General features: G+C 35.9%; 2 protein-coding genes across 3 annotated transcripts; one reads left to right on the top strand and one right to left on the bottom strand.

Annotated features, from left to right (window-relative positions):
• Positions 1–43,602: 43,602 nt before the first annotated feature.
• LACTB (lactamase beta) lies at positions 43,603–57,732 on the top strand. The gene is made up of 6 exons (XM_031955430.1): positions 43,603–44,171; positions 45,002–45,068; positions 46,891–47,081; positions 47,889–48,240; positions 49,177–49,342; positions 56,943–57,732. The coding sequence occupies exons 1-6, from the start codon at positions 43,824–43,826 to the stop codon at positions 57,472–57,474; spliced, it is 1,656 nt and encodes a 551-aa protein (XP_031811290.1). The 5' UTR covers positions 43,603–43,823; the 3' UTR covers positions 57,475–57,732.
• A 10,788-nt stretch (positions 57,733–68,520) lies between these two features.
• On the bottom strand, positions 68,521–71,621 carry RPS27L (ribosomal protein S27 like). Of its 2 annotated transcripts, none has more exons than XM_023497894.2 (4): positions 71,327–71,621; positions 70,720–70,828; positions 70,201–70,311; positions 68,521–68,710 (listed from the first exon to the last, which is right to left on the bottom strand). In XM_023497894.2, exons 1-4 carry the CDS (start codon positions 71,330–71,332, stop codon positions 68,682–68,684), a joined length of 255 nt encoding a protein of 84 aa, XP_023353662.1. In that variant the 5' UTR covers positions 71,333–71,621; the 3' UTR covers positions 68,521–68,681. The 2 variants fall into 2 exon arrangements, with proteins under 2 accessions (XP_023353662.1, XP_031811289.1); XM_031955429.1 differs by lacking the exon at positions 71,327–71,621 and adding an exon at positions 71,275–71,293.
• Positions 71,622–72,089: the final 468 nt, after the last annotated feature.

Raw genomic sequence — 72,089 nt, 5'->3', positions numbered from 1 at the left:
TCATATGTCAAATGGAAATATTATAACCTTCCTGACTCATTTAAAGGGTCAAATCTAGTGAAACTTAAATGGGATAATAACTGTGAAATATTCAAAGTACTATACAATATAATTTATCAAATAATTCATATTTGTAATATTGGGCCAATGTTACTTATAAAAGGTGAATCAAGTAAAAATTAGTGCAGTGATAAGTCATTTTGATTAAAAGGCCTTAAGACAGTTAAACTGAGACTGGTTGGTCAGTAGAGTAATAACAAAAATTATAATGATGTGTGTGCATATGTCTAAATGTGAGATATATATATGATAAAGGCATATATCTGGAACATGTCCATATACATACATGTACACAGAGAACTTTTTTTGCTTGGGAATGGGTAGGTGGGTTTGGTCCAGACCTGTGCTTCCATCATAGTAGGGAATTACCAGTGTGGAAACTCCCTTCACTGATACATATTGGCACCTGTTCTGCAACACATACTGTTAGAGAGTTGTCTGGGACGCTGAGAGGGTAACTGATTTGTCTGAAAGTATTTCGTCTACATCAGAAGTGATTATTGGAAGCAAAGTCTTTCCAATGCTACTTTTTGGTCTATAAGAGAAACTGAAAGGAAACAGTTCTGGCACTTTGGAATTTCATCTGAAGTTTTCTCTCCATTGGACTTCCATCAAGAGGGAGAGAAAACACCCTTCCCAACACCCAACAGCAATGGCAGCTAAAATCACATGATGGCAAGAATCTGGGTAAGCTTGAGCCATTAGTCTCTTTGCTTTCTCCTTCCTTCCCTGAGCTTCGGCAAACAAACAGTAACTCCAAGAAATGGACATTTCTGGCTTTGGCAGCAGCAACCTCAGGAGCTTGAGAGGTTCAGAGTTATGGTCCAATTGTCCAGCAGGAGATTATGCTTATTTGTTGTTGTTGTTTGCTTGTTTAGTCACTTCTAACTCTTTGTGATCCCTTGGACTACACATAGCACACCAAGTTCTTCTATTTTCCACTATTTTCTGAAGTCTGTTCAAGATCATGTCTGTAGTTTCCATGACACTAAGTATCCATCTCATTTTCTGCCATCCCCTTCTCCTTTTGCCTTGAATCTTTCCCACTGTCAGGGGCCTTTCCATATAGTCCTGTCTTCTCAATATGTGGTCCAAGTACTTAAGGTTCAGCTTCAATATTTGTTATTCCAATGATAGCTTGAATTAATTTCTTTAAGTATCAACTGATTGGATCTCATTGTTCCTAATGGATTCTCAAAAGTCTTCTCTACTGCCATAGAGCAAGTGTCGATTCTATGGTCAATTCTGCAGTGCTTAATTTACCTTATAGTTCAAAGCTCACAGACATACATTACTACTGGAAAAAAACCATAGCTGTGATTATATAGACCTTTGTTGGTAAGGTGATTTTAGTATGCAGCCTGGATTTGCAATGGCTTTCCTTCCAAGGAGCAAGAATCTTTTAATTTTATGGCTGCAGTTGCCATCAGCAGTCATCTTTGAATCCAAAAATATGAAATCTGACCCTGCTTCCATTTCTTCTCCCTCTATTTGCCAGGAAGTGATAAAACTAGTTGCCAGGATCTTAGTTTCTTTTTAATTTTAAACTTCAAGCCAGCTTTTATACTCTCCTCTTTCACACTCAAGAGGCTTCTTAATTCTTCTTTACCTTTCTCCCATCAGGCTGATATCATCTTCATGTCTGATCATCTGGTATCCTTTGCATTATATTGCTGATATTTCTCCCCAACATCTTAAATCTGACTTTTGATTCATCCAGTCTGGCATTTCACATATTGTACTCTGGATATAAGTTAAAGAAATAAGGAGACTAAATACAGTCTTCTTATACTCCTTTCCCAATCTTAGCTTTTCCAGGTTCAATTCTGACTGTTGCTTCTTGACCTCCACATAGGTTCCTTAGGAGACAAGATGGTTTGGTATTCTCATCTCTTTGAGAACATACAATCAAAGGCTTAGATAAAACAAAAGTATCTGTTTTCTGAACTCCTTTTCTCCATAATCCATAAATGTTGGGAATTTGGTTTCTAATTCTTCAGCCTCTTCAAAAATTATGTCCATGATCTTGTAAATATCACTTATAGTGTCTCAGCAATTGTTTTTTTCTGTGACCATCTAGCTGCATCTAGGATGCAGCTCATCTGGAACAAGTGACTTGACTTCATTAAAGACAGCTAGGAGTTCTGTAACTATTGCCTTATTTATATTAGTTATCATTTCTTTATCATTCAGACATCTAATCCTTTCTTTGCCATAAGCGGCCAAGTCATTAATTTCTGAGTTTGGGTTAATTTCATTCTTCAAAAGATAAATAAGAAGAAAAACTGTTCTGAATCAAATTCCTAGCAACGAGGAGGAAACAGAAATGATAAAAAGCTTGAGGATCATGGAATCCTTCCATCTTAAAGTTTATAACAGAAGAGGAGATACACTGAATATTGTCTAAAATGAAGCCTAGATTTTTAGAGAATAATTTTTGGGGAGGGGCTGAACCAATTGGGGTTAAGTGACTTACCCAAAGTCACACAGCTAGCCAGTGTTAAGTGTCTGAGGTCACATTTGAACTCAGGTCCTCCTGATTTTAGGGGTGGTGCTTTATTCACTGCACTACCTAGCTGCCCCTAGAGAACAAATTTCAAAGAGTTCACAGAAAGGATAAGTAGGATTCCTTGACATAGTCTGATAAAATATGAGTTGATAGGAATAAATTATTATACTTATTTATTTATTATAAATTTTATTATACATATTTAGTTATTGTTATACTCTTCCATCTAAGTTAAAAAATAATCTTTAAAAACTAGGAAACAATTGTTCTGACAAACATATAGAGCAGTCGACAATATGAGATGGCAGTCAATAATAATAATAACAATAACAATTAGTAGTTATGTAGCACTTTTAAGATTTACAAAGCACTCTATAAATATTATCTCATTTGAGCCACACAACATCTGGGATTTGGATGTTATTATTATTCCTATTTTACAGATTAGGAAACTGGGGTAAACAGAGATTAACTGACTTGCCCAAGATCACACAACTAGCATCTGCAGAACAACATGTGAACAAAGATCTCCCTAACTTCAGGTTCAGTGATCAAACCATTCTGCCAATCTAGCTACTTCCCACAGTTAATGCAATCTTAGACAGCATTAAAAGAGGCATAGTTTCCAGGACTTTAAAGTGGTCAACCTGCTGTTCTTTGCCCTATCTAGCCCATATCTGGAATATTGTTTTCAGTTCTGAGCCCCCCATTTTAGGAAGGCCATTGATAAACTATGAAACACAGGATGGTGAAGGACGTGATGATCATGCCATTTAAGAAAGTTTAGCCTGGAAAAGAGCAGACTTTGGGAGAACATGAAAACTTCCTCCAGGTGTCAGAAGGGTATGAAAGGTAGATTGGGTTTATTCTGTTTGGTTCTATCAGGAGGAACCAAGAGTAGAAGGTGCATAGAGGCAAATTTAGACCTGATAGAAAAATTTTTTTTCTAAAATTTGTTGCTGTTGTTCAATTGCGTCTGATTCTTCATGACCCCATTTGGGATTTTCTTGGCAAAAACACTGGAGTAGTTTGCCATTTCCTTCTCCAGCTCATTTGATAGATAAGGAAACTGAGACAAGCGGGGTAAAGTGACTTGTCCAGGGTCATAAAACTAGTAAGTGTCTGAGGTAGGATTTGAACTCATGAAAAGGAATCTCAGCTATTCAGCATTATCTCAACTGCACTACCGAGATGTCTATTGGAGCCCACCCAAAGTGGAATGTGGAACTTTGGGAGGAAATTCTTGTTCAGATACAGGTTGGACTAGATGACTTTTAACTCTGGGATCCCATGCTTCTTTTCTCAAAGTATTGCTATCTTTCAGTTTGCCTATCATACCCAAGGTTCTCTTTCATTCCCCACTCCACCCCCCAATAATATTTTTCTAACTGGGGGTTCCTGATTTCTCCCTCTATGTGGAAGCAGAGATTGCCTACCCCTTCTGGGCTTGATTCACTTGCCCTGAAACCACTCCCTCTTTCCTGATTGAGGAGCTGTGGGAGAGAAAAACAGACAAGGCTACAATTAAATTCATTTCCTGAAGGACAAGTTCCTGGGAGGCCAAGTTTAAGAGGGGAAGAATGGGGCTTTCTCTTCTCACCTCTGCAGTGCTTTCTGGGGTGGCTTCTGAGTGGGTGAACCTGTCATTAAAATGTTAAATTTGGAGGCAGCTGGCCTTTAAAGCAGGCTGGTGCTGGGTGTTTGGCCTTGGGTAGGCAGGGTGTTTTGTGGATAAGCAGCTCAATGGGAACACGTGCCTCTGTTTCATGTGTACATTGATACTGGTTTCAGTGTACCTGAAGTAGAGGCCAAAAGTAAAAGTAAATAAAACCTGCAGCAGCATAAAATGGGCTCTGGATTTACAAAACTAAACAAACTTTTGCTCTCCACTCCTCAAAGTGCCTCCATATTTCATGGTGCTACTACAAGAGAAAAGTCTATCTTTTGGTGGCAGATGTGGAATAATGGGTTTGACAATGACAAATGACCTCTGAAAGTCTGTGTTCCACCTTCATACAGGTAGCCAGACGTGGAAAATGCACCTCCCAGAAAGCTGCATGGGGCTTGTGTAGGTCTGTGTATATACAGGTGTATTTGAACCTAGATTCAGAATCAAATCCTTTAAACTGTATACACTGTCTGAGGTCATTGTTCTGGAAGGAGAACATGTAAGTTAGGGTAGTACCTGAATTATTTATTCAAGGATAGCCTGTGGAACCCCAAATTATGGGATCCCTGATTCCAATTCACAGTAGCAAGAGTGGCCCATAAGGAGCAACTACATCTTTCTGCTCAGGGCTGTTGAGATACCCTTGAGAAATAGTGGTATTCCAATGTTATTGGAATATCCCTATTCTATTGTGATTCCCCAATATCAATTGCCAGTTAAAACTACCTCCCTTATATCACTGATAGTGATTAACACTCCATATCAACCAGTTATAATCCCTGCATCTTGTTAAACAATTAGCACCAATTTGCTTTCACAAAAAAATATTTCCTGAGAAGACATAGCAAGAATAGAAATAAAAACACATCCACATTTCAGTCTCTTGGAAGAGTAGATTCAAATTTAGGTCAAGCAACTAGGTGGTACAGTAGATGGAGTACAGGGTTGGGAATCAGAGTGCTTCACCTTCCAAAGTTCAAATCTGGCCTTGGACACTGACTAGCAATGTGACCTGGGTTATTGTTGTTTTTTTCATTATTTTTAATACTTTTTTATTTTTTCCAATCACATGCAAAGATAATTTTTTAAATTTCTTTTATAAAATTTTGAGTTCTCAATTTTTCTCTCCTTATTCCTTCCAAAGATGGTAAACAATCTAATATAGGTTATATAGGTCAATCGTGTAAACTATCTTTCCATTTTAGTCATGTTGTGAAAGAAGAAACAAAACAAAAGATTAAAAAAAAAAACATAAAAAACAAATTGAAAATAGTCTGCATTTTCCCATCATGAGTCTTTTGGAATTGTTTTTTTTGTTGTTGTTGTTGTTTTGTTTTGTTTTGTTTTTTAATTGTCTTTTGCCTCAATTTCAATATAATAATTGTTTAGCACAGTACCTGGAACACAGTAAAAAAAATATATGAATGTCAACTATTATTATTTAAAGTTAGCAAAATATTTTTTTAAAAAAGACAAAATTACAACCAACCCTCCCACTCCTATGCTGAATTTTATCTATGGACCCTCTTGGAAGCCTTCTGGCTCCCGGGCCAAGAACCATTGCTTTGTGGATATTTCTTCCAGTGTTACACATTATAACCTACCTATGCTTGACTATGCTGTCTGACTCTTGTCCATGCTCTCCTATAAGTTCACTGCTGAGGGTCCACCCAATATGTTGAGGACCATCCTTTCTCTTCTCATCAAGAAGATACCAATGGAGCACTTGTCTGTCTATCAGTCTTCCTCACTCTAGACACTCTAGCCTAGACTAGCTCATCTTTTTTTTAACCTACATATACAATTCTCTGTTATCCTTTTCTTCTTTTCTTTCAAATCCTTCATTGTCATGTTCCAGACAACTTGAGCCAGTTACATACTTCTCCACTGCCCTTTGGATCATTTTCAATTTCAGTCCTTCAGAGACTGTAGCATTTCATAACTCAGAATACTATGATGCTTAAAACACAGGCCTTTGTTTAGTAGGAAATTGGTTGGGGAGGGGGAAAGTTAACGAAAGAACTTTGTAATTTCTTAAAGGTAAACCAAGCCACCTTCCAACTCCTGTTCAGTTCTGGGGCCAATCTACTGTCCATTTAAAATGTACAAATTGATAGATAATATTTAAATAATATGAATTCTTTATCCTCTATGGCCTCTATGAATGGCCAAAGTCTTTTGAGTAGTTGTGGATTTTAGAATTCCAACATTAGACAGAACCATAACAATGTCGTCTGCAAAGCAATCCCTCAGCAAGCAATCCCTCACTGGGCATGGCAGTAGTGAACATCTTTGGGGTTTGCAAAGTACTTTATGAACTTTATTTCATGTAAACCTCGCCACCATCTTGTGAAGGGATGTACCATAGATACTTTATAGGTGAGGAAACTCAGGCTCATGATCACATCGCTAGAAGGTGAAGAGGAGGGCCAGTCCCTGAGAAAGACATCAAGGAAGAACATGTCTGCTTCACTTTATATAGGTATCCATTCTGTACCACAGAACTTAGAGGTGCTGTGCCCCTGCACATGAAAAATCCATGTCAATTTTTTTGGCCCTCTCTTCATGCCAGAGAAGAAGTCTTAATTATTTTTATTTTAAAAGATGAAACATGTTGATACCATACAATATTATACAGATATTTTATACATTTCTGTGTTTCTAAACTGTTTCTGGTTTATTTGCTGGCCTTGACATGTTATCTGCAACTTCTACAAAACTCCCCCAAAATTCCCATTTAATTTCCTATAGTGATCCAAGATATATTGAAACCATGATGGGAAAAATTGAAATGTAGAAAGGACAACTGTATAATTATGTTCCAAAAACACATGCAATTAGAATTCACAAGCCGAGTTTTGAGAGAACTAGTGATTAAGGGGGAAAAGAGAAAGAATCCTCTTTTGTTATAAAGATAATTTTTTAAAATTTAGGTTTTCACATTTACATTGGATTTTCTTCAAGTAGGATCCATCTTTAGCAGTCAAATGCTCTTTCCCCATCCTCCTTGGAGCCTCTGACCTGATTTAGTACACTATAAATATAATTTACTAGTTTACACTAAGGTCAAACAATCTCCACAAAGCAAGTTGGATAAATTCCCATAATTTTGCATGGCTAGGCAAAGTTTTTATGAGATGATAGGAGTAACTTCTGTTCTTTCCCCTTCCCAAAGTGTGTCCAAAATACAGGTAGCTCATCTGGATCCTTTGCCCTTCCTCTCCCTCTCCCATTTGAGTGAATATAGGAGAAAAAAAAAAGTTCTCATCTAAAGATGGCGATGGTGGGAATCTAGTAAATGGTAACTGGTGGAGACTTGAGAAGAAAAGGAAGTAGAGGAAAATTATAGGATCCAACAAAAAGGATACTTTGAAAATTCTGTCCTTGGGAAATGTCATCAAAAGATTAGGGAGCTCTAAACTTTAGAAGTCCCTGAGGAGACCTGAGACAGGTGTAAGGAGAGCAGGGCATAGTATCTCAGAGTTCAGAGGTTATCTAACTTAATCGATACTTGAATATTATTCTTCAGTACATTCCCAATATGTAATCCTCCAACACGTATTTGAAAAGGGAACCTACAACTTTCTAAAACAGCCAAGTCTACTTTTAGATATATCTAATTTTTAAATCATCCTTTAATTAATTATCCTTCAAATTATCCTTAAACAAACTAAATCCACCTCTTTGCAACTTCTTCCCATTCATCCTACTTTTATCATTTGGGACTAAGCAGTACAAGTCTAATCTTCATCTGAGTCTCAGAGAGCTGCCCTAATGTGAAGGAGATTTGCAACCCAAAAAACCCAAACTGCCTAAGAACAGGGACAGAAAAACTGATGCTGAGTCTGAGACTGATTTTTTACCAGGGCTCACCAATGAACTGCCTTTTCTTTCTCCCTTTGTGATCCAAGGGCCAGCTCCTTCAAAATCCAAGGAACTTCCCTATTAGTATCTTTCCCTTATTCTCCACCCCCATCCTCTGTGTTCTGGCCAATAAGTATTTCATTTTAGGACTTAAACCCCACCTTGTGAAAGTTAGATTATGGAAATTTTATTGGAAATGAAAACATGCAATAGTCAAGGCCTATTGTTTCATGCGTTACTAGCCTGATTTTTTAAAATTAAATTCTCTCCCAGTCCCAAAATTGCCATTAAGGATGGCAGACAATACTTTGTTTTACTCATCTCATTCTAGACAGTGTGCAGGGTAAGATTAATTAACTTTTTTGGGTATGTCGGGCTTAAATTAAATTTTACTCTACCCTGTATATGTAGGTATATCAAATAGGTATCCAAATCAAATCTTTACTTGTAATGTTCTCTGGTTCGGTTTTCTTGAGGTCTCTGGGGCAGCCTTCTTTTCAATTAGTATCACCACAAGAGTAGCTAGGGGTTAAAGTCCAAATCCTTTATTATCTCCTTCCTGGGGCTTTCTGGAGAGCCCTTCAGACCGGCCTTGGTCCCAATGGAGAAATGGCAAAAGGAGAGCCTGCCACCAGGAGCCTGACTGAAGGTGGAAATGAATCTCTGTCTCCTTGGCTCTGAGAGCTTCTCCTCTGTGGCTCTCCATCCCTGCTTATATGCTCCACACTGAGTATAAATCAATCATTATATCACTAGAAAACGATTATTTGTTGTAAGATTAAATCAATCATACTGAACTTATAGAACTATTAAGCATCATGCTAAACTAGATAACCATTGTCTCATCAATTCCACTTAGTACCTTTTAAGAATCCTTGTTTCAGAGTTCTGGCCTATAACATTTATTGATAATAAATCATAATTTCCACATTCAGTTATATGACTTGAGTCATGACCCACAGTTTAAGAAGTTGTGGTCTGTGTCACACTATTCAATCTTATCAAACCCTCAGACACTTAAAATCTCCTAAATCTCTTTTGATTGTCAAGCCACACTTTCCTCCTCATCCTGTACTTGTAAAAAAAAAAAAAAAAAAAAAAAAAAAGAATATGAATAATGAAGAAAAAAGAAAAGAACCAAGTGATAACATTAAATACACATTTTAAGTAAATAGTTCATACTATTATCTACTTTCAAAGGGACTTGAGGTAGCATACCTATTAAAAATACAGTATGATTTAGATTAAAATGGAATGGAGACTAACACTTAAATTGAACAGAAAAGGATGTTAAATTTGTATCTTAATTTTCTTGTAACTAGTTTGGGTTTTTTAAAGGAAGAAATACTAGGATGCATTAAGATTCATCTGCAAAGACTTCTTCACTTAAATTAAAGCAGGACTTTGTAGGATGGGTCCTTGGATAAATGAAATTGAGGAAGTGTAATGTGCCTTATAATTGAGCAAATTAAATGAGCAAAACTTTATCTAAACTTTGTACCTCCACCAGCATAATGTAGTGCTTTATCTATGTATTCCTGATGTGCTTTGTAAAAGTATTGACCATAATTCCCTTATATCACCTAGAGAGCCTACATCAGATCTGAGGCCTTTATCAGTTGCTGATTGATTGATTAAAATGATCTTGTTACAAGTATCCAGTGTCATTTACATTTCTCCATTGCCACTCAGGAAATCCTTCTGGGCTTTCCACTAGCTGTAGAATTACTTATATTATTGGTTTCCTTTTTCCTATTGTTCATATCCTCTCAACCAATCAACCCATGGTACACATGCACAAGAGTAATTAAGGACTTTCCAAAATTAAAATTTTTAACTTGTGTTTTTACACAAGCCAGGAAATTCCTGCAGCATGCTCAACTTAAGGCAAACCAAGATTTCATAAGCATGCATTCATAAGCAGTTTTCTCTCAGCCACTTAAGGTCAAGTAATATCCTGAAAGCTGCCCGTGGCATATCTAATTACGACAACATATGGCTAGAAATCCACCTTGGGGAAGGAAATATACATCTATGGCAAAAAGATCCAAGGCAATTCTGTCTGCTATAGTTTTCTTCTGACTTTAGCCACAAATAGGAGAATTGTTTTGTGTTTTTTTGTTTGTTTTGTTTTGCTTTGTTTTAATTTAGGAAGAACAGAGTTTCTTAACTAAGCCAAATAATTATATATGTATAATTCTGGGATTGACCAGGTCCCCGGGCCTTTTACTACCTGCCCCATATAACAGAAACCCCATATTTGCATACCATTTAAATGACCCCTAGAGTTTATCAGTAATTGGTCATGCTGACCTCTAGAGAGGTTGAATGGATTAATGAAAAATACACAGGATTGGTATTAGAGGACCAGAGTTCAAATACAGATACTGACATTTACTCTCCTACCTGTGTGATCTTGGATAAGCCAATTTATCTCTAGAGTCCTCATTTTTCCCAACATAGAATGATGGGATTAGAAGAAATGATCACTAAGGTACATTATAGCTCTAAATCCCCAGTGTTACAATTCTTTTCTCCCTTTCCAGCTTCCAAAAAATAAGATTAGGAAATCCATACAATCTGGAGCACTGTTTGATAAATAAATACCTGGTCAGCTCAGTAGAAAGAGAGGCCTTCATGATCTATGGTTGACTCTGATTATTTTCCTCAAGTTAAGTGATTGCTTGCTGTGAACTGTGAAAAAGATTCTTTCCTGCAAACACTTTGGTTGTTGCTGCCACCTACTGTATAAACAAACATTCCCAGCTCAAAGGTTACCTCACCATTTCTTTAGTCCCTTGTTCTTTTTCTTTTATTATCTTTTCTTTTCCAAAATCTGATTTTTGGGCCAATTTGTAGTTTTTAGCCACCAATTCTTTTCTGAAATTTTAGCTACAGAAAAGATTGGCTCAAGAGTTCACATCTTGTCAGAAATCTATATCTATAGATTTTATCTACCCATCAAAAATATTATATACCTGAAGGAGAAACCAGATCGTATAATATTATAACTGTTAGACAACCCAAAATGATTAGCATTATCTGTGGATGTATTAGCTGGTTAGATAAGTCAAAAATACTCAATAAAATGCCCTTTAATATCTTCCTAGTTTTATAATGTTTGAAAAATAAAGTTAACAGGATCATAGATTTTGAACTAAAAAAGACATTATCCAACCTCTTCACTTTGCAAGGGAAGAAATTAAAGCTTAAAGAGATTAAACAGTTAACAATAAGTCATACAGTCAAGTGAGCCTGGACCAAGATTCAAATCTGTATTTTTTAACCACAAATAAAGTGTACCTTCCACTTTGAGTTTCTTTGAGTTTCACTAAATTTACTTTGCTGATTTATTAAGAATATGTGAGGTCAGAATGTGAAAGTTGAAAAAACAGCATTTGATATATTTTGAGGAATTGAATTGAAAAATGTTTTTTTCAATTAACATTCTCAAAATATAAATTAGGAAGTTTTACAATCTATTAGACTGAGACATCATTTGAAGTTGGAAGTCAATTTTAAGACTTGCTAGTGCAACTCCTTCATTGTATTGATGAAAAATGGATACCCAAAGTGATTGTAGCCAAGGTCACAAATAAGTGACATTTTATCTCTCAGAATCTAGTGCAATTTATATATTTCCGTGGCAGAACACTGCCTTATTTATCCACATCTTTTTTTAAATATAGAGACAAACTAAGGCTTAAACTCACAGTATCATATCATTATAATAGAAAACTAGGAAGGACCTCAGTGGATTGAGAGTTGTTACTGTTTTCAATTCCTACAAGAACTCTTAGAAAAAGTTTCCTAGGGAGGAAGCTTAATTTCCTTTAAGTAGGCATAAACCTACCAAATTTGATTTGGAAATCCCCACTTACTGTATCTGAGAACCATTAATTCAGTGATGTTTGACTTGCATGTTGCCATTTTGATATTAATTCTTCAGAACCTTTGCATTAGACTACTTGGAAGGTTTAGAAGTTATGAAAAGCCAAACTCAGATGGAAATATGTGAAAGAAGAAGCTTCTAATGAGTTGCTAAAGAAGTATAAAAGCAGAGATGGTCTACAGATCCCTAATTCCTGAACCCAATGGTAAGTTGGGGGAGAGGTATCTACCAGAAGTATATGAAGACTTCACCCATCTTCCCTGTAGATTGTGAGGATGAGAACAATTTGTTTCAATGACCACGAAGAATGCTGAAAGTAGACACTGGAGAGTTCTGCCTCCGGGGCCATCAATGGACATTCTGACTTTTGTCTGTCATTGGATTTCAACAACACTGAGAGAGAATGAGGCTGACTGAACAACTATGCTTCACTCAAATCCAGTTCTCAAGCAGGTTAAGACATCACTCAGTGATATCACCCGTCTTCTTTGGGGGAAAGAAAAAGGGCAACAATCCCAATAAATGTAATTATAGAAGATCTGGACATTTCTATGGAAACAATCAACAATGCAAACTAAATATGAGTTAAGTTGTCAATCAGTTTGAGAGGAGTCAGGTACTTTCATCATTTGGTGAAATCAGATAATGACACAGGAAGCTACTGTGATAGAAAGAACAAATAAGGTCCACTCTTAGACCAATGTATATACCAGTGTATACTAATATTGTAACAAGCCAAAACTAAGCAAAATATCATAACAAAACCAATCTTGTAGTAGTCAAAGGAATTGCTTGTGGGATAGGGGAGAAAATTGAGTTTTCTCTCTTCCCACCTTCCTATTGAATAGTAGGAAAACCCCCATGAACTTGAAATTGTCAGAAAATTTAGACTTTCCATTGAGACTGGTAGCAGTGGCTGACTAATAAGGTGTCTGCATCAGGTACTGAGAGACAGCTTCAGGACTCTACAATTCTAGAAGGCAGCCATTTCCAAAGGCAACTTCAAAAAAAATCCATTAAGAGAGAAAATAATTTTGTCAAATGTATATTCTACAGATATGCCATGCCATCCTTGCAATCTAAATTCAATCCTACTTTTTCCATGGACCAGTAAAGATTTGTGGAAGAGTGCATCCCAGATTTTGGGGAGTATGTTTTTGTTTCAACTGTTTTTATTATGCCACATTTCTAAAAGCCAATTAAGTCTGATTGGTGATAACCAATGGGAAACATTCTGGATGGGGGGGTTGTAAGCAATAGCACTAGAAAACTCTTATCCTTCCCCCACCCCCTAAATTTATATAAAGATTAAGATTATATAAGAACTGGAGAGGGTGAAAGAGAGGTGAGAAATTGCTATAGAAATAATAGCAATTCTAATACATAACAATTGGTGTCTTTCTCACTACTTATCTTGCCTAAAATTTGATAGAATTCTTTTAAGGAGAGTTAGTGACTAGACTGATGGCAAATTTCTCCCAGTCTCTCTCATAAGAGTTGAGGAATTAATCAGAGAAATTAATATAAATAAGCTTCAGCAACTGTAAAATAGGGGACAAAGATTGACAGTCTGCAGAGGTTGGAATAGCCCATGTGACTGATATGTAAACACAACATGTTTTCTATATGTGGGTCCATCCTTAGGTAATTTGAAGTCTGTAGAAGGAGTAATATCCTGAACTCCTCTCTCCATAAAAGTCAGACAAAATTTTTCTTTAAAAGGTGTTGAGAAAATCCTAGAGTTTTGATTGACTCAGAAGACTAAAGGCTCAGGTTGTTGATATTTTTTCTTAGTTATTTGAATATAAAGCAGGCAGGAAGAGTCTGTGATTTGGGGATTATGGATCAGATCATGATAGGCAACTCAGGCAAAGAAAAGTTGCTGAGTTGACTCAGTTCCTGCATCCTCAATACCTATCTTTATTAAATATCTTTCTTTGGGTCTGGCTAAGTAAATATCTTTTTGTTAATTGTTAAATGACCTATGTGTTTCTCATTTGTTATAATCTCAAACCAAAACTACCTGAGGACTGCTTTCAGTCAGACCCATCTTAGGATAGATTAAAGCAAAGTTTCTTAAACTGTGTAACTAAATGTGGGGATCAAAAAATTATGATTTGCTATCAGTAAATGCTTGATTTGTATACCTGTTTTATATACCTATATATCTGGGGTCATGTAAAAATTTCTTGGGCAAAAAGGGATTCTAAGTTTAAAAAATTTAAGAAGTCCTGGGCTGTTGGAATGCACAGGAGCCACCTGACAGTGGCTACTGGAGGTCCAACCCAGAATGGATCTCCTCTTGTGAGAGGATGATACAAGGAGCCTGAGAGGCCGTTGCTGTTCTCTGACTTCTCTGACTAAGAGGCCATTGTGTTGTCTGACCTTTCTTCTCTTCCCTCTGCTTCCAATTAATCCCCAGTCTGCAATACCTGTGTCAGCAAAGGCTGCGTTGCAACTCCTTTAGATGCTGTGATCCACAGCTGTGAAGGTCCTGGAAGAACTGACCTGTCCCTTAACGCTCTCCCATGAATAAAGAATTTTTTTCCATTAAAAAAAAATCTAAATAATTTTTTAGTGTTATTTGGCAATCATGTTGCATACTTGCTGATTTTTTTTTCCTTGAAGGAAATATCCATGATGTAAAATATGAGGTTTCTCTGTAGTTTCTTCCAGATAGGTTTGGGTTGGATCTCCAGCAGCCACTGTCAGGTGGCTCCTGTATATTCCAATACTGGGCTAAAGGATAAATGATCCTTCTGATATACTCTTGTCTAATCCATCCTTTTTTTTTTTTTCCAGAGCAAAAAAAAAAAAAAAAAAAATAGGAAGAACATGTGAATGACACAACAAACAATATTTAAATACTACCAACTACAGCTAGAAAGACAGTACTAGGCAGAGTACTTTATTTCCAGTTCTTGTGTTCTTAAAGCATGTGTGTGTGTGTGTGTGTGTGTGTGTACTGACCTGTGAGGGAAAATTCTATTCCTTAAAATTATGTTGATTTAGTATTCTTATCTGGCTGAAGCAGGAGTAATCATAATAGAAATTAAAATTAGCCATATGAGGAAAGAAAGAAGCACATATCTTCTCCATCTTCTTATTTGCTATTGGGACTATTCCCAATATACTTTCAGTAAGTCTACTGAAAATTGAACCTAAAATTCAGTAACTTTTTTAAAAATTGAAAATCATTTTACCTTTTAGCACCTACCTCACAGGATTGTTATGAGGATTTAATAATAAAACTTATTCAAAGTGCTTTGTAAAAAAGAAATTTAGGTTAGGTTGAGGAGTATTATATTCATCAAGAAGTGAATGACAGATGTTATGTGATGGACAAGATTAGATATTTGAGACAGAGACCCAGAATTGTGAACCATGGTAGTTTATTGAGATGATATAGAAATTTGTTTGCAAACTAAATTTGTAAGTCAGAATGTCAGGTAACCAGAAGGCTTCATGCAAAATTGAGGGGATGCCCATCAACTGAGGAATGGCTAAATAATTATAGCATATGATTTTGATGGAATATTATTGTGTTATAAGAAATGACAAGCAGGATGAATAAAACCAGGAGAATGTTGTACATAGTAATAGCAATATTGTTTGGTGAAGAACTATGAATAACAGCTATTTTCAGCATACAATGATCTAAGACAATTCTAAAGGACTAATGATATTTGCCTCCACAGAAAGAAATGATATTATGTGACATATGCTATTTTTTCACTTTCTTTTTTTTGTACAAAATGACTAATATGAAAATGTTTTATATAATTGCATGTGTGTGACCTATTTCTAATTGTTTACTATTTTGGCGGGAGGGCGGGGAAGGAAGGAAGGGAAGGAAGGAAGAGCAAGGGAAGGAAGAATTTGGAATTCAAGACTTTAAATAAAAATGTTTTTAAAAATCTTTTAAAAGGACACCAATTGTGTATTGAGGTAATTTAAAGCAATGTTCTCCAAAAATAGCTATATTTTTACTATTTAATAAAGTTAACAAGTCCTCAAAAAGCTAGTATTAATTAAAATGACATTAATTTTAATGAGTAAAGCCTTAAAAATAACTACTTGCCTAAAACAAAAAAAATAAATAAATAAAAAATTCATAGATGAGGAGATGGAGTTTTATTTATTCTCCTAAAATTTTACTTCTCTGAATAAAAGAAAAATATTCAAAATACAAAAAAAGAAAGAAATGATTCTTTCAGAAAAACCTGGAAAAACTCACATGAACTTAAGCAAAATTAAGTGGACAAAACCAGGAGGTCGTTGTACACAACAATGGCAATATTGCATGATGATCGACTGTGAATGACTTAGCTGTTTTCAGTAATACAATGATCTAAGATTGTTCCAAAGAACTCCTGATGAAAAATGCCATATACCTCCAAGGAACTGATGGAGTCTGAATACAGACCAAAGTATATATATATATATATATATATATATATATATATATATATATATGTGTGTGTGTGTGTGTGTGTGTGTGTAAAGATCAGGTTAGCACCCTGGATGCCTTAGAATCAGTCGGAGTCAGGATAATCAAAAGTCCTTGGTCTTTAGGAGGAGAAGTAAAGGAGATGGATGAGAATTCCATGAGGTCGCCACAATGTCTACAGCCAAAGCAACTCTGGCTTGTCTTACTCCACCCCCTAATCCCATCTACAATTCTCTGTATACACCAAAAGATGGAGCCAGCACAGAATCATAAGAAGGGCCATTTCCCAAGCATATGCTAATAGAGTATTGTCCAATGGGTAATTAGCCTTAAGCGCTTAGCTCTCTGACTCCAGTGCACCCATTCAGAGTTTCAGCTCTTCACATTTCCTGCTTTCTTTTGTTTTAGAACACAGGTGGTCACACCCTCCCTGACTTCTCAGGAAGGTGAGAACCCCAAAAAGGAGGTGATTGCGCCCTCTCTGACTTCTCAAGAAAAGAGGTGAAAACACCAAAAAGGAGGTGATCATGCCCCTGAATTCTCAGGAAAAGAGGTGAAAACACCAAAAAGGAGGTGATCACACCCTCCCTGACTTCCCAGGAAGGGAGATGAAAAGCACCAAAGGGAAGTGGGGGTTGCTAGCGGGTTTCTAGGCTGAAGGGTCTTATTATGCACAAACCCATCAGCATGGGAGGTATTACACAAGCACATAGCAATAACGCAGAGGCTATTAGTGATGACCCTCCCCTCAGTCAGTGCAGGCTCAATGTGGTGTAACAAACATGAATTGTACACGCAAGTAGTGGAATAGCAAACAATATAAATCAACATGGTGTTGGAAAAGATCACCAGAAGTCCTAGAAGGAGGGTATGTAAACAACAGTCACACATATACCTTCTTCAGCAGCCAAAAGATAGTTTAAAACCAATCTGTTGTCCATTGCTTCACATGTCAGGGAATCCAATAATCCCCTAAGTTTTTGAAGTCCTGCAACAGTCTTTTATATGTAAGGAATCCAATGATTCCGGCAGTATATTATCATTTCTCAGAAAATCCAATGATTCCAGAGGGTTTTGAAGTCCTACAATTTTCAATGTCCATGAGTTAATCACCATAACTGCCAGGCTCTTTCAGTGGTGAGCACAGTCAGAGACAGAACCACCCAATGTTTCTTGGGTCTTCTCCTTTGTTTCAAAGGTCTGCTCCATCTTGAGCAGAGAGAGAGTCTCTCCAATGGACAAGGCGAATACAGCTCATTGGCACCCACCTGATTCCTTCTCCACCTGTAGAGATACAAGCAAACCCTCTTCCCCAAGCAGTTAGCTTATCTGATCCCTTCCATTCACCACTTTCTGGGTCTCTCCACATCACCTGGAGATTATCTAAAGATAGTGGAGCTGCTTGCATTGGACACTGCCCTTCCCGTGGGTTATAAAACCTGTCTGCCGGAGCCAGTACATCTTTGTCAAAAATCAAGAAGTTAATAGTATAAAGAGTTAGATTTAGAAATTCTCTAGACTTACCTGTGGCTGCCCCTTTCTTTTGTTTTTGGAGGAGCGTCTTAAAGTCTCTGTTTCTCCTCTCTACTATTGCCTGTCCTTGAGGATTAAAAGATATGCCAGTGGTGTGTAAAATCTTATGTTGTGCACAAAAGTGTGCAAAATGTTTGGAAGTACATGCAGGTCCATTATCTGTTTTTATTGCTTGTGGCACCCCCATAATTGCAAATGCTTGTATGAGGAATTCAGTGACCACCTCGGGCTGTCTCTTTTGCTGCTGGTATTGCAAAAGTGAATTTTGAAAAAGTGTCTACCACAACGTGGATAAAAGACAGGCTACCAAAAGATTTATAATGGGTCACATCATTTGCCAAATTCTCTTCACCCTGTTTGCCTCAGGTTCCTCCTTTGTAAAATGAGCTAGAGAAGTAAATGGCAAACCACTCTAATATCTTTACCAAGACAATCCTAAAATAGGGCTACAAGAAGTCATATACAACTGAAATGACTGAACAACACAAAATGAAAATGTCTTTGACTTTTATATAAACATATCAATGTTTATATTAATAATTTTCACAGATTCATAGATCTGGACATAGTATCAGAGGCCATCTAGTCCACCTTCCTTATTTTTTAACAATGAGGAACTGAAATTCAAGTGCAGGTAAACTGACTTGTGCAGGCAAACACAACTAGTAAACATCAAAGGCATGATTGTAGCCAGTGTTTTTTTCCACTGTATCATTATGTATTTTCACAAAGATTTATAGGACAAAATGTTTGCAATGGAGTCCTGCGTGTATCGACCATGAGAGAGCACTAGGATAACAGAAAACTTGATTATTCACTAAGATAGAAGTATTTCAGAGAAACAGAATCATGAGATGAACAGGCTGCAGCCATGAGAGGTAGTTGGCCTATACACCAGGAAAGGGAGAGATCAATTCAAGGAGACTTCTATATGAGGAAAATCAGGCAAGTGTTAGAAGGGTAAAGCTTAAATGACTGTGGAGGGAGAAATTTAGATCTGGAACTAAGGCAATATATTGGGAACCTAGGGAGAGCTTTACTTTTTCTAGGACAACCAAGGGAGAAATAACTATAACTCAACCTAGTAGATGTATAAGGTGCAACAAGGAATCCAAAGATTGGCACAAAATGATTCTATCAGATGACCTGGAAACAAATCTTACTTGGAGATGGATTAAAGAATGTGGTTACCAGTTCATTTCATGTAATATGACTGTGTATCTGTACCTCACCTACCTGTATATTATTTTATTTTATTTTTAATAGTATTTTATTTTTCCAAATACAAAGATAGTTTTTAACATTCACTTTTGCAAAACTTTGTGTTGCAAATTTTTTTCCCTCTCTCTCCTTTCCCCCCTTCCCAAGATAGCAATCAATCCAATATACTATTTATATATTGTTAGTTTCTTATCACTCACATTCTATATGATGAGGTAATTGTGTACTCTAACTAGCTGTGTATTGTACAGAAGAGACACTAATAGAATCAGGGAATGGGGCATAAGAAAAAAAGCACTATTAATGTTCGCTCACATGTTGATGTATTCTCCATGTTGATGTAGTACTGGAATAAAGAAACAAACAAACAAAAAAATATGGGACATAAGACTCAAGCTTAGATTTTTATGACAACAATCTAGCCCAGTGAATAGTTCTAGGAAGGGCACTCACATTTCTGTTTACAAGGTTTCTTAAAACTTGAAACTGTTTGGGAAAAAAAAAATTAAACATATATTAAAATCTTTGTATGAACTTGGGATCATAGAAGATAGATGATAGACAAATAGATGACGGATAGACAGGTATATAGATAATGGATAGATAGACACAGATAGATGTTAGATATCTAGACAGACAGACGATGGATAAATAGACAGACAGACAGACAAGTAGACAAGAAACAGAGAAAGAAAGAGATAGACAAGTACTGGAAAAGGCACAAAGTGGCAGGCATGCAGAAGGAAGTGGAGCCCAGAGAAAGTCAAGATGAGATTGAGGTGAAGCACGAATGGGGCCCTTCCTAAATGGTAGTCCAGGGTTGAGAGCAACAAATAAGCAAAAGAGGGTCCAAGGGCAGAGGTTTCCCAGCTTGGGAATCATAGATTTAGAGTTAGAAGGGAACTTGGAGTTAATTCAACTCATTCATTTTATAGATGAAGAAAACTGTGCCAGATAAATTAGGTGATTTGCTCAAGACGCACATGGGTGGTAATTGGCACCAATTACTTCCTAAAACTCCCAGGAATATTACAGTCAAATTCCAGAGCTCCCAGAACAAGGAGAGAATATTGCAAACAGCCTGAAAGAAACAATTCAAGGACAGTGGAGCCACAGTCAGGATAACACAAGATTTAGCAATTTCTGTGTTAAAAGATCGAAGAGATAGGAAGATGATATTCTGGAGGGCAAAGGAGCCTAGGATTGCAACCAAGAATCACCTACTCAATAAAACAGGATTTTCAAGCATTCTTGATGAAAAGATCAGAACTGAACAGAAAATTTGATTTTCATATACAAGACTCCAGAAGCATAAAAATGTAAGCAGGACAGAGAAATCATAGGAGACTTAATAAGGTTAAACTATTTGCAATAATACATGGGAAGATAATATCTGTAATTCATAAGAACTTTCTCATTATTAGAGCAGTTAGAAGGAGCATATATAGACAGAACACACAGATGTTAGTTGCATGTGAAGGCATGATATCTGAAAAAATAAAATTAAGATGTGAGAGAAGAATGTACTGGGAGAAAGGGAAAGGGAGAGGTAGAAGAGGTAAATCATCACAAATAAAAGAGGCAAGAAAAAACTTTTACAGTGGAAAAGAAGACAGGAGAGATAAGGGAGAATGAGTTAATCTTAGTCTCTAAGAATTGGCTCAAAGAAGAAACAACATACACACTCATTTGGGTATAAAAATCTGTCTTATCCTACAGAATAATAGGAGAGGAAGGGGATGAAGGGGGTAGTAGTGATAGAAGGGAGAACTGATGTGAGGAGGGGATAGTCAGAAGCAAAACACTTTTGAGAAGGAACAAGGTAAAAGGTGAGAGAGAAATGAATAAACAGGATATAGATACAGTTTGCAAGAGTAATTGTGAAAAAAACATTTGAAGCAAGTTTCTCTGATAGAGGCCTCATTTCTCAAACAAATAGGGAACTGAGTCAAATTTATAGAAATAAGAACCATTACCTAACTGATAAATGAACAAAAGATAAAAACAGTTTTCAGATCATCATAATCATAGCTGTTTATAGCCATCTTAAAAAATGCTCTGACTCATTATTGATTGGAGAAATGCAAATTAAAACAGTTCTTAAGTATAACCATATACCTGTTATATTAACTAACAGAACAACAAAAAAAGGAAAATTACAAATGTTGGAGGGGATGTGGAAAAAATTCATTGTTCGTGGGGACTGATTCGACCATGCATACCCTTTGACCTAGCAATACTGCTACTAGATCTGTATCCCAAAAGAGATTTAAAAAAAAAAAAAAAAAAAAAAGGAAAAGGGCCTATGTGCACAAAAGTATTGTAGCAGTTCTTTTCTGAGGGCAGAGAATTGGAAATTGAGGGGATACTCATAAATTGGGGAATGGTTGAATAAAATGTTATATGTAATTAGGATGGAATATTACTACATTATAAGAAATTGTGAGCGGGATGCTCTCAGAAAAATGTGGAAAAACTTCCATGACATGCTACAAAGTGAAATGTACTGTGTGCAAAATAACAATATTGTAATATATTGTAACTTGGGAATGACATAACTATTCTTAGCAATATGACAATCCAAGACAACTCTGAAGAACTTATGGTGAAAAATGTTATCAGTTAAATAACTGATGGATTCTGAATACAGATCAAAGCATTTTTTCCACTTATTTTATTTTTTGTGTTTTTTTGCCTTTTGATGTTTCTTCTTTTACAACTGTGATTAATATGGAAATATGTTTTATGTGAGAGCATTTAGATAAACTTGATCAAACTGCCTACCTTCTTTGGAAGAGGAGAGAAGAGGGAGGGAGAAAAATTTGGAACTCAAAATACTCTAAAAATTAATGCTAACATTTTCTTGTATTTGGGAGGGATTAAAAACTATAACTATGCACAAACACACACACACACACACACACACACACACACACACACATTTATTTGTTTGTTTGTTTTATCTGTTTCAATGGAGTAACTAGTCCTGGACGCATGAGGACCTAACTTCAAATTGGGCCTCAGACTCTTGACACTTAGTTGTGTTATCCTGGGCAAGCCATTTAAACCTGATTACCTCCCTCCCTCAAAAAAATAAATTTAATGGATAATAAACCTTAAAAAAGCAACAAGAAAGCAACAAGATTAGACTGTTAGACATCTAAGAACTAGAAAACACATACACACACATTCAATTAGCTTCCAAATGTGACTAATGGGAAATGTAGGATTGAGTATGTTTGGAGAATAAATTCTAAGAATTAGATTAAAGTTTTACATATTAAAAAATGCATTGGTAATTGTGAAGAATTTTAAATCATGTCTCTTTTCTCCCTATTTTTAAATGTAATAGTATTATCACAAATAGAAGGGCTCATTTTCCAAATTGGGCCTTCTTCCTTCAACTTGTGGATGACATTGTTCATATCAGATGCAGAGTTTGAATAAAGATAAAAATAACAAGTTGTATGTAAAAATTTTTCTGAATTTTGGGGTAAACTATGGGTTCCTAATTTGATAATCTTATAGCTCTGTTGGTAATAGGTTAAGATCTAGAGAGTTTGAGTTAGATTTAGCTATATTACTGGAAAGTTAATCTGAGTAGATTTTGTTACAGTATACTATATTTTGCATTCTTAGCACTAATAGAATTTAACAGTATTATCCACAGAATCTCTATAAGTGATCTGACTCTGGAGATGGCTGAAGAAATGCTTCCACAGACCTGTCTGATCCATACACAACTGAGAGATGCACAGAAAATGCTTTTTAGACTTCTAAAGATCATGAACGTTGTAAAAGGAATTGACACACCTAACGCTCGCTCCTACTTTATTGGATTTCTTTAATCATCTATTATAACTTTGCTTGTTATGTCATGTATATATTATGGGCCTGTTATCTATTCTATAAGCTACTTATCATTTCTGCTGGTTCTAATGCCATTATAGGAACAGAGGTCCTTTTACGGACATTTGCCAGTCATGGGTTTGTCCATGGTATTTATGCAGAGGCCCCTCATGCAGTCTCTAGCTGCCTTTTGTGTCTAAAATCCAACTCCTCAGGAAGAAACAGTAATATAAGTTTGGTACAAATGGCTGCCTTGCCATTTGAATACCTATAGAATGACTATATTAGACTGCCAAAGTCTATGGACTATGAATGTCTTTTGGGATGCAGAACTTTTCACTGAACAAAGTATATGAGTTTTCTCTTTTGTGTCCTCATGGAAGATTATATGCTGTTTATATTTTGCATCCCTTGATGCAAAGAACTAATCTCCAAGCCAACTCCCACTTTTACAGATAATAGAGATTAGGATGTTGCCATTGAAAGAGAAAGCAAACCTAAGTCTAATTGTGGTATTTTACCATAAAGATGATTAGTACTACAAAGGGGGAGAGGGGAATTATTGTGCTAAGCCAATTTAAGTGACCCCATTATTTCAGTCTTATTTGTCTTGGGATAGGTATCTTCAGATCAGCATTTAAAACTAACCAGTCTGCTGGGGGAGGCATCAGCTACTCTGGACATGCACTTTTAATCCCCTTCCTTTACTTGTTAATCTTCACTAGTAACACACTAATCACTAGTCACAGTTCATCCCATACGCCAATCTCTAATCTCATTTCCTTAGATATGGCAATGGAGAAGGTGCTGAGACAAAATGGTCTGTGTGCCTATCAAGATTGTAAAGTTGTTATAAAAGCTGTCTATGGATTCAAACCTACAAGATTGAATCTTGTGATGATCTCGGGACCATCCTCCCAACATTTTCTACATTGACAGTTTTCATAAACTTCTTTTAATTTTCTTTTTATGAGTTTAGCCTCTTTTGTTTGGGCAAAGACCCCCCCCAAAAAGAATTTCCTTTCTAACAGATTGAACTTGAATTAAAATCTTCCTGATTCTAGACATTCATCCACTACTTCATCCTTTGTTTTAACAAATGCTAAGATTCCAGTGATATCAATAATTGCCCAGCCTTTATACTCTCTGACCCTCTGAAAAATGTTTATTTTTTCTACAGGATTTAGAGCTGGAAGTGACCTTAAAGATTATCTAGTAAACTACCTCATTTTTATAGATAAGGAAACTGAAGCCCAGAGAGGCATATGTAGCACCTTCCTAAATCTCTTGCTCCTTATAGAACACTGAATACTATAAATTTTGAAGGTATCACCATTTTCCCAGTCACGCAGGCTCACTAGGTGTTATATTCAACTCCTTTTTCTCTCTAACTATCCCCCATAGCCAACATATTGCCAAGATCTGTTGATTTTTATCTTTGCAACATCTTTGACATAAAGTCGGCCCTCCTTCTCTCTTCTAATCCTGTTATCACCCTGGTGGGTCTGGCTGTCACAAGTCTCTGCCCACTTGAGGTCATCCTCTACTCAACTGATCAAAGTGATCTTAAAGAAGACCTGTTGAATCCTTCATTACACAATGAGCAATTTAAGAGCAGGAACCATCTTTTACCTTTCTTTGTTTCCTTAACACTTAGCACAAAGCCTGACATATAGTAGACAAAGTTTATTGATTAAAACTGAGATAACAAAAGTAAAATACAAACCTTGAAGTGATATATAAATGTGATTATCATTATCCACATTTTATAAATGAAGAAAATGAGGTTCATCAGAGAAGTTAATGAATTCTCCCTGAGTAATATAGCCAGAATGTGTCAGAAACTGGACTACAACTCAGGGTCTTTCACAATTCCATGTCTAATACTTTTCCCAGGATATCACATCTTTTGTGGAAATATATGCTCTCAAATAATAGTTTGGTCACGTATACTTATTGTGTATCTAATTTGTATTTTAATATATTTAACATCTACTGATCATCCTGCCATCTGGGGGAGGGGGGGAGGGGAAGGAGGGGAAAAATTGGAACAAGAGGTTTGGCAATTGTCAATGCTGTAAAGTTACCCATGCCTATATCCTGTAAATAAAAGGCTATTAAAAAAATAAATAATAATAATATTGAAAATAACAAGATATCTCAATGGCTCATTTGAAAATAGATTTAAAAGCAGAGCAAAAAAAAAAAAAGGAAATATATGCTCTTCAACTATATAACTTTATTGACATTAAGTAAACTGTAACACTCCTGATAGTGTAGACATGAGTTTAATGGATTGATGAACCAGAGATTAGCAATTTATAACCTATTTCAAAAATACACACTTAGGGCCTCAGTAGAACTAAAATAAGTTAATCCTTTCTAGTGCCATTTTACTCTTTATAGACCAAGCCCCTTTTTTCCATACTGGTGGGGTCTTTTACTACCTACTCTTTCCATTCTCCACAGGGCTTCTTTACATTCCAACTCTCCTGATAGTTAGATAATTAACTAATTCTTCAAAGTACTAAATAAGAGCTAAAATTTTAATTGATAAAGAAATCCCAATGTGACAGCTGGATTTCCCTTAGCCAGTATTGAGTCCTCTTACCTTCGAATTCTCATAGTAATTATCTTTATCATTCTCCCACTCTATGGTGAATTCTACTTATTTGTGGAACTAGCAGTCTTTCAACTAGATTGTAAACCTCCCCTCCCCTCCCACCTCACCTTTAGCTACCTAGACCTTGAAAGTAATAATGGTGCTTACTGGGTGGCTAAATTGAACTGAATAAATCAGATGTGACCCATGTGTGTATTTTTGCATTTTAGATGAAGACTAAGGTTAGGAATGAAGTATCTTCCTAGAAGTCACTGTCACTAATGCCTCTCCTAAAGGAACTAATTAAATAGAGATATAGCAGCCCGCCATTGAAAAATTATGTACATGGACTGGAGAGCTGAACATTCCAACTTTTTTTTTTTTAACTAAGATCCAAATTGATACATCTACACGTTAAGATTCATTTAAATATTAGAGTGAAAAATCTCTTAAAATAGTCTTTAAGCTTTGTTCAGTCATTTCTGAGTCACTATGATTCATCTGGAGTTTTTTGACAAAGATACTGGAGGGGTTTGCCATTTCCTTCTCCAGCTCATTTGACAGATGAAGAAAAAAGAGGCAAACAGGGTTAAGTGACTTATTCAGGATCACACAGCTAGTAAGGGTCTGAGGCCACATCTCTCTAAACACAAACTTCTAAAAAAGTCAATGAGAATGTTTCTTAGGAGAAAATGGAAGACTCAGATTATTGAGATAAGATCTGAAATTTTGACTGTATCCATTCATCCCATGAGAGAAAAACACTTTTGTAGGTCTGTAATTAGGACTTGGGAGTTCCAATCATGTATTTGAATTTTTTTCCTCTCCCACCTTGCACTTAAACAAAAGAAGAAGAAGAAAAAAAAAAACATCCTCGACTGTGAGCTACTTACCTTTTCTTTGCTTGGTAAAAAGATTGGATGGTAAAACATTCACAAGATAATGAAACCAGTGTGTAAACCAATGCCCTCTTAGTTGAACACATTAGAATTTTGACTGGCTCTGCTTCCTCTGGGAATCCCTAAGGGGAGGACTTCTGTGTAAATAACCAACCTAGAGGGAAAACGCCTTTTTAAATGAACAACTAAAGTCTGTTTGGATAACCTTTGGCTGGAAGTGGAGGGTAGAAGTTCCACAAAAATGATATCCTACCTAGGAAGGGATTCTGAGAACAGAAATGAACTATTGGGAAGGAATATGTGAATAAAACAGAGATGTAAAAGGAACTCTTAGGATATCATTTAACACATTAAATGCAACCGTTCATTCTCACTGATTTCCTGTGAGGCATTTGTTATAATTATCTTTATTTGAATGATGGAAAAACAAATCCAGGAGGCATGTGATTCATCAGCGATTACAGCAATGCCAAAAAGCAAAAGCATGAATTCCTGATTCTGAACCCCTCAGCCCCTCCTTTCCATACCCTCTGCTCACTAGCAACTGAAATTTTAAATGCCCCCCAATTCTAAGCCCACTGGCCAGTATCTGGTCTTTTTAGTGCCCCATTGTTAATCAATAGATTAATAAACATTTATTAAGCACCTACACTATGCCAAGAACTGTGCTAAGTGCTGAGGATACAAAAAGAAGCATAAAACAGTTCCTGCTCTCATTGAGAAAAATAACAGCAACAACAACAAAACCCAAATATATATAAACAAGCTATATACAAGATAAATAGGAGATAATTAACAGAGGAAAGGCATGCAATGTCAACTTCTACTTTAGGAAATAAGAATGCAACAGAAAGGGCATCAAACTTGGAGTCAGATTATCTAAACTTGTGTCTAGTCTGACCATTTACTATATGACTGCTATATTCTCTCTGGGACTTGCAAACACCAAACTTTCAGAAAAATTAGACTAGCTACTCAATAACACTTTACTTGAGTAGGAAGTAGGAAGCATAGGGTTGGGAGTCGGGAGAGATAAGAGCAACCAAGGAGTCTCTAAGGCTTTGCCCACTTTTCCCTAGAGTCACTACTGAGGTTGGGCAACTGGAGCTTCCCAGGGTGGAGGTGAGAGGGACAATAAGGAATTTGCCTCAGGACTGAAACATTTAAAGGAATGCTGATAATCTAACATATTCCTTTAAGAAAGAAGGATAAGGCAGAGCCCAGAAGTAGGTTAGTACCTGGGGAGATTGGGGTGAGGGAAAGAGTATGGTGGTAGGATTATAGCCCTATGAAGCAGGAAAGAGAGATAGAAAGGGGAGGAGGGAAAGAAGATAGAGAGTTGACTTTTGTGGGAGGAATTGTTTTTGTCATTCAGTTAATAAATATTAAGAGCCTGATATGAGCAGAGGGAGTTCCAATCATGTACTTGAATTTTTTTGCCCTTCTTAATTCCTTTTCACCTAAACAGAAGTAAAAAGAAAAAACTACACTAGACTGTGAGCTATTTACCTTTTCTTTGCTTAGTAGAAAGATTGACTGGTCAAACATTCACAAGATAATGAATCCAGTGTGTTAACCAATGCCTTCTTAATTGAACACAGATTGTGTACTAAGTATTAGAGATATAAAGAAACACAAAAAATAGTCCTTGTTCTCCAGGAGCTCTTAGTCAGGCAAAGGCTAAAGGTGACTGACCAACTCTGACCAAGTCTAGGGATTGAGAGAAAGGTCTGATCCCAGCCTAGTAAATCTTTGGTGGGCAACATAGTGGCCTTGCAGCATTATCTGGTCACACAGAAAAAATGACAGCCTAGGACAATGGGAAATAGTCTAGAATCAGGGGTCCTCAAACTTTTAAAATAGAGGGCCAGTTCACTGTCCCTCAGACTGTTGGAGGGCTAGACTATAGTAAAAACAAAAACTTTGTTTTGTGGGCCTTTAAATAAAGAAACTTCATAGCGCTGGGTGAGGGGGATAATCGTCCTCAGTTGCCACATCTGGCCTGTGGGCCGTAGTTTGAGGACCCCACTTTAGTTCATTCCCCTCCCCACTCTCCTCCCCACAAAAAACACATTTGCCCTCCCAGACATTGTAGGAAAGCAGCTAGGTGGCATAATGAATATAGTACTAGCCCTGAAATCAGGATGACTTGATTTTAAATTCAGCTTCAGACACTTACTAGCTGTGTGACTCTGGGCAAGTCACTTAACACTATTTGCCTCAGTTTCTTCATCTGTAAAATGAGATGGAGAAGAGCATGCAAACCACTGCAGTACCTTTGCTAAGAAAACTCCAAATAGAACCACAAAGAGATAGACACTCCTGAACAACAAGAAGAAATTGTAGGGAGAAAGGGACAAAGGGATGGAGGGTTAAGGGAGACAGATACAGATTTTGCCTAGGGATGTGCTAGAGACAACTCAAATGGCTTCTGGGCTATTACATGTTCATTGTGAACATTTATACCTTAGAAAATGGAAAACACTATATAAATCAGTAATTGATTATTGTTTTATCCATTCTCTAAAGTTAAAAAATGATGGAAAAATATTAGTAATGTAGATTAAATTTAAAAGTGTGATATACTTTTCAGAGAGCCAATTGTTAAACACTTACCATCATATGATGGTCTTTGCCTTCTTTTGCATCCCCAATCCAAGAATCATTTTCCCCCTCTGTCCTTCCTGGTCTTACAGGAATTTTTAATTTCTTTTTTATTATTCAGGATTCAGGGCCATTCCTCTTGGAATTTTTGGTTAACTAAAAGTCTATATATTAACCTCATCTGAATAAAAGTTGTTCCTAGGGAAATAAAAATTCCCTTAAGAGCCTCAAGCATTCCTTAGATAAGAAGCCTGAGGAAACTATCCCTGACTCCTTGGCAACATGAAAATCAACCTCCTCAAAGAGTTTATTTGTGAATTCTCTAAATGTAGTTTGGCCAATCAATGAGAGCAGGAGTGATTTGGCGCTGGAGAAGAAAGTGAAGCTGGAGAATTTGTTGTCCACCTTTATTTAAATCTAACTCACTTACATGTCATGTCATGAGCTTCCTGATGTCAGGATCCTGTTGGAGAATAAAGGATAAAAAACCTCTATGAGTAGAGCTGGGCTGCTGGGAACTCAACTGAACTGGTCACTTGGGGGAGCATAGCTCTTTTCCTCCTTTCTTCCTTTCTTTCTTCCTTCCTTCTTTTCTTCCTTCCTTCCTTCTTTCCTTCCTTCCTTCCTTCCTTCCTTCCTTCCTTCCTTCCTTCCTTCCTTCCTTCTTTCCTTCCTTCCTTCCTTCCTTCCTTCCTTCCTTTCTTTCTTCTTTCCTTCCTTCTTTCCTTCCTTCCTTTTTTCTTTTTTTTTCTTTCTATCTGTTTCCATAGAGTATCAGACCCTCATTTACAGGCTCTCTGTCCAAAGGAATGCAAAAGAATTTTGATCACTGAAACCTCCTAAGGTACCTTGGGGTTTACCAGCTAGATTTTGTTATGCCATGGTTTCCTTTAATTCTTTTACCTCAGTTTCCCTGAATTGTTCTGCCTTAATCTTCCTGGTGTCGACCCTTCTTCCTGGCCATTAGGATGGAGATAATTAGGACTGGGAACCTGACCACTAGCATTCCAAAGAGTCATAAAATGTAGATGGTTTATCTAAAGATACGTGGGCATATCTCCTATCTCAGACTTAGTGGCACCTAGCCTCCCAACTTATCAGAATTTATGATTCTTCCTTAGCCCCAACCTATCAGAACCGAATTTATGGTCCATTCCTGGAAGTTCCCTCTCACCAGTGTTCTAACCCCACTCTGCTTATATTCCTCTGATCACTGGAGCCCTATAAGAGTCTCTGGAATCCCTCACTCTCTGCTATATTGTCTTATGCACAATAGTCCGATCCAGCCTGCTAGGGTCCACATGGATCTGTTTTTCCCCCAGTCAAGCTCTCTATTAATAAAATATTAAAAACTCTCTAATTTCTTGCCTCATTTTCTCCAGCACTACAATTTCTTTCTTAAGGACCATACCTTAAATCCCAGTCACTCTGACTCTCATTGACTGGCCAACCATAGGTTTCAGGTCAAGTGAAACTGGTCACTATTTGGGCCCTGATCAACTCAGGATAAATGTAAACAGCAATTGTTTCTGCTTTGGCCAGAAACCCTGAGAATTTTCCCCTCATAGTTTGGATTTTTCTTTTTTTTGGACTAGATAAAAAAGGCCATTCTTTGCTTCAGTTCTTACCTACTCTTAATCACATATGGACATTGCTCAGTCGAAATGAAACCTGGGAAAGACATTAGCTTAAAGAGACCAAAGTCAGAGGATTCTGGAAAGATGGCAGAGTAGGTCAGAAAGTTCCAAGCACTCCAGATTTCCCTCTAAAGAAAACAAAATTGCACTTTAGGATGAACATAGGTGAAAAACAAATAAGATTTGAAGCAGAACTGGGGTTCTCCTGGTACAACCAGAGAAGACCTAAAGAAAAACCCCATATACAGGTTCAACGGGTGTGAAATTGTAAATTTCTCCAGGCTAGCTCTGCTAAAATAGCAAGTGGGGAGCCCTGGGGCTAACTGTGTTCAAAAATAGCCTCTGCCCAACCACAGGAACATTTATCTCTAGGCCAACTTGGGGAGTCAAGGTTTGAGTCCAGGAAGACTGAGGGAACCTCCTCTGCTGATAAGAAAAGCCAGACCCAGTTGTGCTGCTGAAAAGCTGCCCTGGGGAAGAAGGAAAGAGCACATCAAGTCAGTGCAGAAACACTGGGGCAGGGGAGCTGCTGACTGTGGGAGCTGAAAGTCTGCTTTGGAGTTCCAGGTCAGAGAAGAGAATTAAGGTGAAGACAGAGACACCATCTCCCCTATACACATACACACTACAGCCTGGAACTAGAAGTGATTACATTAATAAGTATTTAAAAAAAAAAATATATATATATATATATATATTTTTTTTTTTTTTTTTTTTAATGAGCAGTCAAAGGAGAAAGAACCCAACTATAGAGAGTTACTTTGGGAATAGGGAAGACTGGGGTTCAATTTGACAGGAGGACACTAAAGTAAAAAAAAGCTTCTTCTACCCCAAAGAGTAAAGTTAAATGATTACTTACTCAAAAATAATTTATAGAAGAACTCAAAAAAGACTTTAAAAATCAAATGAGAAAGGTTGAGGAAAAACAAAATGAAAAATCCAAGAAAAAAAAAATTATGAAAAGAAATTCATCCATCTAGAAAAGGAGATCCAGAGTCTTAAAAAAGAAAATTACTCCTTAAAAATTAGAATTGGGGAAGGGGAATAAATCAAGAAATAATAAAACAAAATATAAAGACTGAAAAAATAAGAGAGAATGTGAAACATTAAAAAAAAAAAAAAAAAAACAGGTGATCTAGAGAACAGATCAAGAAAAAAAAAATAAGAAGAATAATTAGGCTACCAGAAAGCTATGACCAAAAAAATAACCTTGACCAATAATACAAGAGATAAAGAAAATTGTCTTGAAGTGATAGAACAAGATGGGAAAGTGAAATAGAAAAAAACGCACAGATTACTAACTTAAAGAGATCCTACAGGGAAAACAAATAGGAATATCATTACTAGATTTCAAGACCCCAAAATCAAAAAGAGAATTTTATAAGCAACAACAGCAACAACAAAAACCAATTCAAATATGCTGGAGTTACAACTAGAATTACACAAGCTTTATCAGCAGCTACAATAAAAGACTACAGGTCCTAGAATGCTATATATCAACAATCAAAAGAACTAGGTTTGTGGTAGAACATATGATATCCAGCAAATTAAGTATAATATTGTGGCCCTAAGGTGCTTCTGATCTCCTGGAAGGAGGACAAATTTCAAAAATATGGTTATGAACAGCTTAGAACTTTGACTGGGGAACAAAATTCTAACACTATTCAAACACTAGCTCTGGATGTCTGTTTCTTCATAAAATAAGACTTGGAAAAGATGGTTTCTAAGGCCTGTTCCAGCTGTGATTGTGTAAACCTTATAATAATTTTACTCTAACATGTATTGTGTCTTTTGCTCCTTAATACATTTTGTATGCACCTATATATACACTCCTTTCCCTCATAAGAATTTAAGATCTTTCAGAGCAGGAACTGTTTCATTTTTGTCTCAGTATCCCTGGCAACTAGCATAATAACTGGTATGTAATAGGTGCTTCATAAACACTAAATTGATCTTAGCTCAGGCTTCCTGCAAAAAGTCCCCAGGATCTTAAAAGGAAACTAGGGAAGCTTGGAGACAGAAGGGAGGAGCAGGAACATTCCAGGCATGGGACATGGAATGTCCTGAGTACATTTTTTCCAACTGGAGAGCAAATTATTAAATATTTGCTGAGGTACAAAAATTCCTAATTGCTACTGTAACCACCCTCTGCCATTGCACCCAGGGAATTAGCTGAAAGGAATAACAATGAAGAACAAGAAAGGGAAATAACTATCGATAATGCCAGAATATTTCCAGGCCACTGTAGCAGAAGGTAATTCATGGGAAAATCATTTTTACACAAAAAGCTTGCCATCACTCCCAGATTCAGTGGATTGGATTCCTAGGTCTAATATCACTCCATACATTGCCTTACATTGAAAAGATGTATTATATTGTTCTCACCCATTAGAATGGAAATTGCTTAAGAAAGAGGACTGTCTTCACTTTTATATTTACAGTCTCAGCACTTTCTTTCATTCCCGAAGACTAGGGATTTTCTAAATAACAATTTATACACTAACAACAATATCACAGTCGACATTGAAAGACTTAGGAAACACTGATCAACACAATGACCAACCATGGTGAAACATTTTTCTCCAGATAAAAAGGCCAGTCTCTCTCTGTCTCTTTGTCTCTCTCTGTCTCTGTCTTTCTCTCTCACCAAGTAAGCTAGAATTTTCCAATGAGGAAGATTTCAGATATCATGATACAAAAGGCTGTGAATTACAATGGGGCATGTTTAAAAAAGATATAGAGAAAAGCTGATCCTAGAAAACTGAGAAATTTTCTGGACTACCACTGTGACCATGGCCCAAATATTTAACTTCTCTAAACTTCAGTTTTCTAATCTTTCCTAATCCCAATCCTTTTATAATATGAAGATAATGATACAGAAGGTCAGGAAAATCAAGATAAAATTTGTGTTTATGTTAATTATTATAACATCTTATCTTCTATACCAGTATAAATCCAGAGAATACTTCCCATCTGCCACCTTGTAATAGATTGCAGATTCAAACCAGGTATTCCTCTGAAGCAAACTGATTTTATGAGGCAGCCACTTTAACTGCAGCATTAAAGAGTCAGTGAGGACATATTCAACTAAAGAGCTTAATTTTAAAACCCAGAAGTTGATCATTGTCTAAATAGCTGATTATAGGAAATGTCAAGAAATTTTAGATATGGATTCCTAGGATGCAAAACTATATAACAAGTAAAGGCACAAGTGTCTGGGAATATTCCCTTTTAGAAACTATAACTTGCAAAAAAAAAAAAAAAAAAAGCAAAATATATGTGTGTCATCTGGGCTGTTTTGGATTTTGTACAACAAAGTTATTTGATGTAATTGATTGCCAGATTCTAAAGTTCAAAAGATCATCAAAAGCAGGGGAAGAATCCAAGATTTCTTGAGTTGAATTCCCAGACTTCTCCAAGTTATTATAAGGCATTCATCACCCAGCTCAGCACCCCTCATTAGTAGCTCTGTTTTGATAATGTGTTTGGCTGATATACTTCTGAAAATAATAGTAGGATTCTTAAAATAAAAAAGAGAGCTGCCCTTGCTACTGAGAGCTTGAATTTAGACACTTGATTGTTTTTCTAACAGTCACCAGCATTTTCATTTTAGATTTGTAAGGAAGAAAAAAGTAATTCCCAAATGTTCAAGACAGCAATTCTTAGTAGAGCTCCTAAAATATCTGAATTCTGGCAATCAGCCCTTTGACTTTTTTTTGCAATTATGTGTAAATATTAGTTGCCTAGAGTCCAGTTAATGCTAACTTTCAAAATATCAAAGAGCTCTCTGACATCAGAACAGTGTTCTATATAGTTGACAAGTACACAGAACACAGGCTCTGAAGCCAGCAGACTCTGGGATCAAATCTCATCTCTAAAACTCTGACCCTGAGGGGCTGGGGGGTGGGGGGGGAGAATTCATTTGACTTCCCCAGGCCTCAGTTTCTACAGCTACAAAATGAAGGAATTAAACTATTAGCTTTAAGATTCATGTCAACTCTAGATCTATGAGCATTTGCCTGTGACCAAAAGGCATATAATTTTGCATGGAATCTAGTCTCACTGAGGTCAGCTATGACTAGCATAATGTATTCTCAAGTAAGCTTTCTCCTCTCTAAAGCCACCTGAATCTGACTGGTTAGCAGGCTGGCTGAGTTTCTAGAGCTTCATCCTACTCAGAAAGTAATGTGTAGCAACGGACATTTGGTGGAGTCTGCTTAAAAGTCGCCATTCACTCCTGAGGAGTTTGCACTTTGGGACGATGAAGAATCTCCTTATTGGCCATAGAGCTGGAGAGTTAATAACTCATCAAATGTACAAAAATAATTCATCCCCTTCCTCTTATGATTAAGGATTAAAATCATGGCAGGACCATCTCTATCAGTTTCTCCAGAGTTCACCAATGTGAGGGGCAACTTATGTCCATTGGGCCATGAACTCATATCTTTCCTAGGCAAGACCGAATATGAATTTGTGCTGCCATTATTTCATGATTTTAGATGAAAGTCTTCAGTCTCATGAGGAAAAAGTAATTATCCTTTTCACCAAAACTAACTTCCTCTGATAAGGCTTTGATCCTTCTTTTCCCAAAGCTTTTGTAATTTTAGTATTTAATCATTTCTTCTCTTCTATTGGCCTCTTATTGAATCTTAATCTCTCTTGCTTCAAAAATCTTTCCCTTCTGCCTACAAATATGTTCGAGTCTTTAGAGAGTAGCCTATATTTACTTCCTCACTGCTTCCTTGAAAGTCTGACTTCTACCCCCAAGCATTCCAATAAAATTGTTCTCTGAGAAGTCACAAAAGGCTTCCTAATCAATATAGCAAATGGCTTTTGGTTGTTCTTTTTATACTTGAGCTATTATAATATTTGATACTGACCACCATCCCTTCCATCTCTTGATATATTTCCCATCCTTGGCTTCCTTGAAATTATAATTTCTTGCTTTAGAAGGCTAAAAACATAATTTTATCCTTCAGGGAAGACACATTCTATTGAGGGAGACAACATGAAAACTACTATATACATACAAGTTATATATGGTATAAATGTGAGCTAATCTCAAGGGGAAGACATTTGATGGAAAAGGGAGAAGGGAAACCAGAAAGGCTTCTTGCAGAAATTAGCATCTAAGCTTTGAAGGAAGCGAGGAAAGCTGGAATGCAGAAGTGAGGCAAGAGCACTTCAAGCATGGGATATTCAACAACAAGGTACTAAGTTAAGAGGCATAGCACAGAGTGTGAGGTGCAAGGAACAGCAAAGAAGTCTGTGAAGGGCGGTAAACTTAAAAAAACAAAAAGATCTAGAAATCTATGTTCCTAAGGATTTGAAAAGCCAAATTTTATATTTTATTGTAGAGTTAATTAGTAATATCACTGGTAATTGAATGGTAGCTAAACTAGAGTGAGGAAAGTAGAGGCAGGAAGACACATAGAAAGATTACTGTTCTCACCAAGTGTGAGAAGATGAGGAGCTGCACCAAGTTGACTGTACAAATGGAAAGAAGAGGTCATATATGAAAACTGTTGTCAAGATAAAAATGACAAGACTTAACATCAGATAAGATATTTGGAGTAAATGCAAATAACGTAGTTAAAGTTGATACTGTGGTTTTGAGCCTATCTGTCAGGGAAGATTGGACTGCTCTTGACAATAATGACCAATCTAGGAAGAGGAGAGGGCTTGGGATGAAATATAATGTTTTTTAAATTAAAAATTTTTTTTAAATTATATCTTTTTTATTGACAAAACATATGCATGGGTAATTTTTTCAACATTGACCCTTGCAAAAACTTGTATTCCAACTTTTCCTCTCCTTCTCTCCACCCACTCCCCTAGATGGCAAGTAGTCCTATACATATTAAATATGTTAAAGTATACGTTAAATACATTTCTTACAGAATGATTTTCCCATATTCATATACCACAATTTATTCAGCCATTCTCCAATTGATGAACATCCATTCAATTTTCAGTTTCTGGCCATTACAAAAAAGGGCTGCCATAAACATTTTTGCACATGTGGATCCTTTTCCCTTCTTTAATATCTCTTTGGGATATAAGCCCAGTAGTAACACTGCTGGATCAAAGGATATGCAGAGTTTGACAGCTTTTTGAGTATAGTTCCAAATTGCTCTCCAGAATGGTTGGATCTGTTCACAACTCCACCAACAATGCATCAGTGTCTCAGTTTCCCCATACCCTCTCCAATATTCATCATTATCTTTTCCTGTTGTCTTAGCCAACTGACAGTTGTATAGTGGTATCTCAGAGTTGTCTTAATTTGCATTGTTGGATTTCAAAACCCTCAGGAATTGTTGGATTCTCTGAGACATGATAAGACTGTGGTAGGACTTGAAAACTCTCAGGAATCATTGGATTCTCTGAGACATGATAAGACTGATCAATAATGACTTGGAGCACCTTTTCATATGGGTAGAAATAGTTTCAATTTCATCATCTGAAAATTGTCTATTCATATCCTTTGACCATTTATCAATTGAAGAATGGCTTGATTTCTTTTAGAGTCAATTCTCTATGTATTTTGGAAATGAAGCCTTTATCAGAACCTTTAACTATAAAGATGTTTTCCCAGTTTATTGCTTCCCTTCTAATCTTGTTGCATTAGTTTTGTTTGTGCAAAAGCTTTTTAACTTGATATAATTAAAATTTTCTATTTTGTGATCAATAATGATCTCTAGTTCTTCTTTGGTCACAAATTCCTTCCTCCTCCACAGGTGTGAGAGGTAAATTATCCTATGTTCTTCTAATTTATTTATAACCTCGTTCTTTATGCCTAGGTTACGAACCCATTTTGATCTTATCTTGGTGTACGGTGTTAAGTGTGAGTCAATGCCTAGTTTCTGCCATACTAATTTCCCATTTTCCCAGCAGTTTTTGTCAAATAGTGCATTCTTATCCCAAAAGTTGGGGTCTTTGGATTTGTCAAACCAAATTATCACTCTTTGCAGATGATATGATGGTATACTTAGAGAACCCCAGAAATTCTACTAAAAAGCTATTAGAAATAATTCATAACTTTAGTAAAGTTGTAGGATACAAAATAAATCCACATAAATCATCAGCATTTTTATACATCACCAACAAAATCCAATAACAAGAGATACAAAGAGAAATTCCATTTACAGTAACTGTTGATAGTATAAAATATTTGGGAATCTATCTGCCAAGGGAAAGTCAGGAACTATATGATCAAAACTACAAAACACTTTCCACACAAATAAATTCAGATCTAAACAATTGGAAAAATATTAAGTGCTCTTGGATAGGTTGAACGATTATATTAAAGATGACAATACTACCTAATCTATTTATTTAGTGCTATACCAATAAGACTTCCAAGAAACTCATTTTTTAATTATAGCTTTTTATTAACAAGATATATACATGGATAATTTTTCAGCACTGAATATTGCAAAATGTTTTGTTCCAATTTTTCCCCTCCTTCTCCCCACCTCCTCCCTCAGATGGCAGGTTGACCAATATATGTTGAATATGTAAAAGTATAAGTTAAATACAATATATGTATACATGTCCATACAGTTATTTTGCTGCACAAAAAGAATCAGACTTTGAAATAGTGTATAATTCACCTGTGAAGGAAATAAAAAATGCAGATTGGCAAAAATAGAGGGATTGGGAATTCTATGTAGTGGTTCATACTCATCTCCCAGAGTTCCTTCACTGGGTGTAGCTGGTTCAATTCATTACTGCTCTATTGAAACTGATGTGGTTCATCTCATTGTTGAAGATGGCCACGTCCATCACAACTGATCATCATATAGTACTGTTGTTGAAGTATATAATGATCTCCTGGTCCTGCTCATTTCACTCAGCATCAGTTCATGTAAGTCTCTCCAGGCCTTTTTGAAATCATCCTGCTGGTCATTTCTGACAGAACAATAATATTCCATAATATTCATATATCACAATTATTCAGCCATTCTCCAATGGATGGGCATCCACTCAGTTTCCAGTTTCTGGTCATTACAAACAGGGCTGTCACAAACATTCTTGCACATACAGGTCCCTTTCTCTTTTTCAAGATCTCTTTGGGATATAAGCCCAGTAGTAACACGGCTCCAAGAAACTATTTTAATGACCTAGAAAAAATAACAACAAAATTCATCTGGAAGAACAAAAGGGTCAATAATTTCAAGGGAACTAATGAAAAAAAAAAATCACATGAAGGTGGCCTAGCTGTACCTGATCTAAAACTATATTATAAAGCAACAGTCACCAAAACCATTTGGTATTGGCTAAGATATAGACTAGATGATCAGTGGAATGGTTTAGATTCACAGGACAAAATAGTCAATAACTATAACAATCTAGTGTTTGATAAACCCAATAAGTTTTATTTTTAACACAATGAGTGACTATTTCTCTGTTTCCACTTAATCCACTTCAACCTGTAATGATCAAAATATAGACATTTCTAAAAGCTGTCTCCTTTAGGAATCATTCAATTTTCCAATTCCAACCATCAACTTCTGTGAAGAATATTTGCTCAGTCCTGATTTCTCTTAATTCCAGACCATTTCAAATAACCTACAAGACTTCTTTGCCAGAATGTACCATTGGCACCTAAAATTCAATATCTAAAATCATACCTATCTTTCTTTTAAAAAAAAAGTCAAACAAATCATTTTTACATGTGTTGTCTTCCTTATTTTTGCTAAGGACATCATGATTCTCCTAATACTCAGCTTGAAATCTCTATTTCTACCATATCTCATATCTAGTCAGTTGCCAGATTTTCTTAATTATATCTTCCCCAATAAACATCACATTGACATAGGGCCAGTTAGTGGAGGAAGCAGATACATAGTTGATATAATTTAAGAAATTTTAGGAAAGCCTACATTTGCCCAAAAATATCCTTCCCACCCACTTGCCACACTGCTAAAGTTTTTTCTTATGAATTTGCTATCTTTCTATTCCAAAACAATGGGAAAAGATCACAGATGGCATGCCTTTTTTTTTTTTTTTTAAAGCATCATCAGTTTCAGATGTCTGCTTTCTAATCTCTGAAAATCTTATGTACATGCTCTATATATGTATTATAATTGACTGGGCAAAAGGGTAAGAGCTTTCTCCAATATGAAAGAAGTCTTGCTATTGCTTTTAGTAGTTAATTTTTTTCTTCCCCCACAACCAGGATATAGATGAGTCAGGATGTTCTCTGGTCATTGGTGCAAAAGAGGTAGCTAGGATGTCATCCATGGGATTTTGAGACAAAGAGTAGGACAGATATCATGTATCTAAAGGGTTAGTGTGTTCAGAATGATTAATCATGTGAATCAAACAAAGAATTGAATGTGGACAGAGATATGTGACAGTGTGGAAACTGAGAGAGTATGAGTTTGTGTGTGTGTGTGTGTGTGTGTGTGTGTGTGTGTGTGCTAAGTATAGCTCTCCAGAGAAGGCACTCATACTTAAGATGAATTTTGATTTGTGTAAATGTGACGAAAGTAAGCATCAGGGCCCAAGAATGGGTACCCTTAAACTGTGTGCCAAACCAGTGAGACTAAATTCATACTTGGTTCAGGGGTCAGTAATTCCAATTCTGATTGCAGTGACAAAACCCTAACAAAACCTTATATCTCAATGACCCAGCTTTGAGTCTCTCATAGGTCTGGAGGGGGAAAGAGGGTAACCCCAGCAAATATAAACAGATCTAGAGCTAGAAGAGTAAAAGCAGTCTATGTATGAATGTGTTTGAGATATATTGAGTGTTTTTCCTTGATGTATACATAAGAGAGAGAGAAAAAATGCAGACTCTTACAAACACTTTTCTACAACAGACTACAATATCTTTATGGTCACATAACTGTTTGAGGGGTGTAAATAACATGAGACCCTTGTCAATTTTTGTTCTATAGGACAAAATTCATTTAAGATATCTTAGCCAACTCTGGTACCAATGACCAGAAAACATCCTGATGACTCCTTTGTAGCCTGGTAGAAGGTGAAGGAAGAAGTTAATAACTGAGAGCAGCAACAAGTCTTCTTTGAGGAAGGTTGTTCCCTTTTTCAGTTAATTATAAGACAAACATCCAAGTCATATACTGGCTCAGAAAACTTCTACAGAGATAAGAAAGCAGACATCTAGGTCACTGATTGTTAATAACATTTTGGGGTAAATATGCAATTTATGATCTTTTCCATTTTCAATAACTTTAAAAAAAAAACCAAAATATCTTCCTTACAGAAGTTAAATTATGTAAATTTGATAAATAAAACTACAAAGATAACTTTTATTAGTCATTAAGTACCTCCAACAACAACAACATCTTTGTTAAAAATGAAATGGATAATGTACATTGCATTGTCCAAATAAAAGGATATTCTATTAATGGTGGAGTTCTCTAAATACTCCTGTTCAAAGATAATATAGCAATAATTTCATCAAACCCTGGAATATAACCTTTTCAATGAATTCCTCACTTATTATAAATAAATCAGTTTAAGCAAAAACTTAATGGGGGAGGGGGGAAGCCAAATGGATGACAACCACATATTGTCCAGAATGTAACTAGCCAACAAATAGACAATCCATTGAATTGGCCTATCAGTAAAAATGTTAATATATTTCAGACAGGTACAGCAGATGGACAAAAATCTGGGCCAAAAACTCAGTAAGAAGAAGATAACTTGGTTTTTATCTAATTTTTGAAATTGTATTATACTTTCAAATATCCCAAATTGCTCGCAGTCATGATTTTCTCTCTTTAACATCAATATTTTCCCAACAATACAATGTGGTTATGAAGCATAGAACAATATGATCTCAAAAGAATAAAAATTACAGACAATTCAAAGGGTCTTTTTTTTTTAAATGCCACAGTTATCCCTTACTCACCTGATTGGTAACTTCAATAACCCCTATATCATACCAGGCCCAATTCAATTATGCCTTATTTTATTCCTTGACTATCTTCTCTTCATACCCCTCAGCAGCTCTCTTTCTCCTCACCTCATTCCCATTTTTTTCTTTTTAGTTCTGGAATCATAATCAAATCATTGTCATTGCCTCTACTAAATAGCAGGTATCAGTTACTTCCCCTATGGCTTCATTCATTATTCCAGTAACTTTCCAACCCCAAATACTTCTTCTGAGACAGTTAGATAGATCAGGAGTCAGGAAGATATGAGTTCAAATGTGATCTCAGCTGTTGAGACCCTGGGAAAGTCCTTTATGTGAATTAACCTCTATTTGCCAAAGTTCTTCAACCGTAAAATATGAATAATATTCAACAGCTGCCTCCTACCTATTGTATCATATGAGATAATATTTGCAGAGCATTTAGCAAACCTTGTTCATAGCTAGCACTTAATGCTATTGCCTTTTTCTCTTTGGTTATTACTCTGCTTTATGTTTTGTCTCTCCCATTACATATTCTTTGAGGGCAGGGACCATTTTCAATTCTGTATTTGTATTCTGAATAGGGCATGGGTATTTAGTAAATACCTAGGGAAATTTTTTTATTCCCAGCTTAAAGCAGAGGTAGAATAAAAAGACAACGATGACTGAAAAAAGTTGCAAACAGGAGAAACAATAGAAATTGTAAAAATTACAACTGTATTCTAGAGATAATGAAAGAAGCAGAAACAGAATTCTCAATTTTAAAGGGAATTTTTATGAAGAATAAAAAAAAAAAAAACATAAATGAGCGTCTTACCAGATGAGATGTGGAATGGTGATTTTATACAGATTAGAGGGAGCTACTCACACATAAGCTTAGAGGTCTAAGTAAAAAGTTCTCTTTTAATGAAAATCCCCAGGGAATTAGTTGGTACATGTTTTTCAGTTCCTGATCCTGTTTAGATTATCTAATGGTCAGAGACAGTTGGGTGTGCAAAGACAGAGCTTTATTTTCTATAGAATTTTCCTCACAATTTCAATATAGAAGATGTAAAACCAAGAATCGTGTAGGATCTGTTTCAAATCTCAGCTCTGGCGCCCAATAGTTGTATGATCATGGTTATTGTCAATTTACCTCCTGGACTTCAGTTTTCTCATTTGTAAAATAAGGGGAATGTGCTAAATAACCTTTAAAGTTTCTTCCTAATCCAGAATCCTCTGGTCTTACAAATGAATGATATAAATGATGAATATAAAGATGACAACTAGGGTTGAGAAGAAGAGAGAAAAGGATCCAATGAATAGGGGAGCAGGAAGAGAAGGGGAAAAGCAACTAGAGAAAGGGATGGCCGTGAGAAAGAATGAATGGGGAAAAGGAGAGAAGAAAAGGGAAGTGGAGAGAAAATGGTAAATGAGGAAGAATGAAGTGGGGGAAGGGAGAGGAAAAGTATAGAAAAGGAAGACTGAGGCATGATGAATAGGGAAAGGAAGAGAGTAAGTGGAGAAAAGGATGACAGAATCGTAGAAAAAAGAATATGAGGAAAACTAGAGAATATGATGGGAAACCAGGGAGGAGACAGGAAGAGAAAACAATGGTGCTGAAAGAAGAGACAAAGAGAGAAACGGAGGGAGAAGAGGAGAGAAGCACAGGGGGGAGAAAGGAGAGAGAGAAGACAGGGAGAGAGAGAGAGAGAGAGAGAGAGAGAGAGAGAGAGAGAGAGAGAGACTGAAGGAGAAAGGGGAAGAAAAGGAGGAGAGAAAGGAAGACAGACAAAAGGAAAGAGGGGGAGAGAGACATGCAAAAAGAGAAGAGAGAGTCCGAGAGACAAAGAGATAAGAGAGGGACAGAGACTGAGAGAGAGTTAGGGGAAGTATTAGAGAGAGACAGAGGGACAGAGATGGACAGAGAAACAAAAATTAACAACTAGACAGGAAGTGGCCACGGAGAAGAAAAAGGAAGAGAAAGAGTTATAAAGAGAGCAAACAAGGCAAGAGGAGCCGGAGTTGGGGGTTCGATGCATTCGGCGCTCGCACGCTCCGCCGTCAGTTACTCGGGGCTGGGCCCGAGCTCGGGCACGCGCGGCCCCCCCTTCCTCTCTCGCGGGCACACGCCGCCAGCAGTCGGAGTCCGGCCTGGGCTGCGACCATGTACCGGCTCCTGGGCGCCGTGGCGCGGCGGGCGATGCCCCCCGAGAGCGGGGCCGGGCCGCGACGCCGGCACCACCCGCGCTCCAGGTGGACGCCGGGGCACGGCTGGGCGGGCGGACTGGGGCTGGGCTTAGGCCTGGCGCTCGGCGCGAAGCTGGTGAGCGGCTTGAGAGGCGCGAGTCCCGCGCCGAGTCCCGGGGCGCCGGGGCCAGACGAGTCACTTCAGGGCGAGCCTCTGAGCCCGGTCCCGGCCCTGCTCCCCCGGGCGCAGTCCGCGCCGCCTCCGCCGCCCGAGCGCTTCGCCCGAGCCATCGAGAGCAGTCGGGACCTGCTGCACCGGATCAAGGTTCGAGCTGGGGCGGACCTCCCGAGGGGAGGGAAGTGAGGGGACCCTTAGCCCAGCGCCCCAGAACTCCCCCCGGGGAACAGGGGCCTTAAAAAACGACAGCGTGACTCGAAATGACTTTAGAGCCTATTTAGTGCAGCCCCATTCTTTTACAAATGTGGAAACTGAGGCTGGGAGGGCGAAGTGACTTCCCTGAGGTTCCCCGACAGAGAAGGAAGTGTCAGTGCCGGCGACTCCTTCTCGTCCCGCTTTCACGCCCCGACTTGAACTCTTGGGCAAGCAGTGAGCGTGTTGTGTGGGTGCTGCCCCTGCTTTGCCGGAGTTTGTGACTCCTTTCTGTGGCAGCCTTTGCAGCATCCCCTTCCGAGCCTGCGACAGCCCCTCGGGTCGCTTCCCAAACGGGAGCCGAGGCCGGCGCCTGCCTACTCACAAATGCCCTCCCGAGGACACCTGCCGCGTAGTCCCTCTAAACAAAAGCTTAGTGTTCGCAGCCCACCGTCACGGGTTTGGAAGGCACTTGTGAGACCTTGTAATCCAACTCATGCATACAAACCCAAACCGAAATCTCTGTAAAAGAGACCCCACAAGTGGTCATCCGGTCTCGACATCCTTCCTTACTTCCTTCCTTTATCTTATTTTTTGCCCCACATCCCTACTTGTAGCGGAGTAGTTTAAACTTTGATTCACCCGCAGTTAGTGTCAAACTTAGCAGGGACCACTCTCCACTTGGTGAGCTCCCAATCCAAACTTTGGATAATGTACCTAGTGATCAAACTGTTGATTGAGTTGTCTGTCTGTCTGTTTGTTTTTTTTTTCCCCTCCACAAACAGGATGAGGTGGGAGCACCAGGCATAGTAGTTGGAGTTTCTGTAGATGGAAAAGAAGTCTGGTCAGAAGGTGGGCTTAGGAAAATACTAAATCACTTTTTTTTTTTTTCAAATATCAGTTTTGCACTTGAAATACTGTTACTTTAAATAAATCAGCGTGAAAACACATAATTATTCATCTTTTAAGAAAATAAAAAATGAAAGATCATCTTTATGGATCCATGATTATGGAAAGCAGAATTGACTTTCTAAAGTAATATAAAATTGGATTTTTTTTGTAAACTCTCCAATTTAAAATGTAGTAGTCAATGACAAGATTTGAGAGTAACATTTTTAAATCCAAGCTTTGCTACTAGAACAAGATGATTTGTGTTACTACTTTATACTTTATTTTATTTACTTATTCTTTAATTTTAAACTTTATTACTTTATTTTCTAGACAGTCTTGAATGATAAGTTGTAGATTGAATTTGTTGGGAATGAATGTTTTTAATATGAGTACTTTTAGAACATTATACTGCTGCCCACCAAGCAGAAATGAAAGCTAATTACAAAATAGCAAAGAACTTGAAATAATTTGGAATGCAGCAATATAAATTACATACCACATAATCTCTTTACAAGTACTTTCATAATTATTCATTTCTCCCTTGACACTTAATTGACGCTTTCAAGTTTTGACTAGCCTTCAAGAGTCATTGTTTTCCCTAGAAGTTCTTGATTGGCATCTAGCAGTAACTGTCAGTAGCTATCTGCCTTTTGGTGTCTCTCATCTATTTGAGTTTCCAAACTTCACCTTATACTTTTGTAGAAGTTTGGGTTGTGAGGTCCATTGTCAGAACCATCGCACATATAAGAAAAAATGGAAAATAAATACAAACAAATTCAGGTTGCTTAAATATACCTACATTGTTATGTATCTATTAAAGGTGAAAATGGAACCTCTGACTTGGATATTTATTTAATAAAACATTTTATTGAATAATTTCTAGTTAAAAATTTTTATCCATAAAATATTTATAACCTGAGCAGTTGGTTACATAGATCACAAGTAGTAGAGATTTTGAGTTAAAAGTGAATGGGAGAAATCCAGGGCAAATCCCTTAACTCCAAAAAAAGAGGGGAGGGGAAGAAATGGGAGGACGGAATTTAATGAGAAAAGAAAAATCATCCTCCATCTGTTATACTTTTTTGATAATATTTTACTCATAAGTATTTATTTGATGTACATAGTAATTTTTACTTGTCTTTTATTTTTTACTTTATAACTGTAAATACTGTTATTTTGCATCCTCAGCAAAATATTGTGAGAGTTTAATGTTTGTAATAGTCATAGTATTGAACAGTATTGAGAGATTTCTTTTAAAATGTAAGATAACCAACTTTTAAAAGATAAGGACATTTTCATATAAACCATCTTAAAATAATATCATGTTTAATTACTCAGCATTAAATAAAAGATGTTTTATTGATAAAATGGAGGAGTAAATTGTAGATAGGTACAATTTTGGTTTGAGTCAGCTTGTATTAGTATTCAGTTTGATGTTAATATAAGGAAATTTTGAATCCTTTTTCTTGGTAGAAGTGTAAGAGCTGAAATAAGAAATTGAAGATTTCCTGCAAATATATTTTGTGCCATATGCTAAATATATTTTAGTTTTTCTATAAAAACGAAGTCAAGATTAGTCACTACACCTACATAAGGATCCCTAAGACTACATATTAACTAACAAATCACATATTAACATTATGTTGTATTATATTTTTATTTTGTTAAATATTTCTCAATGACATTTTAATCTGGGAGTGCTTACAAGAGAGTGTGTTTGACACTTCTAAAATATACTAAAGGTTCTTTTGTATTTATTAATAATTTTTTTTTCCTGTTAAAGGTTTGGGTTATGCTGATGTAGAGAACAGAGTTCCATGTAAACCAGAAACCGTGATGAGAATCGCTAGCATCAGCAAAAGTCTTACCATGGTGGCTATTGCCAAATTATGGGAAGAGGGCAGATTGGATCTTGACATTCCAGTACAGAAATATGTTCCTGAATTTCCAGAAAAAGAATATGAAGGTGAAAAGGTAGTGGAATTCACATTTCATCACAGTCTTATTGTAAAGTCCGGGCTAGCTCCCTGGAGGCCTCAGAATCAGCCAAAGTCAGGATAAGCAAAAGTCCTATGTCTTTTGGAGGAGAAGTGAAGGAGATGGACAAAATTGCCAATTTTGCCAAGGATCTTTCCTTGATTCTAGAGTCCAGAATCTCCAGGAATATCCACACTTTTCTCCTCCTTCTCCTGAGGCCAAGTGAAGTTCTCACTCCACCCCCTAATCCTTATCTACAATTCTCTTAACCCAGAGCATTGAGCCTATATTAAATGTGAGAAGAGAAATTCCAAACATGCTGATAGAGTTATTGTCCATTAGGTAATTAGCCTTAAGTTCTCGGTTGTCTGATTCAGGTTCACCTATTCAGAGTTTCAGCCCTTTATATCTTATCATATTGTTTATTTTGTCTTGTACCTGGGTGTGCAGAATATTATATAGCTTATCTTTTCTTCTTTCACATTAAAACTAATGGCAATCTAGGGGAGGGGGTGGGGGGAGTAAGAGGTGAAAAATTGGAACAAGAGATTTGGCAATTGTTAATGCTGTAAAGTTACCCATGCATATATCCTGTAAATAAAAGGCTATTAAAAAAAATAAAATAAAAATTATAAAATAAAAAAATAAAATAAAATAAAACTAATGGCAAGGAAAACTATTATTTGTACTGTGTTTCAGAATTAAGAAATATGATTGTTACATTATGCTTTCTTTGTGTTTAATATGATTTCTTCTGCCTTGTAAATTAATGTACTTTTTGAATTTACATGTTTTAAAAATTAGGTTTCTGTCACTACAAGATTATTGATTTCTCATTTAAGTGGAATTCGCCACTATGAAAAAGATATGAAAAAAGTGAAAGAGGAGAAGGCTTATAAAGCTTTGAAGAAGATGAAAGAAACTATGGAATTTAATCAAGAGAAAGACTGGAAAGAAATAGGAGGCAAAAATAATGAAAAGGGTGACTTTGCCAAAGCTAAGATGGAGCAGGATAGTGAAACCAAATGCCGAAATCCAAAACTTGGCAAGAAAAAGAATGATTTTGAACAAGATGAATTATATTTGAAAGAAAAGTTTGAAAATTCAATTGAATCTCTAAGGTTATTTAAAAATGATCCTTTGTTTTTTAAACCAGGTGAGTATTGATTCTGTTTCTTAATAAAATAGTCATTATTTCTACTAAATAAATCCAAGATATCCTATATGATACAATCTTTTATGCATTAGATAGAAGTCAAAAGTGTATGTGTCCTGTAGCAGTTGTAACTTCATGCCCATTCAATAGCAGAACCTCTCAAAGAACAACATTATGTAGCACAGTCATTTGAAGTTAGTCCCATTTAAGAATATTATATATGTGCATTCCCTTAGTGATGTGATTTACTATGTCTTTCTTGTGTAAAAATTTGTTAAATAATAGTTTTCAAAGTATAATAATTCAGTATTATAGGTAACTATTTCTCTACATGACAGCTTTTGAAGAAAAATATTAATAGTAATTTCTGCAAATCACATTATATGTTCTTTTTGATAAAATATATAATTACATAAAATTATAATATTTTTTCATAATACTTCATTTTTATATTTCAGTATGATGACTAGAAATTCCATTAGATTGTTGAGTCTATGTATATGTTTATGCATATGTTAACCTCAAAAATTGTTATTGCTCCACATATCAGGTATCTAAAAGAAATCAGCTAATGATGTAACCAAGTAGTGGAGCTACTTGCAAAAGTACTACAGGCAGATGCTTTTATTTTCATATCTTTGTATTTATCTTTATTTGATTCTCATAATTATCTTGCGAAGTAGATGAGACAAAGAGAAAGAGAAGTAATATTGAGTGGAAATGTACAGATTTTTTAGGGCTGATAAGTTTTGAAAGCCAATTTATAAGGCCAATAAAATATGTCTATGACCTTTTTTAAAATGTCAGAATAAGATGTTCTGGTTTCAAAAATAGGCTGGTATTTTTCAGTAGATTTTTTTGGAGTCCCTTTTTGTAAAAACAATGGTAATATATTTTAAAATAATGAGGGCTTTTTTCTTGCACTCATGCCTCAAGGTAGTCAGTTTTTGTACTCAACTTTTGGATATAGTCTGCTAGCAGCTGTTGTAGAAAGAGCCTCAGGACAGAAGTATTTGGACTACATGCAGAAAATATTTCACGACTTGGATATGGTAACAACTGTACAAGAAGAAAATGAACCAATGATTTACAATAGAGCAAGGTAAATGAAAATTTCCTGTTTGTATTGTATGGTTTTCTGGTGTCTTATGATGTTTATGTTTGTTATTTATGGATTTAGTCATAATCTCCAGAAGAACATTTCCATATTTTCATCTTCCCATTTCCCATTCCCAAAATAAAGTAAATAAGACTGATGTATAAAGTATTACAGAAAGATTTTTATTTTGGAGGTTTAAAATTTAATAAATTTAGAACATGTTTTATTCCTCACTTATATAAGCTTTAAATTTAACCATGAAACTGAATTGAAATTATTTGAAGATTTTTTTTGCATGAAGAAAATTATAGATGAATTGCCTAAACAGTGATTTGTTAGTGTTTATGTAAAATCTTCACATTCAGTTTGGTATGTTAACTTATTTTTTATGCTTAGGAATATGTCTGTCATTCATTTATATTGTTAAAATAATTTGATTCAGTTGCCATGAAAAAAGGAAAAATGTTTTGTCAAATTCTTAGTCTTCATTTAGACACTACACACACATAAACACACACACACAAACACACATACACATACACACACACACATTCATATATTTTCCACGGGTTATAATTTTAAAAACGATTTAAATGAACAGTTTTTCAAATGTCAAATATCTGGAAGTTATAAAACTTGCACAGGCAGAACTATGAAGGTGAACTTAGTCCTTAAAGATCATTTGTGAGGGTTGGTACATATATGATATACATCATACATAGAAATACTTATATTACTGCCTTTTTAAGTTACTACATTTATTTCCTAAACTGGCAGACTCATAACGAAAACCTTTAGAATAATTAGGAAAAGTGAATTTTGTTATTTATAGGATGGTATAACAAATATTGAAATATTGCATATTGAAATAATTAGAAATGTTTTAATTTAAAGGTTATTTATAGAACTAGTGCTTGTTAATTTTTAGCTTGCTGTAGTTCATAATAATAATAATAATAATAATAATAAAGGATAGTGTGAAGAGAATACTGAACTAGGAGCCAAGAAAACAGATTGGATTCTAAGGCCAGTTCCATTAGTCACTAACTTCACCAGGAATCTTAGGCCAAGGAATACAAAGCAATTAAATATAAGGTAATTTGGAAAGGAGAGTATTAAAAGTTGGGATTGTGAAAGGTCTTCATGCAGAAAGTATCACTTGAGTCAAATCTTGAAGAAGAAGGATTCTTTGAAGTCTGGACATGTAGAGCATTCTGGACATGTAGAGCAGCCAGTGCAAAGACCCGGAAATAAGAGGCAGAGTGTGAGATGTAAAATAACCATCAGTTGATTTGGGGGTGAGCCCAATAATGTATACTAAGGTTCAAAATCAGTCTGAGGCCAGGTTGAATACCTCAACTTGACTATTCATAGTTAAAATTATAAAATTTGCCAATTCAACAAACATTTCAATTAACTTATGACTTTTGTTATTGACTGATTTTTCTTCTACCTTTTAGAATTAAAGAATACAATTCAAATCAGTCTTTTTTTTAAATTATTATTAGTTGACTTAATTTGTTAGAGGCCTACAGGGAAAGAATCTTGAAACTAATAGCCAAGATGAGGTTTCATTCATCCATTTTTTTATGTACTTAAGTATTATTTAAAGAATGGTTATATATTTAACAAGTCAGACACAAGATAAAAACTTAATTTTTTTCATCAAATATCCCAAAAATAGCTATTGTGCAAAAGGATTTTAAGATATATACTTTTAATTTCTTTCAAAAATAATAGGTCACTAAAAACCATTACATTGAATTCCCAATCCCTATATTTATGCCCACCTGCATTTTTGATTTCCTTCACAAGCTAATTGTACAATATTTCAGAGTCTGATTCTTTTTGTACAGCAAAATAACGTTTTGGTCATGTATACTTATTGTGTATCTAATTTATATTTTAATGTATTTAACATCTACTGGTCATCCTGCCATCTGGGGGAGGGGGTAGGGGGTAAGAGGTGAAAAATTGGAACAAGAGGTTTGGCAATTGTTAATGCTGTAAAGTTACCCATGCATATAACCTGTAAATAAAAGGCTATTAAATAAAAAAAATAATAATAGGTCACCAAAATTTTAAAATATTTTTTCCCATTCCCACTGAAACCTGATGGTTTTATGGTGATAGCTAATAGATTGTTTTTATTAAATGTATGAAATTTAATTTTTAAAAACCAGATTTTATTTAAGGGTTTAAAGTATATACTGCCATGCAGCCTAGAACTTGAAAACATTTTCTTGGCTCTTAAAAAATTTGATTGGAAATGAGGAAAATAATTTTAATAAAATGGCTCATATCCTGTATATCTGTTGAACAACTTTCTTTTTTTTTAAATAATAGCTTTTTTGTTTTCAAAATACACACAAAGATAATTTTCAACATTCAAAACTTTGCATTCCAAATTTTTTCCTCTATCTTCTCCTTCTTCCCCTAGACAGCAAATAATCCAATATAGGTTTGATGTGTGCAATTTTTCTAAACACATTTCCACATTTATTATGCTACATAAGAAAAAAATTATATCAAAAAGGAAAAAAAATGAGAAAGACAAAAAAGCAAACAACAACAAAGGTAAAAATACTATATTATGATCCACATTCAGTTCCCATAGTCCTCTTTCTGGATGCAGAAGGCTTACTCCATCACAAGAATATTGGAATTGGCCTGAATTAACTCATTGTTGAAAAGATCCAAGTCTCTTACAATTGATCATCATATAATTTTCTTATTGCTGTGTACACTGTTCTCTTGGTTCTACTCACTTCACTTAATATCAATTCATGTAAGTTTCTCCAGGCCTTTCTGAAATCATCTGGCTGATTGTTTCTTACAAAACATTAATATTCCCTTATATTTATATACCATAACTTATTCAGCCATTTCTCAACTGTTGGGCATCCATTCAGTTTCCAGTTCCTTGCCACTACAAAAAGGGTTGCTGCAAACATTTTTGTACATGTAGGTCCTTTTAACCCTTTTTTATGATCTCTTAATGTCTTTATGAGACACTAAGCAGCTTATTCTCATACATGCAGTATTGGACATCTTGGACATTTAATAAATTGTGTATTGTTTTACTATCTCATTGTGTATTCAGGTAACAATGAATAGTCCCAATTAGTTGATATATAAATATACAGTAGAGGAATAATGAAGATAAAAGGCTAGGAAAGTAGATTGAGGCCAGATTGTGGAAGACCTTGAGTGGTAAAAGCTGAGGTGTTTGGACTTGATCCAATTGATAGTGAAATAACATAGAAAAGATTCTAGCAGGAAAGTGTTGTAAATAAATAGTGGTTGTCTATTCTCTCCATGAGTTTTCTTTTTACTTACTACAAGTCTCAGAAGTGGCTATCTAGTTTTTGTTTGGATATTCTAGATGAGGGAACCACTTTTTCCTAAGGCAGAACTTTTGGATAGTTGTAATTTTTAGGTGAAGCTTAAATTTATTACTTTTGCTCTTTGGGACTAAGAGGAAAATTTCTCTTCCTTCCTTTACAAGACATTCCTTCAGGTACTTAAAACTATTATTTTCCCTGGCTCCTTCCACCTCTAAATTTTTTCCTTTCTGGGGAAAAACACTAATACCTCATATGATAGTACTATCATGTCCTGGTCATAGTACTATGCCCTGATCAAACTTTAGATATCTAAAGTAGTACTTTTGGTCCAGGTTTCAGATTTTAGAAGGGGCATTGATAATTGATATAAGTCCAGAGTAGGGCTTAGAGTTCATGTCCTGTGATAATTATTTGTTGAGAAACTGGGATGTTTTGAGAAGAGAAGATTTATGGGCAACATGATAGCTATATTTGAAGAACTTTCATGTGGAAGAGAGATTAGATTCCATAAATAATAACTGAAATTTATATAGATCTTTAAGATTTGTAAGTACTATATGCATATATATGAATACATATACATAAATAAAATTACACTATATTTTGGCACCTAGATTTTTTGGTTTTACTCTTGCTTAGGCTCATGGTGGTTAAGTGACTTGTCCAGGATCATACAATTAATACTTGTCAATGTTAAAATTTAAGCCAGGTCTTGTCAGACTCCAAGTTCCTACCTTTTTTATATCATTATGGCATCATTAGACTTCTTGTTTTTATTTATGTATTCACTAAAATTTGAACAGATATATCCATGCTGCTGCCAAATCTTAATGTTTCAGTTACATAAATACTTTTGTAATTAGTCTATCAGGGAGTCAGAGAATATATGATTGACTTTTTTTGTTTATTGTGGGATTCCTAGGCAATTATTTTGTTTACTTATAAGGAGAAGAGAATTGGAAAATAGCAGCTGACCTGTGAAATCAATTATAAAAAAATATTCATTTTCCCTGAAGTTAAAATTTAGTAGATTTTTTTCCCCCACAAATATCCCTGAGACAGTTTAGACTGTGTTTTCATACATTTGGCATAATATATGTAGCAAAAGAAAAAAAAATCTCCTTGGAACAAACTAAATCAAATAAAATTCTGTGTGTGTGTGTGTGTGTGTGTGTGTGTGTGTGTGTAGATGTAGTAGTACAGCACAGAATTTGAAAAGAGCCTTCAAAAGCAATCCAGCACAATTCCTCAATTTTCCTGATAAAGCGGTTACATAAGGATTAAGGAGTCGAGGTGAAATTTAATCCTAGGACCTTTTCACTTAGTACAAGAATACTTGTTACTTTACTACTTACAAACATCTTATTTCTGACTTTTTTGAGAATTACTGTTGTGCACTTATTTAAGTTATTTGCCCTTTGCCCTTTATCTGACAAGCTGTAGTATTGAAGATTTTTATGAGATTTAATGGAAAATTCTCCTTGGCAAGTTAAACTCCTTAATATATGCTATTGATTTTATGTACTTAAACTTTCTGATGTAACACAATAATATACAAAGTGATAGGAGTGACTTATATTTTTATAGAAATTAAGAAACATTTTTTCCTTAATAACGGTGTCTAAACTAAGTCTGAAGTGTTTGGACTTTGTGCATGTAACATTGTTACTATTTAACAAAAATCATATTGTCTTTAGGAGTTTGCATGATACATTGTCTTTCAGGTGTTGGTTATGTTTCTTACTAATACATAGTTTTTTTCAAAATATATTTATTTCTATTCCCCTGATGAACCTCCACATTTCTTTTTCAGAAACCAAATAGTTTTGATGATTGTAGCTTTATAGAGTAATTTAAAGTTTCTTAGTATTAGCTCCCTTTTCTTCCCAATTTTTTTCATGGTTTTTTTTTTTTTATATTCTTAATCTGTTTTTCCTCCAGATTAATTTTGTTATTTTGTCCTAGATCTGTAAAATAAGTCTTTGGTAGTTTGTTATGGCACTGAATAAGCAAATTAATAAGCAAATGATAGTACTGTCATTTTGATTATATTGACTTTGCCTACCATGCTCTTTTTACTTTCAGTGAGCAAAATTCCTTTTCTCCTTGGGGTCTTTCCAATTTCTATTTCAAAAAATTCTTTTTTGAAGCACTTTTTATGGCATAATAATACTACATTACATTCATATACCATAATTTATTTAGCTATTCCTCAATAGATAGGTACCCCAAAACCTGTTTGGGGCTATTACATATACAATGCACAGTAATTAAATATTAGTTCTGATTAAAGTTTTGTATTTTAACACAGTATTTAAATGCTAGTTTGCAGATATTAACTCAATTTTGTACTCTTATCAGATTATAAACTCACTTGGCTTATTTTTTATTACCTTCCATATCTATGTTCTTTAAACATAGATGCTTAATAAGTGTTTGAAAAATTAATCTCAGATGGATACTTGTTATTCTAGTTTTGTATTGTTTTGTAGTTTTTCCTCCAAGTGTGAATGTTCTTAAGAATATGAAACTAATAATGGAAACCTAAAAATGAAATTGAACTAGGCTATTTAAAGACATTTAAGCTGTTAAGAGTTGTCTTTCTTGTCTGTCTTCTTTGTTCTGGTCATGTATTACCTTATACATGAAACTATTTTCAGGGTAACACTCTGATTTGAAGGAGTAGCATATGTGGTATTTCATACATATATAATACAAAGAGGACTGGGTTTAAATCCTGGCTATAACATTGTGACCCTATTCAAGTTTCTTCATCTGTAAAATGAAGGTAATGCTATAAGTAGGACTTACCTCTCAAGGTAATGATAAAGAAAATTTAAACCTTAAAATTAAACCTTAAGAAAATTTACATTGTAAATATGAGCCATTAGTATGATATATAATACTTAGAATCAGTCTAAAAACATACAATAATCTAACTTCACCAGAGCCTAACAATATTTGATTGTATTCTATCCCTTAAAGTGACTCATGCTAGTAAGAGGAAATTAATAAGAGACACTTAAAAAAAAAAAAAAAAAAAACTCTTTTTAGTACCTAAGAGGTAAAAATAGTCTGCTTAGTGGATGTATTTCAACATAAGTTTAAATTTTAATACTTTAGGCCCAAAATACTGAATCACTTTTCTTGTTACCTGTCATAAAATCTCATGAATGAATACTTTGCTAATCCATACTTAAATTACCATTGCACACACACACAAAAAAAATTGCTAAATAAACTATATGGGAAAGGAAGAATTAGAATTGAAAAAAAAAGAAACTTTTTAGGTAATTATAAACTTTTTATGGACCTTCTAGTCAATTACAATTGCTCTACTTTTTTACAATTGTTGTTCAGTTATTTTTCAGTTGTGTCTGATTCTTTGTGATTCCATTTGAGGTTTTCTTGTCAAAAATACTAAAGTGTTTGCTATTTCCTTCTCCATCTTATTTTACAAATGGAGAAACTGAGGCAAATAAAGTTAAGTGAGTTACCAGGGTCACACAATTAGTAAGTGTCTGAGACCAGACTTGAACTCATATAGATGAGTCTTCCTGACTCCAGGCTTGGCATTCTGTCCACTACACCTCTTAGCTGCCAGTTGTTTATAATTACAAGTATATAGGTTGGTATATATATAATTAAATATATGTAGATGCCTAATTATATATTTACAATTAACTTTATTATTTTCTCAAAACAAGGTCCAGCTCCCCTTGCCTATCACTGTTTGTACTTAAGTTATCTAATTTTGTTCTTTCCATTTAGAATTAATATTTTTATTCCAACAAAATTCTGTATGAAAATCATCTTTGTTAAACTGAATTGCACTCTCTGCTTTACTATTTTTCTGACTTTGTACAACCCAGCTAGTGTTTTTCAGAACAGATGATTAGATTTTTAAACATGTCTTTTTTCCCCAGTGCTTGGCACATAGTAAGTGCTTACTTTTTGTTTGTTGATTGATAGTCATGTTCTAAACTTGCTAATGATATGGATAATAGTTTGGGAGGGGGGCGGAAAAGTCATAAAGGTAATAATAAGCCTGGGGATGAGGAACAAGTATTACTTTTTCTAAGTACCAAAGTAATGTCCTATTAAATAAATCTAATGTTTGTTATATTGCTGCTATTTTGTATAAATTCTTAAGTACAAGCTCACAGGTAGACATTTAGTATAATATAGACAATCAAAAGTAGATTACTGAATTCTTAATAGTGTACTAATAACCATTCTTATTTCATTTCACTTAGGTTTTATGTTTACAACAAAAAGGGACGTCTTGTCAACACCCCTTATGTGGACAACTCCTATAAATGGGCTGGTGGTGGATTTCTCTCTACAGTTGGTGACCTTCTTAAATTTGGGAATGCAATGCTCTATGGGTATCAAGTTGGAATGGTTAAAAACTCCAATGAGAAACTTTTGCCAGGGTACCTCAAGCCAGAAACCATGGTAATGATTTGGACTCCCGTGCCAAATACAGAGATGTCTTGGGACAGAGAGGGGAAATATGCAATGGCATGGGGTGTTGTGGAAAAAAAGCAAATATATGGTTCATGTAGGCAGCAACGACATTATGCTTCTCACACTGGAGGTGCAGTGGGTGCTAGTAGTGTCCTCCTGATTCTTCCTGAAGACATGGAGGTAGAAACTACGGATCACAGGATAGCCATTCCCCCAAGAGGAGTGATTGTTACCATCATATGTAACATGCAGTCTGTTGGCCTCAATAGCACTGCCTTAAAAATTGCACTAGAATTTGATAAAGACAAATCAGACTGATTCATTAAGCACCAAATGTGGGAAATTTAAATGTCATTACACTTAACAAAAGTACCAAAAGACATAAGATTTTTAAAAATGAATTTGTAATAGGAAATAAACAATGCAGAGAATTATGCACCTATTAATTGTTTTAACTTTTTATAAACATATTTAGCTTTTTGTGGAATTAGTTCTTTATGCTCAGGGAAGTAACTTAATGGTTTTTACTTTTTTCAAAAAGTGTTAATTCATTGAAATAAAGTATTCTAGTAAAACTGTGTTGTCTTTGTTAATGAATTGTTTTTAAAATGTCCTAATGGGGAAGAACCAGCTTCTTCAGATTTAGTTTTTTTTAAGGTAACAGCAAAGATAGGGAGAGTGATTCATTATAATGCAGTTTTGCCAGGAAATTGTGATTTATTGATATTAGGCATTTCAATAGGGAAACTGCTTTTCTCTTTAAGGAGATAGAGAACTGAAGAAATGTCAGTTCTCTATCAATAGATTTTTCTCTGGAATATGTCTGCCCCTTTGATTTCCTAGGGGCTTAGAATATTGATTGAACTTCATATCTGTCCCATTTTCCACCTAAATGACCCTACTTAGCTACAATCATTTCCTTGCCTTTTTGCAGGTTCTGGAAAAGCCAAGTCCCAGAACTGGTCTTCTCAGTAAGAAACCTTTAAGTCAAGGTTAATAAATTTACTTTATTTCTGTGAAGGGCCATTTTTGGATATTTATAACATCATTCACAGGTCATATAAAATTATCAATTGAAAGAACTCAATTTGTGGGAAGTTGTTATACCTCGCTTTTAGCTCTGCTTCACCTGCAGTTGCCTAAGCAAATTATTTCCCTAGCCTTATACTCTCACAGGTGGGAAGTTCCTCACCCCTACGATAAGGAATGGCTGGCTAGGCCAGAAGCTTATAATATAATTAAAGGTGTGCTTTGCTTTGTTCTTATGGTGCCCTTAAAGGCCTGTTGACCAATACCTTTTTTTTTTTTTTTTTCTCAGTGATTTATTTAGTATTTTGTTTTCCTCCAATTCCATGTAAAAACAGTTTTTAATATTTAAAAAATTTTTGAGTTCCAAATTCTCTTCTACCCTCTCATTGAGAAGACAAGAAATTTGATGTAGGTGATAGATGTATAATCATGCAAAACATTCCCATCTGAGTTATATTGCAAAAGAAAATATTTTTAAAATCCCAAGGAAAATAAAGTTTTAAAAAATTTTTCAGTCAGTTCTTTCTTCGAGGATGGATAGCATTTTTCATAAGTTCTTAAGAGTTTTCTTGGACTATTGCATCGCTGAGAATATCAGAAGTCATTCAGAGTTGATCATCTTAACAATATTTCTGTTATTGTGTACAAAGTTTTCTTGGCTCTATTCATTTCACTTTGCACAGTTCATTTAAATCTTTATAGATTTTTCTGAGAGCACCCTGTTTATCATTTGTAGCACAATAGTATTCCATATTCTACAGACTTTTTTTCATATTCTACAGATCATATCAGAATCATATTCTACAACTTATTCAGCCATTTTCCAACTGATGGGCATCTCCTCTATTTCCAATTCTTTGCCACAGAAAAGAGTTACTATAAATATTTTTTACATATTAGGTCCTTTTTTTTAAATCTCTTTTTTGAGATTCAGACCTTGTAGTGGTATTGCTGAATCAAAGGATATGCATGGTTTATACTACTTTGGTCATAGTTCTAAATTGTTCTTCAGAATGGTTGAACCAGTTCACAACAGTGCATTAGTGTTTCAATAGTTTTAATTTGCATTTCTACAATCAACTATGATTTGGAGCATTTTTTTCATATACCTGTTAATAATTTTGCTTCATCGAAAAATGTCATATATTTTGATCATTAATTGGGGAGTGTCTTATTTTTATAAAATTTTACTTAGTTCTCTAAATAGTTGTGAGAAATCAGGCTTTTATCAGTGAACATCCTTCAAAAGATTTTTTAAAAACAATTATGGTTGCTATTTCCCTCCATCCTATTTTCTTTCCATTCCTGGTTAATTCTGTTCTCTCTCTCTTTTCTCCCTCTCATTCCTCAAAAGTATTTTGTTTCTAAAAACTACCTTCCTCAATCTGCCTTTCCTTTTATCAGCCCCTGCTCTCTTATCCTCTTTCCCTCCTACTATCCTGTAAAGTAGGATAAATTTCTATGCCCAGTTGAGTGTGTTACTCTCTTTTTGAATCAATTGTGATGAAAATAAGGTTCAAGCTACCCCACTACCTGCTCTCCCTTCTTCTTCATTGTAAAAACTTTAACTTGCCTTTTTAATATGAGACAATTCACACAATTCTCTTCCTTTTTTCTTCTCCCATTATATTCTTATTTCTTACCCCTTAATTTTATTTTTTTAAGATAATCATTTCATTGTATGTATCACATGTATGTGCCCCCAGCTATATATACTTCTCTACCCAATATGGTTTTGGACATGTTGAGTTTAACTGGACATCCAGTTCAAGATGTCTCAAAGGCAGTTGGAAGTCTGAGACTAAAGGTCTGCAGAGAGTTTAGAGCAGTATCTGTAGATTTGAGAATCATCAGCATAGGGATGATAATTAAATCCATTGAAGATGATGAAATCACCAATTAATGTAGAAAGGCAAAAAAAGAGCATCCAGGGGAGAATCCCTATACTTATAGGGCATATGTAAATGATGATCCAACAGAAGAAACTGAGGAGTATTTAAATAGGAAAAGCAGAAGAGATTGGCATCCCAAGACCTACAGAGAAGAGAGTATCAAGGAGGAGGTGATCAACAATGTCAAAGACTGCAGAAAGGTTAAAGGTTAAAGAGAAGGAAGATTGAAAAAAGGCCATTAGGTCTGGCAATTAGATGACTAGTAACTTGGGAGAGGGAAGTTTTGGTGGAATGATGATGTTGGAAGCCAAATTGTAAGGGGTTAAGAAGAGAATAGAGAAAAGATAGCCTTTTCAAGGAATTTAGCCACAAAAGGCAGAAGAATTCTAGTCAAGGTTAAAAGGATCAAGTGAGGATATTTAGTTTCTTTGTTTTTTAAGGATAAGGGAAACATAGATAAGTCTGTAGGCTATGGGGAGGCAGCTAGTAGAGAGAAGTGATAAGAGAATGATAGGAGGCTAATCTGTTGAAGGACACAGGATAAAATGGGATAGTTTGAGCAGGTGTTGGGGTTTGCTTTGGTAGGAGTAAAGTCACTTCATCATGTGATTAGGTTGAAGAAAGAGATAGTGACCAAAAACACATGAATGTTAGGAGATGAAGAAGAGAGAGCTCAAGGTGAATGACCTCAATTTTTTCTTTAAAATATGAAGCAAAGTTGCCAACTGAGATTGTTGAGGGAGGGAGAACAATGAGAGGTTTGAGATATTTTGCAAGAATTTATCATGCACCCAATAATGCAATGTACCCACATATCCCAGGAAATTATATCGTTTTGTTTGTTTGTTTGTTTATTGGAAAAGGTGAAGGGATCACGCTTGTGCTTTCATAGGGGTGGGAATTTCCCAATGAGAAATTTCTGCTAATGAAGATTTGTACCTCGTTTACAATTTATAGTCTTAGGTATCAGGAGTAGAGAAGTTAAATAGCTTACTCATCAATCACATAGTATAAGATTGGACTTAACCCAAATCTTCCTGACTCCAAAGTTAGCTTTTTATCCACTACACTCTATTGCTTCTTGAAGAGGTATTTCTTATTTCCCCTGGAATTCTATATTCTATATAGACTAGTATTCTTTGATCCTTGTTAGTTCTTGCTCTGATCCATGTTTTCTAAACTATACCAGTACCTTTACTGGCCTTTCCAAGCAGAATGTGTAACCCAGCTTACAATTTATCTACAACTTCCTATTGTCTTCTGGTTTCATTTATAGTGAAAATATCAACTGATAAAATTCAGTTCTTCCAGTAGTATATCCACTCATGGATCATTGGACAAGGTTCTTCATAGGCATCCATAGATAAAATTAAATTAATATTTATAAGTAATCTGGATGTGTGAATTTTAGTTCACTCTGCTAATCTGTCACTGCAAAAATTAAAGGGGGCTACACAAAACCATGTTTCATAAGTTGTTTCATAAGTTGTTATAGGCAAAGAATTCATCTAGAGGCCAACTTATAAAAGATGAGGGTCTTTATACTTAGGTAAAACAGCCTCAGATAGCTGATCTCAGGCATTCTATCACTGGGACCATAGTCAAAGCCTTTTCAGTATAAGAAGAATTTGCCATTATTTGTATCCTACCATATAATCTCTTATTTTACTTTAAAGCTTTTTATTTTCAAAACATATGCATGGATAATTTTTCAACATTAATCCTTGTAAACTCTTGTGTTCCAATTTTTCTCCTCTTCTCCCATCCCCTCCCCTAGATGGAAAGTAATCCAATATATATTAAACATAGCAAAAATATGTGTTAAATACAATATATGCATACATATTTATACAATTATCTTGCTGCACAAGAAAAATCAGATCAAAAAAGAAAAACATGAAAAAGAAAATAAAATACAAACAATGACAAAAAGAATTAAAATGCTATGTTGTGATCCACACTCAGTTCCCACAGTCCTTTCTCTAGGTATAGATAGCTCTTTTCTTCACAAGATCATTGGAACTAACCTCAATCATCTCATCGTTGAAAAGAATCACATCTATCAGAATTGATTGTTGTATAATCTTCTTGTTGTGTACAATGATCTCCTGGTTCTACTCATTTCACTCAGCATCAGTTCATGTAAATCTCTCCAGGCCTCTCTGCTCCTCCTAATCATTTCTTATAGAATAATAATATTCTACAACATTCATATACTATAATTTATTCAGCCATTTTCCAACTGATGGGCATCCACTCCATTTTCAGTTTCTTGTCACTACAAAAAGGGCTGCCACAAACATGTTTGCACATACTATATATAATCTTAAGAAAAACCTAGGCCATTTTCATGACATAAGTGCTTACATTTGTAAAACCAACTCTAGTAGGCATTCTGTAAAATTCCAAAAGACCACAAGATGACGATGTTATTTCATGAAAATAGAATTTTTTTTTATAGAGTAGATTATATCATTCCTCTTTCTAACATAAGAATTAAAAAAGTATGAAAAGATTTTGAGAAAATATTTCCAAACTTTAAGTAGGAATTTAAAGTGTGCCTTATATAATATTCAAGCAATATTTATTCATATCTGTAATCTAGACAATACACTAAGAAAATATCCTTTCTGTTTTATCCCCCTTGCTTCCCTTGATGTTCCTTGTTCTTAGAAAGAATGTAGAAGTCTCTTTTCTGTAGAAAAAAATGTGGCATGCCTCCTCTCTAATTCTCCTAAAATTTGCATGTATGTTTGGCTCCTCTTTCCTGTACAGAATTTCCTAATATTAGGCCATCCACTTTCATGTTGGACCAGAAAGTCAGCCTGTTTCTGGTTCCAATACTTATGCAACAAACAAACATACCCCTTAATAAATGCTTATTGATTGTTTCCATACTACCACTTCTAGACCCTCTTCTTGTATCACTTTTCAATTATTTTTCTTTTGAAATTCATTTCCTACTTCTTTACCACCTCATCCAGTTCTTTTGTTACTATAATACATTAATCTTTAGATCACTTTTATTTCTCAAGGAATCAGTATCTGACTCAACAATTTCTGGAAAGACTGATAAAAGTCATTATTTTGGATTCTACTCCATACTCAAATTATTTAAAATATGTAGACATGCATACATTCACATATATAATGTGTGTATGTGTGTAAACCAATCTATTAAGTGTCTTCTGTCTGTCAGATATCCCTAATACTAAATAGTGAGAGATACAAAGAAAAAATAAAAACATCCCACTCTTAAGGAATTTACAAAATACATACAGGGTAATTTGGTGGGAAGAGCATTTAGTAGCTTAGGAAATGTTTCATGTTGAAGATGGAACTGGAGCTGAGAGAGTTTTTTGGGGGATATGGAGGGAGGAAGTACAGAGATAAGGAACATCTAGGCATGAGGGACAGAGATAGGAGATGTAATGTTTTTGTGACCAAAAGTAAAGACAGTTTAGCTAGAGCATCATGTTCACAAAAGGAAGTTAAGTGTAAAAAACTTGGGAAAAGAGGTTTTTTGTTAAAAGTTTTTTATTTTTCAAAACATATACATGGACAATTCTTCAACATTATCCCTTGCAAAACTTTGTGTTCCAATTCTCCCCCACTTCCCCCATGCCCTTCCATAGATGGCAAATAGTCCAATATATATATTAAACATGGTAAAAATCTAGGTTAAATATTTAACATGGATTGGTCTACCTGCCATCTGGGAGAGGAGAAAGGGGAAGAAGGGGAAAAATTGGAATAAAAGGTTTTGCAATTGTCAATGCTGAAAAATTACCCGTGCATATATCTTGTAAATAAAAAGCTATAATAAAAAAATATATGTTAAATCCAATATATGCATACATATTTATACAATTATTGTGCTGCACAAGAAAAATCAAATTAAACCAGTAAAGAGGGAGACAGAGAGAGGAGGGGGGGGGAGACAGAGAGAGAGAGAGAGAGAGAGAGAGAGAGAGAGAGAGAGGAGAAAAGCAAAATAAAATGCAAGCAAAAGACAACAAAAAGTGTGAAAATGCTATGTTGTGAACCACACTCAGTTCCTACAGTCCTCTCTCTGGGTGTAGATGGCTCTTTTCATCATTGAACAATTGGAACTGGTTTGAATCATCTCATTGTTGAAGAGAGCCATGTCCAACAGAATTGATCATTGTATAATCTTCTTGTTGCTGTGTATAATGATCTCCTAGTTATGCTTATTTCACTTAGCATCAGTTCATGTAAGTCTCTCTAGGCCTCTCTAAACTCATCTTCCTGATAATTTCTTACAGAACAATAATATTCCACAACATTCATACACCATGACTTATTCAGCCATTCTCCAATTGATGGGCATCCTCTCAGTTTCCAGTTTCTTGCCACTACAAAAAGGGCTGCCACATTTTTTGCATATGTGGGTCCTTTTCCCTTCTTTAATAACTCTTTGGGATACAGGCCCAGTAATAACACTGCTGGATCAAAGGGTATGCAGAGTTTGGTAACTTTTTGAGTATAGTTCCAAATTGCTCTCCAGAATGGTTGGATCTGTTCACAATTCCACCAACAATTAGTGTCCCAATTTTCCTCCAACATTCATCATTATCTTTTCTTGTCATCTTAGCCAATCTGACAGGTATGTAGTGGTATCTCAGAATTGTCTTAATTTGCATTTCTCTAATCAATAGTGATTTGGAGCACCTTTTCATATGACTAGAAATAGTTTCCATTTCTTCATCTGAAAATTTTTCATATCCTTTGGCTATTTATCAATTGCAGAATGATTTGAATTGTTATAAATTTGAGTCAATTCTCTCTATATTTTAGAGGCCTTTATCAGAACCTTTGGATGTAAAAATATTTTCCCAGTTTATTGCTTCCCTTCTAATCTTGTTTGCATTTGTTTTGTTTGTACAAAACCTTTTTAACTTGATATAATCAAAACTAACTATTTTGTGATAAATAATGATCTCCAGTTCTTATTTGGTCACAAATTCCTTCCTCCTCCACAGATCTGAGAAGTAAACTATCCTATGTTCTTCTAACTTGTTTATAATATCATTCTTTATATCTAGATCATGAACCCATTTCGACTTTATCTTGGTATACAGTGTTAGGTGTGGGTCAATGCCTAGTTTCTGCCATATTAGTTTCTAATTTGGGGGAAAGGATTTTGGAGCCAGTACATAAAGAAGAGTTAGTGGTTAGCCCATAGTGGTTATAGGGAGCCATTGGAGTTTATTGAGCAGGTGTATGAAATGATCAGACCTCTACGTTAGGAATATCACTTTGATGGTCATGTAAAGAATGGATTAAAGCAGGGTAATCAATTAAGAAGCTATTATAGACCAGGTAAGAGGTGATAAGATCCTGAACAGGATGGTAGTGCCAAGTGATTGAAGAGAAAGGTATGGATGTGGGAAACATCTTTGGAGCCGAATTGATAAGACTTGAGCAACTGATTAGATATGGGTAGGGAACAGTTAAGGACTGACATCAACATTGCAGACCTGGGTAAGTGGAAGGAAGTAGTAAAAACCGCAAAGTTCAGAAGAGGGTAGATTGAGGGGTACAGGGACATGAGTTTTTTTTTTTTCCTTTTATTATTATAGCTTTTTATTTACAAGATATGTGCATGGGTAATTTTTCAGCATTGACAATTGCAAAACCTTTTGTTCCAGTTTTTCCCCTTCTTTCCCTCATCCCCTCCTCCAGGTGGCAGGTTGACTAATACATGTTAAATATGTTAAAGTGTAAGTTAAATACAATATATGTATACATATCCATCAGTTAATTTGCTGCACAAGAAGAATCAGATTTTGAAATAATGTACACTTTATCCGTGAAGGAAATCAAAAATGCAGGCAGACAAAAATAGAGGGACTGGGGATTCTATGTAGTGGTTCGTACTCATTTTCCAGAGTTCTTTTGCTGGGTGTAGCTGGTTCAATTCATTACTGCTCTATTGGAACTGATTTGGTTCATCTCATTGTTGAAGGGAACATGAGTTCTGTTTTGAACATATTCAGTTTGAGATGTCTGAGATGTCCAGGTTAAAATATACAGGAGGCAGTTGGTGATGCAGGACTATTACATCTCAAGTAGATATCTCTATGTAAGAATTATCTGCACAGAGATAATTGAACGTATCTTAGTTGATGACATCACCAAAAATGAAGAGACGGTAACTAAAGCCTTAGTGTATACCCACATGTAATGGGATAATGTGAAATATAATTGGATACAATCTCACAAAGAAGATTAAGAAGTAGATACACCAGTAAGAAGAAAATCAAGAGAAATGTATCACAAAAAACCAAGGAGAAACTTAGGGAGAGTATCCAGGAGATAGAGACCAACAATGTCAAATGTTACACTGAAATAAAAAAGGATGAAGGTCAAGAAAAGACCTTCAGATTTAGCAATTAAGAGATTGCTGGCAAGTTTGGATAAGTTTATTGTGATTAGGTTAGAAGCCAGATTGCAAGGGGTTAAGATGTAAGAGAAGTGGAGAGAACAGCTTTTTCTTGTAGTTTATCAAAAGGAGGAAAGAGGGAAAAAAAGATTTCATCCACTATCGGTTTTAGGGGATGACTCAAATGATAGTGGATTAAATTTTTTTTTTTTTTTTTTTAAAGAATGGAGGCAGCCAGTAAATACAAAGAAACTGAAGATCAGAGTAAGAGGATGATTGTGAATATGCAATAATCTATTAGAGATGAGAGAACACAGAATCAAAGGCTATACTTGGCCAGAAGGGCCATCTCCTCATGAGAGACTAATATAAGAGTTGTTAAGGAAGAGGTTTTGAGAAGTGTAGTAGGGGAGAAGGAGCTCCAGGTAGGTGGATTCCATTTTCCCCATAAAATATGATATGAGGTCCTCTGTTGACAGTGTGGAATTGATATGTGTATATTGAGGTCTGAAACAGCTTCAGTGGGGAATACCTTTATACTGAGAGGAGAGGGCACCATTCTACTGAATTATCCTGTCTAGTTTTCCCAAACTAGACTCTTGCCTTTGAAGGAAAGAAAATGTTATTCCATCATACCAGTCTTCAGCCTTGTAGTGAGGGGAGAAGGCCACCTTTCCAGTTGTTCCTTGTTTCTTACTTTGTCTCCAGCCTCTCCAGGCCTCCTGACTCATTTCCAGTATCATGGGGAGAAGACTCCATTCCATCAAGTGCTAATCTCCTGTTTTCTGAGGTGAGGAAAACCCTATTCTGTCCCCTAGGTTTTCCTGACTGGTCTCTGGCCTCCTGACAAAAGATATGAAACACCATTATGTAAAGCACCAGATTCCTCCTTCCAGAGAAGAGGAGAAAGGCCATTTCATCTAATCCTAGCCTGGTGATCTATCTTGGGATAAAGTGAAGAGCATCATTCCTTCCCCTCCAACTATTTACTCCCTCTGAACTGCCTAAGGCCCTGAAAGGACTCTACTCTGAGGCCAAACCCTTATGGACAACGAAAATCTATCTAAACATATTCCTTGATGATTAACAAAACTTGCCCACCCCATTTCTTTCCCATTCTAGTGATTCTGAAGTCCCAGAAATGATCTTTCAAACCCTATTCCTGTCATTCCTCTTTTCTACTCCCACCCCATTCCTTTTTCTCATTCCCTCAAGTAAGCTTTCCCAATTGTCTCAATCTAAAACTTAACACCCTTTCCACTATGGTCCCTGGGATGTGTGCTCCATAGGCAATAAACTTGCTTTCATCTTTCATCTTTTCCTTTTCTACTACTACTATATTCTGACTCTTACTTAAAAATGACTCCCTCCTAAAGACACAATCCCTTCTGGCACTTTTTCTGGATCCCTCTTAATTCTAATGCCTTTCCTCTTAATTATTTCCAATTTATCCTGTATACAGCTTGTTTGTACACACTTGTCTGCATATTTTCTCTTCCATTAGACTGTAAGTTAAGAGCAAGGACTGTCTTTTACTCTGTACCTTCTAGCACTTAAGATAATGCCTTACAACTACCTTGCTGCAGTGAGGGCTTAGTTGAGATTAGGCACACTACAGTCAACACCATTTGCAAGATGTGAAACAGGTAAGATATTGGGTCCAGCACTAGACTTTGGCAAAGTACTTGTGGAAATAGGACAAGGTGTGGGATGGGAGAAGGGATTAAAGAGAAACAATGAACTGGTTAACTATAGGCTCAACTGAGAGAAGGAAAGGAAATAAAGTCAGAGAAAGAAGAATGATTTGGCAGAGTATTTAAGGGTGGAAGTGCTGGATATTAAGGATGAAGAATATGTTTAGAGGCCTGAAACAGGGAAAGACAATGCTAAGTGGAGGTCATGGTTGCTAAAAGTATTTCAGAATTCTTGATCATGGAAATGTAACACTTGTGGGTTATGTTGGGATCAAGCAACTGTGTTTGTGAGTATACATACACACAGAGAAAATAATCATACACACACATAAAAATACCAGGAGAATTTTGCATGCAATTAAAATTTTATTGTAAAACAGACTCCAAAACAGGAGACCATTGTTATATACCTTATGAAGTCAAATTTAATTATTTGCTTGGATTGCCGAACAGATAAGGCTTACTGAGATATACATTATGTCCAGTTCATGAAGCTGAATGTCATTAATGTTGCTTTCTTCTAAATGAGCAACCTGTAAAAAAGCATATGAAAGAGTAACAGGATAGGCTGTCCTTGTACAATATAGTTCTGGATATAGATAAGCTCTTTTTTAGATGCAAATATTGTCTAGACTTAAAAACAAAACATTTTTAAAAAGAAGTAAAATTTACATTTTAGTCCAAAACTCTTAATAATTTTTTGCTTACATAATTACCACTTCTGCTTCCAATACCTAGAACTATATAAAACCGTTGTCATGAATTATGGGACTGAATATGCTTTTTGCAATCTGAAAGAAGATAAGGTTTTTATCTCCAGGGATAGGATGAGTTAGTACTGTCCAAAGTCACTTTAGAGTTCCTTTCTATTCAGCCTAATTTGTAAAAAATAATAATAAAAATAATTTTTTTTTTAAAAAAATGCATCTATTCTGCTAAGAATTACTCCCTTAGATCTCTTAAGAACTGTGATAAACACTAAAGACTACAGCAAAATTTTAAAGGTAAGTACCAAGAGGCAGAACTGGAACTCAGACCTTTCTAGCTCTAAGTTCAGCTTTTTTCACTGTGCTATACTGCCTTTCTTTGAGAACATATCAATAATATTGCTCTTCATTTAGTAAGAGCTCTTTTCCTATGAGCTCAAATATTTATATGCAGATTCCCAAAAGAATGAGAAAGTAGGATCATAATACATTTAAGCCCTAGACATGCAGATCTCCTTCAGTTACATCAATACTAAGATTAGAGCTCAATTTCCAAAATGCTACTTGTATTTTTGAAGCACTACCTACATTTTACAAACACTACTCTTAAATGTGGTTTAGTGTCATCATACTATGGAAAGATTGAAATATAATCAGATCTCCATATCAGCCTTAAAGAAACTCAGATTTTTTTGGAAATAATTTTTGCTGTATTATGTATTGAATGTTCCATTGCTTGACAAATGAATCTTTTATACTTTGGATTAAGATCTATAGAGGTACTTAATTGTGTTTTTGTTCCATTTCACATAGTAACCTACAACTTTAATGAAAATGTTTGAGACATTTAAAGTAGAAGGTATAAATCTCTGAATTCCAAACATATGGACTATTTTTTTTTAAATGTGGCGTTAAAAAGAAATACAAGAATATCTTACTTATGCATTGGTGTTCCTGAAAAAAATGTTGATAAAATAGATTTTTTTCCCACTGACTTACATTATAATTTCTTTAGCTTCTTTTTGATTGATCTTCAATTGGCGGAGCTAACACTTAGCCTAAGTTTCTCTGCCTGAGTCAGATAGTTAACAATGTGTATCTGTAAAACATTTATATAGCTATGTGGGATAAGTACAAAAGAAGACTTTCTGGGTTGAGGATAGGAGGTTACAAATGTTAGCTTAAAATCCAGATACTTTTGACAAACCCTTTATAATGGTTATGTTTTATGAGATTTTCTATGCTGAAAATTCGAAAAGCAGGAACATTTATAATCAGACAATTTTATATCTGGATTAGAGAATGCCAAACCATACCTTCTGTGAGTCTGGCCTTCCCTCCTGTAGGCTGGCACAACACAGTTGAGCAGCCTACACAAAGAACCACTGTCTGAGCATGACTGAAGACTGTGGTGATCTTGTAGCAGCCTTTAAAAAAAAAAAAAGAAAAAGGCAACAATGCTCAAAAATGAAACAGGGAAGCAAAATAATATTCACTAAACTCAGGAAAAGAACTATCATAAATTGAAAAATTAATATGGGTCTCGTCATAACAAATTTCTCCATGTAAAGAAAAATTTTAAAAGATTCAATAAGAGTCCAAAAACATATAAATATATAAATTCAAATTCTCTAAAATAGGCACAATGACTGGCAATGAGGCCTTTGGGGACATTTTTTGGTAAAAATTCCCCTATAGGGGTTATTAACTTCCCAATATGGGTTCCACCTTGAGGGTGTTTTAGGGAGTTTTCACCTATGCCACACTATCATTTTCCATAAATGTTTCGCTTCGTTACAAGAATACCAAGATTTGAGGTTGCCGTCCCATTTTACCTGGACACTTGACATCCATAAAGTAAGAATTTGGACTCTGAACCAGGCGTTTTTTTTTATGTTTCTTCTTTTCATCCTCTAGGGATGGATGCACTAAATCTCTAGCCAACTGTTGAATAAAACAAAAGGCACGTGTTATCAGTTTGCATTACGTAATGCTCAGGACCTCTACCCTATGGGAAGTCACATCGCCCCAAAGCTTCCCCTTAAATCACAACAGCAGCGGCGAATCACAGCTCTGGGGACGCGAGGCAAGCCCCGCCCCCCAGCAGAACTCAGGAGTGTGGGAGAAAGGGCAAAGAGCCCCGAGGGGCTTCGAGTCCCGAGGGGGCTGAGGCTTTTTTGGGGGGCAGGGGCGGGCGCTTGAGAAGCGGGGGGGGGAAAACAAGAGAAGCTGTCGGGGATCCGGGCCTGCCCGAAAACAATCAGCGCGGTCTCTACCGCCCTCCACGAGCCCCTCCTTCATAACGGGGGTGGGATGGGCCCCCAAGCCAGGCTGAGGTCGGCAGCTTCAGCGGGGCCTATCTCTCCCAACCCCCCACCTCTCCCCCTCACCCCGCGGGCCGCCAGAAGAGCAGGCCGCGCCGGGCCCAAGGCGGTCACTCACGGGCATCTCGGCGTTCCAGGACCACCTCGGAGGATGCTCCGCAGCCAAAACAGCCCCAGCTCGCTCGCGCCGCGTCAACTTCCGGGATAGAGAACGGGGGATGGCGGGAAGGAGCGCCCGCGGCCACTCTGGCCCCTTCTCTCGATGGTGACCTCCGGCGCAGCCCCTCCCGGGAGCGGCGCCTAGCCCCGGCACGACGCAGCGCGAGCCCCCGCAGGCAAGCCGGGTTCCGAGCCCCGCCCCTCCGGCCGCCGGGCTTGTGCCCACCCCCTTCTGGCTCTGCGGGGCTCCGGAGGCTTGTCCGCCGCAGCTCTGAATGCGGTCCCGTCCGGGGGCGGGATGTGGCGCTGATAACGGGCCGCCCCTGTGAAGCCCAGCCCCTTCGTTTGTTTTTTTTTTAATACTCTCAGCCTTATTTCCTACAATATTCAATGAACTGGCTTCCAATTAATCTTTAACACCTCCGTTTTATTCGCTATAACTTCCAACGGGATGACAGCGGTGCCTGTTAGTTGATAGTGAACGTAAATAACAATTCTTTTAAAGAGCTTCAAGACACCAGCTAAAGCATGAGATTGTAGAAAAAGCATCGCGCTTCCGTGGCCAGCTCCGAAACGGGACCAGCTTGGAAGCTCCTGTTTTCGCTCGGCTGGCAGCGCCTACGCTAGCAGAGTTTAATAATAATGCCAGTGCCAGTGGCCCATGGGCAGGTTTGAATAAGTCAACAGAGGTGCTCCTTGGGTTAACAATTTGAACCCACCCT

This window comes from Sarcophilus harrisii, chromosome 2 (genome assembly GCF_902635505.1).
Source record: "Sarcophilus harrisii chromosome 2, mSarHar1.11, whole genome shotgun sequence".
Taxonomy (NCBI): Eukaryota; Metazoa; Chordata; class Mammalia; order Dasyuromorphia; family Dasyuridae; genus Sarcophilus; species Sarcophilus harrisii.
The sequence above is the reverse complement of the archived record's forward strand: the minus strand, read 5'-3'. Positions and strand labels throughout refer to the sequence as shown.

Bases quoted from the DNA above. Each gene is read 5' to 3' on its own strand.
- LACTB (XM_031955430.1), top strand. From the start codon at position 43,824: ATGTACCGGCTCCTGGGCGCCGTGGCGCGGCGGGCGATGCCCCCCGAG. The intron at 44,172-45,001 runs GTTCGAGCTGGG...CTCCACAAACAG, and splicing joins ACCTGCTGCACCGGATCAAG to GATGAGGTGGGAGCACCAGG. The intron at 47,082-47,888 runs GTAGTGGAATTC...TTTAAAAATTAG, and splicing joins AAGAATATGAAGGTGAAAAG to GTTTCTGTCACTACAAGATT.
- RPS27L (XM_023497894.2), bottom strand. The intron at 70,312-70,719 runs GTAAAATGGGAC...TTTTTTTTAAAG, and splicing joins TATGGATGTCAAGTGTCCAG to GCTGCTACAAGATCACCACA. The intron at 68,711-70,200 runs GTATGGTTTGGC...GCTTTTTTACAG, and splicing joins GAAGGCCAGACTCACAGAAG to GTTGCTCATTTAGAAGAAAG.